Below are 62,500 nucleotides of genomic sequence, written 5' to 3'. Positions count from 1 at the left end.
CATATTGGATCTTTGTCCTTTACATTGGATCTTTGTCCTTTATATTGGATCTTTGTCCTTCATATTGGATCTTTGTCCTTTACATTGAATCTTTGTCCTTTATATTGGATCTTTGTCCTTTATATTGGATCTTTGTCCTTTACATTGGATCTTTGTCCTTTACATTGGATCTTTGTCCCTTATATTGGATCTTTGTCCTTTACATTGAATCTTTGTCCTTTACATTGGATCTTTGTCCCTTACATTGGATCTTTGTCCTTTACATTGAATCTTTGTCCTTTATATTGGATCTTTGTCCCTTACATTGGATCTTTGTCCTTTATATTGGATCTTTGTCCTTTACATTGAATCTTTGTCCTTTATATTGGATCTTTGTCCTTTACATTGGATCTTTGTCCTTTACATTGGATCTTTGTCCTTTACATTGGATCTTTGTCCTTTACATTGGATCTTTGTCCAGCGACTGTGAAAACCTTAGATGTGTGTAAAACCCTCCATCGTCTGTCTGTTGTAATATTATACGCCAAAGGGAAGCCGTGTATTCAGACGGTTTACAACAAGTTGTTGTTGTTGTTGTTTAGTTTTGAATTTAATTACAATTATTCACTCTCTTTTTTGTGTGAATTTAATCTTCCTGATTGACAACATTTGGCGTGTCCATGTTCAGTCATAATGTAATTTACAACAGGTCTATATGTTTATAATGAATTATATGATTATATTTCATCACGTTCAGTCATAATGTAATTTACAACAGGTCTATATGATTATATTTCATCACGTTCAGTCATAATGTAATTTACAAAAGGTCTATATGTTTATAATGAATTATATGTTTATATTTCATCACGTTCAGTCATAATGTAATTTACAACAGGTCTATATGATTATATTTCATCACGTTCAGTCATAATGTAATTTACAACAGGTCTATATGATTATATTTCATCACGTTCAGTCATAATGTAATTTACAACAGGTCTATATGATTATATTTCATCACGTTCAGTCATAATGTAATTTACAACAGGTCTATATGATTATATTTCATCACGTTCAGTCATAATGTAATTTACAACAGGTCTATATGATTATATTTCATCACGTTCAGTCATAATGTAATTTACAACAGGTCTATATGATTATATTTCATCACGTTCAGTCATAATGTAATTTACAACAGGTCTATATGATTATATTTCATCACGTTCAGTCATAATGTAATTTACAACAGGTCTATATGATTATATTTCATCACGTTCAGTCATAATGTAATTTACAACAGGTCTATATGATTATATTTCATCACGTTCAGTCATAATGTAATTTACAACAGGTCTATATGAACACCATAGTACCCTCCAAGCTCGTCATCAAGCTCGAGACCCTGGGTCTCGACCCCGCCCTGTGCAACTGGGTACTGGACTTCCTGACGGGCCGCCCCCAGGTGGTGAGGGTAGGCAACAACATCTCCTCCCCCGCTGATCCTCAACACTGGGGCCCCACACGGGTGCGTTCTGAGCCCTCTCCTGTACTCCCTGTTCACCCACGACTGCGTGGCCATGCACGCCTCCAACTCAATCATCAAGTTTGCGGACGACACAACAGTGGTAGGCTTGATCACCAACAACGACGAGACGGCCTACAGGGAGGAGGTGAGGGCCCTCGGAGTGTGGTGTCAGGAAAATAACCTCACACTCAACGTCAACAAAACTAAGGAGATGATTGTGGACTTCAGGAAACAGCAGAGGGAACACCCCCATCCACATCGATGGAACAGTAGTGGAGAGGGTAGCAAGTTTTAAGTTCCTCGGCATACACATCACAGACAAACTGAATTGGTCCACTCACACAGACAGCATCGTGAGGAAGGCGCAGCAGCGCCTCTTCAACCTCAGGAGGCTGAAGAAATTCGGCTTGTCACCAAAAGCACTCACAAACTTCTACAGATGCACAATCGAGAGCATCCTGGCGGGCTGTATCACCGCCTGGTATGGCAACTGCACCGCCCTCAACCGTAAGGCTCTCCAGAGGGTAGTGAGGTCTGCACAACGCATCACCGGGGGCAAACTACCTGCCCTCCAGGACACCTACACCACCCGATGCTACAGGAAGGCCATAAAGATCATCAAGGACATCAACCACCCGAGCCACTGCCTGTTCACCCCGCTGTCATCCAGAAGGCGAGGTCAGTACAGGTGCATCAAAGCTGGGACCGAGAGACTGAAAAACAGCTTCTATCTCAAGGCCATCAGACTGTTAAACAGCCACCACTAACATTGAGTGGCTACTGCCAACACACTGTCAATGACACTGACTCTACTCCAGCCACTTTAATCATGGGAATTGATGGGAAATTATGTAAATATATCACTAGCCACTTTAAACAATGCTACCTTATATAATGTTACTTACCCTACATTGTTCATCTCATATGCATACGTTGATACTGTACTCTATATCATCGACTGCATCCTTATGTAATACATGTATCACTAGCCACTTTAACTATGCCACTTGGTTTACATACTTATCTCATATGTATATACTGTACTCGATATCATCTACTGTATCTTGCCTATGCTGCTCTGTACCATCACTCATTCATACATCCTTATGTACATATTCTTTATCCCCTTACACTGTGTATAAGACAGTAGTTTTTTTTGGGAATTGTTAGTTAGATTACTTGCTCGTTATTACTGCATTGTCGGAACTAGAAGCACAAGCATTTCGCTACACTCGCATTAACATCTGCTAACCATGTGTATGTGACAAATAAAATTTGATTTGATTTATATTTCATCACGTTCAGTCATAATGTAATTTACAACAGGTCTATATGATTATATTTCATCACGTTCAGTCATAATGTAATTTACAACAGGTCTATATGATTATATTTCATCACGTTCAGTCATAATGTAATTTACAACAGGTCTATATGTTTATATTTCATCACGTTCAGTCATAATGTAATTTACAACAGGTCTATATGATTATATTTCATCACGTTCAGTCATAATGTAATTTACAACAGGTCTATATGATTATATTTCATCACGTTCAGTCATAATGTAATTTACAACAGGTCTATATGATTATATTTCATCACGTTCAGTCATAATGTAATTTACAACAGGTCTATATGATTATATTTCATCACGTTCAGTCATAATGTAATTTACAACAGGTCTATATGATTATATTTCATCACGTTCAGTCATAATGTAATTTACAACAGGTCTATATGATTATATTTCATCACGTTCAGTCATAATGTAATTTACAACAGGTCTATATGATTATATTTCATCACGTTCAGTCATAATGTAATTTACAACAGGTCTATATGTTTATAATGAATGATATGTATATATTTCAACGTACCAAAGACAGGGTTGGTCTACATTTAGTAGACCAAACATTTAGTTTCTGTAAGCTGTTTTAACAATCTATAACGGACTAACGTTGGACTTGAGAGTCCATAAAGAGCAGAAACACAGAACCACATATTTAGCCATGGAGCGCGTTCTGATTGGCCAGTCGGGGGCCAGGCCTCGACAACACCCACAACTTGTTGTGTTGTTAAAACTCAGGCCGTTTGCGCCGATGCCAGCGACTGTGATAATTGTGCTTGTGAAAATAGCAGACGTATTTCTGATGCACACAGGAACCTATAGCGCTACCGCCCACTGAGTTGGCTTTGTTACAGTAGAGCCCAGACTGTACATACATACTGACAAGAACAAAGAAACCGAGATGGACAAAGGGACTGGCCTCCCTCTATTGCAGAATAACAGAGTTATAAACCAGGATTTAATACAACTATCATTATGGAACCTCCTCTTCTCCTCCTCCCCCACTCCTCTTCCTCTCATCCCTTCTCCTCCTCCTGTCCCCTCTCCTCTCATCCCCTCTCCTCCTCCTCCTCTCCCTCTCTCCTCCCCCTCTCCTCATCCTCTCATCCTCTCATCCCCTCTCCTCCTCCTCTCTCCTCCTTCTCTCATCCCTCCTCCTCCTCCTCTCCTCCTCATCCCCTGTCCTGCTGTGAAATGCTTGTCTTGACTGAGGGATGAGGACCCTGGAAGAGCAAAGGGCTCTAAACAGATGAGCTTCTATAAAACCCTTCTACTTATACAGAGAACAAATGCAAAACGCCAACGTGTGTGTGTGTAGGTGTGTGTGAGTGTGTGTAGGTGTGTGTAGTCACCCCACTGTTTACAGTACCAGCTGTGGGTGTGTGTGTGTGTGGGTGTGTGTAGTCACCCCACTGTTTACAGTACCAGCTGTGGGTCTCAGTGGTTGTGGAGGTGGTTTATGTTAATGTCAGTCACCTTCGTATTAACATCGCTGGTCGGTAGGTGATTGTTCTAAACTAAACTGGTCATTTCAAAGGTTTACTGTTGATGTGGAAATCACATTAGAGGTCATCTTCAAATTACTATTTGTGTATTTCTGACCCGGTTTTTAAATGAGCTGTACAGATGCTGAGAGGAGGAGATGCTGAGAGGAGGAGATGCTGAGAGGAGGAGATTCTGATAGGAGGAGATTCTGATAGGAGGAGATGCTGAGAGGAGGAGATGTAAGAGGAGGAGAGGCTGAGAGGAGGAGAGGCTGAGAGGTGGAGAGGCTGAGAGGAGGAGAGACTGAGAGGAGGAGAGGCTGAGAGGAGGAGATGCTGAGAGGAGGAGATGCTAAGAGGAGAGGTTGAGAGGAGGAGAGAGGAGGAGAGGCTGAGAGGAGGAGATGCTGAGAGGAGGAGATGCTGAGAGGAGGAGATGCTGAGAGGAGGAGATGCTAAGAGGAGAGGTTGAGAGGAGGAGAGAGGAGAGGCTGAGAGGAGGAGATTCTGATAGGAGGAGATTCTGATAGGAGGAGATGCTGAGAGGAGGAGATGTAAGAGGAGGAGAGGCTGAGAGGAGGAGAGGCTGAGAGGAGGAGAGGCTGAGAGGAGGAGAGACTGAGAGGAGGAGAGGCTGAGAGGAGGAGATGCTGAGAGGAGGAGATGCTAAGAGGAGAGGTTGAGAGGAGGAGAGGGAGGAGAGGCTGAGAGGAGGAGATGCTGAGAGGAGGAGAGACTGAGAGGAGGAGAGGCTGAGAGGAGGAGAGGCTGAGAGGAGGAGATGCTGAGAGGAGAAGAGGCTGAGAGGAGGAGAGACTGAGAGGAGGAGAGGCTGAGAGGAGGAGATGCTAAGAGGAGAGGTTGAGAGGAGGAGAGGAGGAGGAGAGGCTGAGAGGAGGAGATGCTGAGAGGAGATGCTGAGAGGAGGAGATGCTGAGAGGAGGAGAGGCTGAGAGGAGGAGAGGCTGAGAGGAGGAGATGCTGAGAGGAGGAGATGCTAAGAGGAGAGGTTGAGAGGAGGAGAGAGGAGGAGAGGCTGAGAGGAGGAGAGGCTGAGAGGAGGAGATGCTGAGAGGAGATGCTGAGAGGAGGAGATGCTGAGGGAGGAGATGCTGAGGGGAGGAGATGCTGAGGGGAGGAGATGCTGAGAGGAGGAGATGCTAGAGGAGATTCTAAGAGGAGAGGCTGAGAGGAGATGCTAAGAGGAGGAGATGCTAGAGGAGAGGTTGAGAGGAGGAGAGAGGAGGAGAGAGGCTGAGAGGAGAGAGCTGAGAGGAGGAGATGCTGAGAGGAGGAGATGCTGAGAGGAGGAGATGCTGAGGGGAGGAGATGCTGAGGGGAGGAGATGCTGAGGGGAGGAGATGCTGAGAGGAGGAGATGCTAAGAGGAGATTCTAAGAGGAGAGGCTGAGAGGAGGAGATTCTAAGAGGAGATTCTAAGAGGAGATGCTAAGAGGAGGAGATGCTAAGAGGAGGAGATGCTAAGAGGAGGAGATTATGAGAGGAGGAGATGAAGAGAGGCTGAGAGGAGGAGGGGCTGAGAGAGACCCATTAATGATCTGCACCTGGTCTATAAATGACTAGTAATGAACACAACCTCGGTTGACTTTTAAAAGGGCTCCCTCTAGTGGGACGAATGAGTCCTGTAGATGTGTGGAACGTTACCAGCCTGGAATCCACTTTAAACGCACGTTCCTTTCACTACTGAAACGAAACAAAAGACCAATGGAGTGTGGTTTCAGGTTTCAGTGTGGATTCCAGGCTAAAATATTACTTCACCAGGCACTAAAGATATTTTACAGGAGATTCCAAACAGAGAGAACCGTTAGTTAAAAAGACAAGGCTTTTTAACGTAGAAATCAATTGTACGTCTGTGAATAAAATCCTAACTAAATCCCACTAGTACAATCATACAGGTACTTCTTTGTTCAGACTAGCTGGCTCAGTTCTCTACGTCTCAACCAACCCAGTCTCCTGTAACGACTAGAGGCCTCTGGAAATTCATTCCATATTTCTCATAAATCTATATTTTATAGATTTAACAATTGGCAGGACAAACAGTTATCTAACAAACTATTACATTCAGATGTTGGCATGTAATCAGGGAAGAGTCGCGAATGGAACCCTATCCTTATATAGGGCACTCCTTTTGACCAGAGCCCTATGGGAGCCATATAAATCCACTACTTTTGACCAGAGCCCTATAAATCCACTCCTTTGACCAGAGCCCTATAAATCCACTACTTTTGACCAGAGCCCTATAAATCCACTACTTTTGACCAGAGCCCTATAAATCCACTCCTTTTGACCAGAGCCCTATGGGAGCCCTATAAATCCACTACTTTTGACCAGAGCCCTATAAATCCACTCCTTTTGACCAGAGCCCTTTAAAACCACTCCTTTTGACCAGAGCCCTATAAATCCACTCCTTTTGACCAGAGCCCTATGGGAGCCCTATAAATCCACTACTTTTGACCAGAGCCCTATAAATCCACTCCTTTTGACCAGAGCCCTTTAAAACCACTCCTTTTGACCAGAGCCCTATAAATCCACTCCTTTTGACCAGAGCCCTTTAAAACCACTCCTTTTGACCAGAGCCCTATAAATCCACTCCTTTTGACCAGAGCCCTATAAATCCACTACTTTTGACCAGAGCCCTATAAATCCACTCCTTTTGACCAGAGCCCTATAAATCCACTCCTGTTGACCAGAGCCCTATGGGAGCCCTATAAATCCACTACTTTTGACCAGAGCCCTATGGGAGCCCTATAAATCCACTCTTTTTGACCAGAGCCCTATAAATCCACTCCTTTTGACCAGAGCCTTATAAATCCACTACTTTTGACCAGAGCTCTATAAATCCACTCCTGTTGACCAGAGCCCTATGGGAGCCCTATAAATCCACTACTTTTGACCAGAGCCCTATAAATCCACTACTTTTGACCAGAGCCCTATAAATCCACTCCTTTTAACCAGAGCCCTATGGGAGCCCTATAAATCCACTCCTTTTGACCAGAGCCATTTAAAACCACTCCTTTTGACCAGAGCCCTATAAATCCACTCCTTTTGACCAGAGCCCTATAAATCCACTCCTTTTGACCAGAGCCTTATAAATCCACTACTTTTGACCAGAGCTCTATAAATCCACTCCTGTTGACCAGAGCCCTATGGGAGCCCTATAAATCCACTACTTTTGACCAGAGCCCTATGGGAGCCCTATAAATCCACTCTTTTGACCAGAGCCCTATGGGAGCCCTATAAATCCACTCCTTTTGACCAGAGCCCTATAAATCCACTACTTTTGACCAGAGCCCTATAAATCCACTCCTTTTGACCAGAGCCCTATGGGAGCCCTATACATCTACTCCTTTTGACCAGAGCCCTATGGGAGCCCTATAAATCCACTCCTTTTGACCAGAGCCCTATAAATCAACTCCTGTTGACCAGAGCCCTATAAATCAACTCCTTTTGACCAGAGCCCTATGGGAGCCCTATACATCTACTCCTTTTGACCAGAGCCCTATGGGAGCCCTATAAATCCACTCCTTTTGACCAGAGCCCTATAAATCAACTCATTTTGACCAGAGCCCTTTAAATCCACTCCTTTTGACCAGAGCCCTTTAAATCCACTCCTTTTGACCAGAGCCCTATAAATCCACTACTTTTGACCAGAGCCCTATAAATCCACTCCTTTTGACCAGAGCCCTATAAATCCACTACTTTTGACCAGAGCCCTTTAAATCCACTCCTTTTGACCAGAGCCCTATAAATCCACTCCTTTTGACCAGAGCCGTATGGGAGCCCTATAAATCCACTCATTTTGACCAGGGCCCTATGGGAGCCCTTTAAATCCACTCCTTTTGACCAGAGCCCTTTAAATCCACTCCTTTTGACCAGAGCCCTTTAAATCCACTCCTTTTGACCAGAGCCCAATGGGAGCCCTATAAATCAACTCCTTTTGACCAGAGCCCTATAAATCAACTCCTTTTGACCAGAGCCCTATAAATCCACTCCTTTTGCCCAGAGCCCTTTAAATCCACTCCTTTTGACCAGAGCCCTTTAAATCCACTCCTTTTGACCAGAGCCCTTTAAATCCAATCCTTTCAGAGCCCTATGGGAGCCCTATAAATCCACTCCTTTTGTCCAGAGCTTAATGGGAGCCCTATAAATCCACTCCTTTTGACCAGAGCCCAATGGGAGCCCTATAAATCAACTCCTATTGACCAGAGCCCTAGGGGAGCCCAGGTTGTTGGGTCAATTCTGAACTCAAGATCAGTTGATTCATAAAATGAATAGAATGATCCAACTAAAGGTATTGGAAAAATCCACACATAGACATTAATGAACCAAATTAAACTCTTGAAATTCAAATTTTATTTTCTGAACTGACTGGCCTCAACATCCTGTTGCTGCTAATAGAGAATGAGACAGCATTACTCATCAAGTTTAGATTGTCCCTGAGTGGCCTCCAATTTCTAGTGGAAACTGTTGTACTGTCAGTAACATTCTGATATGTACTGCAGTAACATTCTGATATGTACTGCAGTAACATTCTGATATGTACTGCAGTAACATTCTGATATGTACTGCAGTAACATTCTGATATGTACTGCAGTAACATTCTGATATGTACTGCAGTAACATTCTGATATGTACTGCAGTAACATTCTGATATGTACTGCAGTAACATTCTGATATGTACTGCAGTAACATTCTGACATGTACTGCAGTGACATTCTGACATGTACTGCAGTAACAGCATGTTATAATCCTATCAGACACAGAAGGAACATTCTGATATGTACTGCAGTAACATTCTGATATGTACTGCAGTAACATTCTGATATGTACTGCAGTAACATTCTGATATGTACTGCAGTAACATTCTGATATGTACTGCAGTAACATTCTGATATGTACTGTCAGTAACATTCTGATATGTACTGCAGTAACATTCTGATATGTACTGCAGTAACATTCTGATATGTACTGCAGTAACATTCTGATATGTACTGCAGTAACATTCTGATATGTACTGCAGTAACATTCTGATATGTACTGTCAGTAACATTCTGATATGTACTGCAGTAACATTCTGATATGTACTGCAGTAACATTCTGATATGTACTGCAGTAACATTCTGATATGTACTGCAGTAACATTCTGATATGTACTGCAGTAACATTCTGATATGTACTGCAGTAACATTCTGATATGTACTGCAGTAACAGCATGTTATAATCCTATCAGACACAGAAGGAACATTCTGATATGTACTGCAGTAACATTCTGATATGTACTGCAGTAACATTCTGATATGTACTGCAGTAACATTCTGATATGTACTGCAGTAACATTCTGATATGTACTGCAGTAACATTCTGATATGTACTGTCAGTAACATTCTGATATGTACTGTCAGTAACATTCTGATATGTACTGCAGTAACATTCTGATATGTACTGCAGTAACATTCTGATATGTACTGCAGTAACATTCTGATATGTACTGTCAGTAACATTCTGATATGTACTGCAGTAACATTCTGATATGTACTGCAGTAACATTCTGATATGTACTGCAGTAACATTCTGATATGTACTGTCAGTAACATTCTGATATGTACTGCAGTAACATTCTGATATGTACTGCAGTAACATTCTGATATGTACTGTCAGTAACATTCTGATATGTACTGCAGTAACATTCTGATATGTACTGCAGTAACATTCTGATATGTACTGTCAGTAACATTCTGATATGTACTGTCAGTAACATTCTGATATGTACTGCAGTAACATTCTGATATGTACTGCAGTAACATTCTGATATGTACTGTCAGTAACATTCTGATATGTACTGCAGTAACATTCTGATATGTACTGTCAGTAACATTCTGATATGTACTGCAGTAACATTCTGATATGTACTGCAGTAACATTCTGATATGTACTGCAGTAACATTCTGATATGTACTGCAGTAACATTCTGATATGTACTGTCAGTAACATTCTGATATGTACTGCAGGAACATTCTGATATGTACTGTCAGTAACATTCTGATATGTACTGTCAGTAACATTCTGATATGTACTGTCAGTAACATTCTGATATGTACTGCAGTAACATTCTGATATGTACTGTCAGTAACATTCTGATATGTACTGTCAGTAACATTCTGATATGTACTGCAGTAACATTCTGATATGTACTGTCAGTAACATTCTGATATGTACTGTCAGTAACATTCTGATATGTACTGCAGTAACATTCTGGTATGTACTGCAGTAACATTCTGATATGTACTGTCAGTAACATTCTGATATGTACTGTCAGTAACATTCTGATATGTACTGCAGTAACATTCTGGTATGTACTGCAGTAACATTCTGATATGTACTGTCAGTAACATTCTGATATGTACTGCAGTAACATTCTGATATGTACTGCAGTAACATTCTGATATGTACTGTCAGTAACATTCTGATATGTACTGCAGTAACATTCTGATATGTACTGTCAGTAACATTCTGATATGTACTGCAGTAACATTCTGATATGTACTGCAGTAACATTCTGATATGTACTGCAGTAACATTCTGATATGTACTGTCAGTAACATTCTGATATGTACTGTCAGTAACATTCTGATATGTACTGCAGTAACATTCTGATATGTACTGCAGTAACATTCTGATATGTACTGCAGTAACATTCTGATATGTACTGTCAGTAACATTCTGATATGTACTGCAGTAACATTCTGATATGTACTGCAGTAACATTCTGGTATGTACTGCAGTAACATTCTGATATGTACTGCAGTAACATTCTGATATGTACTGCAGTAACATTCTGATATGTACTGCAGTAACATTCTGATATGTACTGCAGTAACATTCTGATATGTACTGCAGTAACATTCTGATATGTACTGCAGTAACATTCTGATATGTACTGCAGTAACATTCTGATATGTACTGCAGTAACATTCTGATATGTACTGCAGTAACATTCTGATATGTACTGCAGTAACATTCTGGTATGTACTGCAGTAACATTCTGATATGTACTGCAGTAACATTCTGACATGTACTGCAGTGACATTCTGACATGTACTGCAGTAACAGCATGTTATAATCCTATCAGAGACACAGAAGGGACATTCTGATATGTACTGCAGTAACATTCTGATATGTACTGCAGTAACATTCTGATATGTACTGCAGTAACATTCTGATATGTACTGCAGTAACATTCTGATATGTACTGTCAGTAACATTCTGATATGTACTGTCAGTAACATTCTGATATGTACTGCAGTAACATTCTGAATGACTGCAGTAACATTCTGATATGTACTGTCAGTAACATTCTGATATGTACTGCAGTAACATTCTGATATGTACTGCAGGAACATTCTGATATGTACTGTCAGTAACATTCTGATATGTACTGCAGTAACATTCTGATATGTACTGCAGTAACATTCTGATATGTACTGCAGTAACATTCTGGTATGTACTGCAGTAACATTCTGATATGTACTGCAGTAACATTCTGACATGTACTGCAGTGACATTCTGACATGTACTGCAGTAACAGCATGTTATAATCCTATCAGAGACACAGAAGGGACATTCTGATATGTACTGCAGTAACATTCTGATATGTACTGCAGTAACATTCTGATATGTACTGCAGTAACATTCTGATATGTACTGTCAGTAACATTCTGATATGTACTGCAGTAACATTCTGATATGTACTGTCAGTAACATTCTGATATGTACTGCAGTAACATTCTGATATGTACTGTAGTAACATTCTGATATGTACTGTCAGTAACATTCTGATATGTACTGTCAGTAACATTCTGACAGTAACATTCTGATATGTACTGCAGTAACATTCTGATATGTACTGCAGTAACATTCTGATATGTACTGTCAGTAACATTCTGATATGTACTGTCAGTAACATTCTGATATGTAAGCAGTAACATTCTGATATGTACTGTCAGTAACATTCTGATATGTACTGTCAGTAACATTGACGGCCTACCCGGGGCAGGGAGGCTGATATGTACTGCAGTAACATTCTGATATGTACTGCAGTAACATTCTGATATGTACTGCAGTAACATTCTGATATGTACTGTCAGTAACATTCTGATATGTACTGCAGTAACATTCTGATATGTACTGCAGTAACATTCTGATATGTACTGTCAGTAACATTCTGATATGTACTGCAGTAACATTCTGATATGTACTGTCAGTAACATTCTGATATGTACTGTCAGTAACATTCTGATATGTACTGCAGTAACATTCTGATATGTACTGCAGTAACATTCTGATATGTACTGCAGTAACATTCTGATATGTACTGTCAGTAACATTCTGATATGTACTGCAGGAACATTCTGATATGTACTGCAGTAACATTCTGATATGTACTGCAGTAACATTCTGATATGTACTGCAGTAACATTCTGATATGTACTGCAGTAACATTCTGATATGTACTGCAGTAACATTCTGATATGTACTGCAGTAACATTCTGATATGTACTGTCAGTAACATTCTGATATGTACTGTCAGTAACATTCTGATATGTACTGTCAGTAACATTCTGATATGTACTGTCAGTAACATTCTGATATGTACTGCAGTAACATTCTGATATGTACTGTCAGTAACATTCTGATATGTACTGTCAGTAACATTCTGATATGTACTGTCAGTAACATTCTGATATGTACTGCAGTAACATTCTGGTATGTACTGCAGTAACATTCTGATGTGTACTGGGGTAACATTCTGATATGTACTGTCAGCATTCTGATATGTACTGCAGTAACATTCTGATATGTACTGTCAGTAACATTCTGATATGTACTGCAGTAACATTCTGATATGTACTGCAGTAACATTCTGATATGTACTGCAGTAACATTCTGATATGTACTGGGGCATTCTGATATGTACTGCAGCCTGATATGTACTGGGGTAACATTCTGATATGTATGCAGCCAGATGTTATAATCCTATCAGACACAGAAGGAACAACTTTGATAAACGTATATGTATCCTCAAGCACATTCAATGGAGACCTCAAAGACAAGGCCCTTGTATGGTGATGTGTGTGTGTGTGGGTGTGTGTGTGTGTGTGTGTGTGTGTGTGTGGGGCCTGATGTGTCCCTCAAGCCTGATAAAGTGAGTGGGGAACCTGATAGGCCATAGAGCTGGTGGTGACCAGTCCGATGAGGAAGGCCACAGCTCTGCTGGGTGGGGATGGGGGAGGGCGTGAGCCACCGATGTGGAAGGCCTGGAACCAACAAACACCCTGAAGTGGATGCAGAGCAGTGAGAGATGGGCCCTGTCAGGGGCCTGATACAGCAGACCAATGACTATGAACGGGATGATGTTCTCCAGGTCGATTCTGGTGACATCTGGGGAATGAGATGAGGCAGATTATCTGATGTGATGAGAGAGAGTTCAGATTATCTGGGGGGCCTGATGAGATGAGGAGAGATCAGATTATCTGGGGCCTGAGAGAGATGAGGTTCAGATTATCTGGGGATTGAGAGGCCTGAGAGAGAGCCAGATTATCTGGGGAATGAGAAAGAGAGAGCCAGATTATCTGGGCCTGAATGAGAAAGGGGCCTGAGATCATGGGGAATGAGAAAGTGATGGGGCCAGATCATCTGGGGAATGAGATGGGGCCTGATTGATGCATCTGGGGAATGATGAGCCTGATTCAGATCATCTGGGGAATCAACACACTTCAGATCATCTGTTGTTTTCCATTCATGAAATCGATTTAAATTCACTTGGAATTATGTTTTTATTTTTTAATTATAACCATTTCAGATGTTTGGTTAGTAGCCCTTTCCTGCAGTCATTGACCTAAATCACCCTCTTCAGACTCATGGGTGGAATGTTATTCATATTTTTCATAATTTGGAAAACTAAAACGTCTAAATGAAGTCTTTCTAAAGGTCTTTGAAAGCCAAGTTAACAAAACAGATTACCGACCATTTCGAATCCCACCATACCTTCTCCGCTATGCAATCTGGTTTCAGAGCTGGTCACGGGTGCACCTCAGCCACGCTCAAGGTCCTAAATGACATCATAACCTCCAGCGATAAGAGACATTACTGAGCAGCCGTATTCATCGACCTGGCCAAGGCTTTCGACTCTGTCAATCACCACATTCTTATTGGCAGACTCGACAGCCTTGGTTTCTCAAATGATTGCCTCGCCTGGTTTACCAACTACTTCTCTGATAGAGTTCAGTGTGTCAAATCGGAGGGCCTGTTGTCCGGACCTCTGGCAATCTCTATAGGTGTGCCACAGGGTTCAATTCTCGGGCCGACTCTCTTCTCTGTATACATCAATAATGTCGCTCTTGCTGCTGGTGATTCTCTGATCCACCTCTACGCAGACGACACCATTCAGTATACTTCTGTTCCTTCTTTGGACACTGTGTTAACTAACCTCCAGACGAGCTTCAACGCCATACAACACTCCTTCTGTGGCCTCCAACTGCTCTTAAATGCAAGTAAAACTAAATGCATGTTCTTCAACCGATCGCTGCCTGCACCTGCCCGCCCATCCAGCATCACTGCTCTGGACGGTTCTGACTTAGAATATGTGGACAACTACAAATACCTAGGTGTCTGGTTAGACTGTAAACTCTCCTTCCAGACTCACATTAGGCATCTCCAATCCAAAATTAAATCTAGAATCGGCTTCCTATATCGCAACAAAGCCTCCTTCACTCATGCTGCCAAACATACCCCCATAAAACTGACCCCCCCTACCGATCCTCCACTTCAGCGATGTCATTTACAAAATAGCCTATAGCTCCAAAACCCTACTCAATAAATTGGATGCAGTCTATCACAGTGCCATCCGTTTTGTCACCAAAGCCCCATATACTACCCACCACTGCGACCTGTATGCTCTCATTGGTTGGCCCTCGCTTCATACTCGTCGCCAAACCCACTGGCTACAGGTTATCTACAAGTCTCTGCTAGGTAAATCCACGACTTATCTCAGCTCACTGGTCACCACAGCAGCAACCACTCGTAGCACGCGCTCCAGCAGGTATATCTCTCTGGTCACCCCCAAAGCCCTTTGGTCATCTTTCCTTCCAGTTCTCTGCTGCCAATGACTGGAACGAACTGCAAAAATCTCTGAAGCTGGAGACTCATATCTCCCTCACTAGCTTTAAGCACCAGCTGTCAGAACAGCTCACAGATCACTGCACCTGTACATAGCCCATCTTTAAACAGCCCATCTATCTACCTCATCCCCATACTGTATTTATTTATTTATCTTGCTCCTTTGCACCCCAGTATCTCTACTTGCACATTCATCTTCTGCACATCTACCATTCCAGTGTTTAATTGCTATATTGTAATTATTTCGCCACCATGGCCTATTTATTGCCTTAACTACCTTATCTCACCTCATTCGCACTCACTGTATATAGACTTTTTGTTTTCTTTTTTCCTACTGTATTATTGACTGTATGTTTGTTTTACTCCATGTGTAACTCTGTGTTGTTGTATGTGTCGAACTGCTTTGCTTTAACTTGGCCAGGTCGCAGTTGCAAATGAGAACTTGTTCTCAACTGGTGTACCTGGTTAAATAATGGTGTTCTCAACTGGTCTACTTGGTTAAATAAAGGTGTTCTCAACTAGTCTACCTGGTTAAATAAAGGTGTTCTCAACTAGTCTACCTGGTTAAATAAAGGTGTTCTCAACTAGTCTACCTGGTTAAATAAAGGTGTTCTCAACTAGCCTACCTGGTTAAATAAAGGTGTTCTCAACTAGCCTACCTGGTTAAATAAAGGTGTTCTCAACTAGCCTACCTGGTTAAATAAAGGTGTTCTCAACTAGCCTACCTGGTTAAATAAAGGTGTTCTCAACTAGCCTACCTGGTTAAATAAAGGTGTTCTCAACTAGCCTACCTGGTTAAATAAAGGTGTTCTCAACTAGCCTACCTGGTTAAATAAAGGTGTTCTCAACTAGCTCAACTAGCCTACCTGGTTAAATAAAGGTGTTCTCAACTAGCCTACCTGGTTAAATAAAGGTGTTCTCAACTAGCCTACCTGGTTAAATAAAGGTGTTCTCAACTAGCCTACCTGGTTAAATAAAGGTGTTCTCAACTCAGCCTACTGGTTAAATAAAGGTGTTCCTGGGTTAAATAAAGGTGTTCTCAACTAGCCTACCTGGTTAAATAAAGGTGTTCTCAACTAGCCTACCTGGTTAAATAAAGGTGTTCTCCACTAGCCTACCTGGTTAAATAAAGGTGTTCTCTACTAGCCTACCTGGGTTAAATAAAGGTGTTCTCAGGTGTTCTCTCAACTAGCCTACCTGGTTAAATAAAGGTGTTCTCAACTAGCCTACCTGGTTAAATAAAGGTGTTCTCAACTAGCCTACCTGGTTAAATAAAGGTGTTCTCAACTAGCCTACCTGGTTAAATAAAGGTGTTCTCAACTAGCCTACCTGGTTAAATAAAGGTGTTCTCAACTAGCCTACCTGGTTAAATAAAGGTGTTCTCAACTAGCCTACCTGGTTAAATAAAGGTGTTCTCAACTAACCTGGTTAAATAAAGGTGTTCTCAACTAGCCTACCTGGTTAAATAAAGGTGTTCTCAACTAGCCTACCTGGTTAAATAAAGGTGTTCTCAACTAGCCTACCTGGTTAAATAAAGGTGTTCTCAACTAGCCTACCTGGTTAAATAAAGGTGTTCTCAACTAGCCTACCTGGTTAAATAAAGGTGTTCTCAACTAGCCTACCTGGTTAAATAAAGGTGTTCTCAACTAGCCTACCTGGTTAAATAAAGGTGTTCTCAACTAGCCTACCTGGTTAAATAAAGGTGTTCTCAACTAGCCTACCTGGTTAAATAAAGGTGTTCTCAACTAGCCTGTTCTCAACTAGCCTACCTGGTTAAATAAAGGTGTTCTCAACTAGCCTACCTGGTTAAATAAAGGTGTTCTCAACTAGCCTACCTGGTTAAATAAAGGTGTTCTCAACTAGCCTACCTGGTTAAATAAAGGTGTTCTCAACTAGCCTACCTGGTTAAATAAAGGTGTTCTCAACTAGCCTACCTGGTTAAATAAAGGTGTTCTCAACTAGCCTACCTGGTTAAATAAAGGTGTTCTCAACTAGCCTACCTGGTTAAATAAAGGTGTTCTCAACTAGCCTACCTGGTTAAATAAAGGTGTTCTCAACTAGCCTACCTGGTTAAATAAAGGTGTTCTCAACTAGCCTACCTGGTTAAATAAAGGTGTTCTCAACTAGCCTACCTGGTTAAATAAAGGTGTTCTCAACTAGCCTACCTGGTTAAATAAAATAAAGGTGTTCTCAACTAGCCTACCTGGTTAAATAAAGGTGTTCTCAACTAGCCTACCTGGTTAAATAAAGGTGTTCTCAAAAATAAAGGTGTTCTCAACTAGCCTACCTGGTTAAATAAAGGTGTTCTCAACTAGCTACCTGGTTAAATAAAGCCTACCTGGTTAAATAAAGGTGTTCTCAACTAGCCTACCTGGTTAAATAAAGCTCAACTAGCCTACCTGGTTAAATAAAGGTGTTCTCAACTAGCCTACCTGGTTAAATAAAGGTGTTCTCAACTAGCCTACCTGGTTAAATAAAGGTGTTCTCAACTAGCCTACCTGGTTAAATAAAGGTGTTCTCAACTAGCCTACCTGGTTAAATAAAGGTGTTCTCAACTAGCCTACCTGGTTAAATAAAGGTGTTCTCCACTAGCCTACCTGGTTAAATAAAGGTGTTCTCAACTAGCCTACCTGGTTAAATAAAGGTGTTCTCAACTAGCCTACCTGGTTAAATAAAGGTGTTCTCAACTAGCCTACCTGGTTAAATAAAGGTGTTCTCAACTAGCCTACCTGGTTAAATAAAGGTGTTCTCCACTAGCCTACCTGGTTAAATAAAGGTGAAATAAACATACATTTAAAAAACATGTGTGTGAGGTAGTATACTTTAGTTACAAAGTGTTTAAGATGACCAATAATCACTCTGTGTGACCCTGATTTAGCCCACTGCAGTCAAATGAAGAGAAAACAAGTTTAAGGTTGTCTTCCAAACTCTAGGTTCGTGTACCTTTCTCGTGATGCGGAAGTATCCAGTCATAGGAGACATCAGCATCATCTTGAGGACGACGATAGTGGCGTAGGTAGAGAAGGCCAGGAACACCTCGCTGTCTATCATATGAGTTAGCTCTGCCATGGCTGTTCGGTTCGAGTCTCGCTGGAAAACAGAGCAGAACAACATAAACTTAGCGATCACACGGTTTAGGTTTGATTAAAATTCAAGTGGATTTGAAAAGGGGGGTTTACATTTCAATTTAAAAATACATTTAAAAAAATCATTCAATTAAATTTAAAAAATACGTAATTGATCATTGATCTAATGGTAATAACACATTAATAAACCTAATGCATGTAGATATTTATTGATTTACAACTCTTATTTGTGTTATTTTTAATGGGGTGCTATTGCATAATCTTGGAGGGGAGTGTTCAATGGCAAAACCCAACACTTTGTTTCTAGTCGTTGTAATGTATGTGACGTGTTCACTGTTTCTAGGGTAGTTTACACACAGATACAATTTACCCCCAAAAGAAAGGTTGTACTTTCCTCGTGCATACTATGATGAATTCAATGCATGCGTTGTATTGTGACACAATGTCTCCCATTCACACGTTATAACCTGTGCAGAGCTGGGCACGTGCAGCCACAGCGTTTGCGCATTTACATAGTCTACACACATTACGCAAAATAGCCTCCTTTTAAAAAAAAATCAAATAACGATACAAATGTAACTATTGTACGGGTTACATTTTAATTGATCTACACACACGCTACAATAATATCCGCTGACGGCGTTCGCATAGTTTATTTTGAGCAGAGCGAATAGTTTCATACCTTTTCAAGAAACTTCCGTCTTTGGTTTTGACTCGGAGCCAGGGAAAAGTACCAGCCTGTTAGACTGCGCCGATGTGGGCGGTTTGTTCAGGCAGTTTCAGAAGAAAAAAAAGGGGGGCGAATATTTGGACTTCCGCCAGGCCTGCGGATCTACCAATAAATGCGTCCACTTCCTCCGATGGCTTTTTTGATGCTACCATTTCATTGTCCGATGAACACATTTTCATCTACAACATCTATGTATATTCGTTCTACAAACAAACACCACGAGACATGTCATTCTAGAGATCGTTCGTTTATTCACAGGTGGAAAGCATTAAAAAAAAGGGCCAATCCCTGATTGGCTTAGAAAATGGAACGAACAAAGCAAACCAATCAGTAGCATTACAGATATGTGGCCTAGTAAACATATCAGATGATATGTAGATCTAAAAACATATACAGAATTTAAAAAGATACAGAATTAGATCAAGTATAAGGTCATATTCATTAGCCAATTAGCAAAATATCTCTGGTACTTGTAGCCTACTTCATAGGCCCTATTTCAATTAAAATCAAACAATAATCCCCCCCACATTTTTAATTCAACTTTAATTCCCAAAACCCGAATTTAATAATTTATAAACATTAGATTATCACATCAGATGCAAAAAATGTCTAAGATATAAAATAGGTGTTTGCAGTCAGTCAGACAACCAGACAGACCGGGTCATGTGTGTATGTTTTATTTATTTTAATGCATTGCTCGGTATGACTGCACTATTGGACCTAGAAACACTATCATTTTACAGCACATGCGATAACATCTGCAAATCTGTGTACGAGACCAATAAACTGGTGATTTGATGTGGGTAAAAATAGCCAGATACACGCGGTATCGGATACTGAACTACACTTGATTTTAGTTTAGGGCTCCATTCAATCCGTATCGCCTAAGGTCAGCGCTCTAGCGCACTTGAAATGTTAATTGGAGTTTCCGAATGTATGCAGCGTTTATCTTGAATGGAGTTTCCGAATGTATGCAGCGTTTATCTTGAATGGAGTTTCCGAATGTATGCAGCGTTTATCTTGAATGGAGTTTCCGAATGTATGCAGCGTTTATCTTGAATGGAGTTTCCGAGGGAACGTTGCCGTTTAATGTCTACTGCGCTCTAGCACTGACCTTCCGTGAAATAGATTGAATCAGAGCCCTACGTTTAGTTAAATTATTTTTTTGCTGATATTAATACTTTTTTTTTTTGCACAGATCAAATTCAGTGCTGAGTTAAAAACAAAACGTGCAGAGAATGTATAGTTAGTCTGCCTGATACAACAGAACCAATAGAATAGTCCCAGAAGTGCAAACTCCAAGTACAATCAAGCACTGTCAAATGTATTTAACATTATGTAGCCTATTTGACCCAGGTCTAATAAATGTGTGGGTGTCTCCTCAGAGGTAGAGTGTCCCGAGGACTATTTTAGGCCATCTGAAAACTTTGAATCAATCAATCTGATTAATTATTAATTGATTGATCGCCTCTTCAGAGATGCGTTGTGCTTAGCACTCTGTATGCCATGGAGAAGGTAGCTCCCATGCCAACCATCCAAGCTAGACCTCTGCTGGGCTGGGGCAGGGGGAGGATGTAGGCCACCGTGTGGAAGAGCCTGGAACCAACAAACACCCGGAAGTGGAGCAGAGCAGTGGAGAGGTCGGGCCCCGTCAGGGTATACAGCAGACCAATCACTATGAACGGGATGATGTTCTCCAGGTCGTTCTGGTGGCATCTGGGGAATGAGAGAGAGAGAGTTCAGATCATCTGGGGAATGAGAGAGAGAGAGAGTTCAGATTATCTGGGGAATGAGAGAGAGAGTTCAGATCATCTGGGGAATGAGAGAGAGAGAGTTCAGATCATCTTGGGAATGATAGAGAGAGAGAGTTCAGATTATCTGGGGAATGAAAGAGAGAGAGAGTTCAGATTATCTGGGGAATGAGAGAGAGAGAGTTCAGATTATCTGGGGAATGAGAGAGAGAGAGAGTTCAGATCATCTGGGAAATGAGAGAGAGAGTTCAGATCATCTGGGGAATGAGAGAGAGAGAGTTCAGATTATCTGGGGAATGAGAGAGAGAGTTCAGATCATCTGGGGAATGAAAGAGAGAGTTCAGATTATCTGGGGAATGAGAGAGAGAGAGAGTTCAGATTATCTGGGGAATGAGAGAGAGAGTTCAGATTATCTGGGGAATGAGAGAGAGAGAGTTCAGATTATCTGGGGAATGAGAGAGAGAGGGGTTCTAATATGGTGTCTCCTATTGTCCAGGAAGAGGTGGTCTTCACTGACATATCCTTTAAACAACATAAACTACTCACCATCTCTAATGGGTACAAAATTGAAAAACAATGTAACTGGGAATCAAAATGGCCCATACTCCAGTACTTCACAATGATGCATTCCCACCAAATGGTCCACATGTGGAATCCGTACCCATGGCGATATCACGGACAGTAACGGTTGAGAACATTCCAGGATTTGAAAGATAAATACACATTACCAGGTAAAACTCTATTTTCTTTCTTCTATATTTACAACTTAAGTTCAGCTATGCTGGCCCACGGCGTACCTACCGAACTATGTGTAACAGTATAACTTTAGACCGTCCCCTCGCCCATACCCGGGCGCGAACCAGGGACCCTCTGCACACATCAACAACTGACACCCTCAAAGCATCGTTACCCATCGCTCCACAAAAGCCGCGGCCCTTGCAGAGCAAGGGGAACCACTACTTCAAGGTCTCAGAGTGACGGCACCGATTGAAACGCTATTTAGAGTGCACCACCGCTAACTAAGCTAGCCGTTTCACATCCGTTACCTCAGCACCACCGCTAACTAAGCTAGCCGTTTCACATCCGTTACCTCAGCACCACCGCTAACTAAGCTAGCCATTTCACATCCGTTACCTCAGCACCACCGCTAACTAAGCTAGCCGTTTCACATCCGTTACCTCAGCACCACCGCTAACTAAGCTAGCCGTTTCACATCCGTTACCTCAGCACCACCGCTAACTAAGCTAGCCGTTTCACATCCGTTACCTCAGCACCACCGCTAACTAAGCTAGCCGTTTCACATCCGTTACCTCAGCACCACCGCTAACTAAGCTAGCCGTTTCACATCCGTTACCTCAGCACCACCGCTAACTAAGCTAGCCGTTTCACATCCGTTACCTCAGCACCACCGCTAACTAAGCTAGCCGTTTCACATCCGTTACCTCAGCACCACCGCTAACTAAGCTAGCCGTTTCACATCCGTTACCTCAGCACCACCGCTAACTAAGCTAGCCGTTTCACATCCGTTACCTCAGCACCACCGCTAACTAAGCTAGCCGTTTCACATCCGTTACCTCAGCACCACCGCTAACTAAGCTAGCCATCCGTTTCACATCCGTTACATCAGCACCACCGCTAACTAAGCTAGCCGTTTCACATCCGTTACATCAGCACCACCGCTAACTAAGCTAGCCGTTTCACATCCGTTACATCAGCACCACCGCTAACTAAGCTAGCCGTTTCACATCCGTTACATCAGAACCACCGCTAACTAAGCTAGCCGTTTCACATCCGTTACATCAGTACCACCGCTAACTAAGCTAGCCGTTTCACATCCGTTACATCAGTACCACCGCTAACTAACCTAGCCGTTTCACATCCGTTACATCAGCACCACCGCTAACTAAGCTAGCCGTTTCACATCCGTTACATCAGTGCCACCGCTAACTAAGCTAGCCGTTTCACATCCGTTACATCAGAACCACCGCTAACTAAGCTAGCCGTTTCACATCCGTTACCTCAGCACCACCGCTAACTAAGCTAGCCGTTTCACATCCGTTACCTCAGCACCACCGCTAACTAAGCTAGCCGTTTCACATCCGTTACCTCAGCACCACCGCTAACTAAGCTAGCCGTTTCACATCCGTTACCTCAGCACCACCGCTAACTAAACTAGCCGTTTCACATCCGTTACCTCAGCACCACCGCTAACTAAGCTAGCCGTTTCACATCCGTTACATCAGAACCACCGCTAACTAAGCTAGCCGTTTCACATCCGTTACCTCAGCACCACCGCTAACTAAGCTAGCCGTTTCACATCCGTTACATCAGTACCACCGCTAACTAAGCTAGCCGTTTCACATCCGTTACATCAGAACCACCGCTAACTAAGCTAGCCGTTTCACATCCGTTACCTCAGCACCACCGCTAACTAAGCTAGCCGTTTCACATCCGTTACATCAGCACCACCGCTAACTAAACTAGCCGTTTCACATCCGTTACATCAGAACCACCGCTAACTAAGCTAGCCGTTTCACATCCGTTACATCAGCACCACCGCTAACTAAGCTAGCCGTTTCACATCCGTTACATCAGCACCACCGCTAACTAAACTAGCCGTTTCACATCCGTTACCTCAGCACCACCGCTAACTAAACTAGCCGTTTCACATCCGTTACCTCAGCACCACCGCTAACTAGCTAGCCTTTCACATCCGTTACATATGCAATGATGGGATTTGTAAATACGTGATCTGGGCTCCGTTAAAGGACTGATCTCTGTTGAACAACTTTTGGAAATCTCATGTTCTAGCCATTAAAGACGTACGTTCCATAGATCTAACTGAATCTTGAACAAACCTTTTATATCTGAAACAGAATATGGAAGACATATTGACCTGGTGGACCAGTTCCTTCATATTTTGTGGGAGGACCCTTGATGAAATAGGCCCCAACTCCCAAATGTTCACTGTGTCCCCTTAAACCAGGTGGACCAGTTCCTTCATATGATGTGGGAGGACCCTTGATGAAATAGGCCCCAACTCCCACATGTTCACTGTGTCCCCTTAAACCAGGTGGACCAGTTCCTTCATATGATGTGGGAGGACCCTTGATGAAATAGGCCCCAACTCCCAAATGTTCACTGTGTCCCCTTAAACCAGGTGGACCAGTTCCTTCATATGATGTGGGAGGACCCTTGATGAAATAGGCCCCAACTCCCAAATGTTCACTGTGTCCCCTTAAACCAGGTGGACCAGTTCTTTCATATGATGTGGGAGGACCCTTGATGAAATAGGCCCCAACTCCCAAATGTTCACTGTGTCCCCTTAAACCAGGTGGACCAGTTCCTTCATATGATGTGGGAGGACCCTTGATGAAATAGGCCCCAACTCCCAAATGTTCACTGTGTCCCCTTAAACCAGGTGGACCAGTTCCTTCATATGATGTGGGAGGACCCTTGATGAAATAGGCCCCAACTCCCAAATGTTCACTGTGTCCCCTTAAACCAGGTGGACCAGTTCCTTCATATGATGTGGGAGGACCCTTGATGAAATAGGCCCCAACTCCCAAATGTTCACTGTGTCCCCTTAAACCAGGTGGACCAGTTCCTTCATATGATGTGGGAGGACCCTTGATGAAATAGGCCCCAACTCCCAAATGTTCACTGTGTCCCCTTAAACCAGGTGGACCAGTTCCTTCATATGATGTGGGAGGACCCTTGATGAAATAGGCCCCAACTCCCAAATGTTCACTGTGTCCCCTTAAACCAAGTGGACCAGTTCCTTCATATGATGTGGGAGGACCCTTGATGAAATAGGCCCCAACTCCCAAATGTTCACTGTGTCCCCTTAAACCAGGTGGACCAGTTCCTTCATATGATGTGGGAGGACCCTTGCAGTTAATCACTTCCAGGGAAAAGGCCTCACCCCCCCCCCCCAGATCTGAGATACTGGACAGTTTTATCTCCATCTCTTCATTCAAAGACTCAATCATAGACACTCATACTGACAGTTGTGGCTGCTTCGTGTGATGTATTGTTGTCTCTACCTTCTTGACCTTTGTGCTGTTGTCTGTGGCCAATAATGTTTGTACCTTGTTTTGTGCTGCTACCATGTTCTATTGCTACCATGTTGTTGTCATGTTGTGTTGCTACCATGTTGTTGTCATGTTGTGTTGCTACCATGTTGTTGTCATGTTGTGCTGCTACCATGTTGTTGTCATGTTGTGCTGCTACCATGTTGTTGTCATGTTGTGCTGCTACCATGTTGTTGTCATGTTGTGTTGCTACCATGTTGTTGTCATGTTGTGTCTGCTACCATGTTGTTGTCATGTTGTGCTGCTACCATGTTGTTGTCATGTTGTGTTGCTACCATGTTGTTGTCATGTTGTGTTGCTACCATGTTGTTGTCATGTTGTGTTGCTACCATGTTGTTGTCATGTTGTGTTGCTACCATGTTGTTGTCATGTTGTGCTGCTACCATGTTGTTGTCATGTTGTGCTGCTACCATGTTGTTGTCATGTTGTGTTGCTACCATGTTGTTGTCATGTTGTGTTGCTACCATGTTGTTGTCATGTTGTGTTGCTACCATGTTGTTGTCATGTTGTGTTGCTACCATGTTGTTGTCATGTTGTGTTGCTACCATGTTGTTGTCATGTTGTGTTGCTACCATGTTGTTGTCATGTTGTGTTGCTACCATGTTGTTGTCATGTTGTGCTGCTACCATGTTGTTGTCATGTTGTGCTGCTACCATGTTGTTGTCATGTTGTGCTGCTACCATATTGCTGTCATGTTGTGTTGCTACCATATTGCTGTCATGTTGTGCTGCTACCATGCTGTGTTGTTATGTGTTGCTACCATGCTGTGTTGTCATGTGTTGCTACCATGCTGTGTTGTCATGTGTTGCTGCTATGCTGTGTTGGTATGTGTTGCTGCCATGCTGTGTTGTCATGTGTTGCTGCCATGCTGTGTTGTCATGTGTTGCTGCCATGCTGTGTTGTCATGTGTTGCTACCATGCTGTGTTGTCATGTGTTGCTACCATGCTGTGTTGCTGCCATGCTGTGTTGTCATGTGTTGCTACCATGCTGTGTTGTCATGTGTTGCTGCTATGCTGTGTTGGTATGTGTTGCTGCCATGCTGTGTTGTCATGTGTTGCTACCATGCTGTGTTGTCATGTGTTGCTGCTATGCTGTGTTGGTATGTGTTGCTGCTATGCTGTGTTGGTATGTGTTGCTACCATGCTGTGTTGCTGCCATGCTGTCTTGGTATGTGTTGCTGCCATGCTGTGTTGTCATGTGTTGCTGCTACCATGCTGACATGTTGTGCTGCTACCATGCTGTGTTGTTGTCTTAGGTCTCTCTCTATGTAGTGTTGTGTTGTCTCTCTTGTCGTGATGTGTGTTTTGTCCTATATTTATATATATATTTTTAATCCCAGCCCCCGTCCCCGCAGGAGGCCTTTTGGTAGGCCGTCATTGTAAATAATAATTTGTTTGTTCTATAAGTCTAGTGGGGGCTCCATAAGTTTAATGGGGGCTCTATAAATCTAGGGGGCCTCTATAAGTCTAGGGGGCTCTATAAATCTAGGGGGCTCTATAAGTCTAGGGGGCTCTATAAGTCTAGGGTGGCCTCTATAAGTCTAGGGGGCTCTATAAATCTAGGGGCCTCTATAAGTCTAGGGGGCTCTATAAGTCTAGTGGGGCCTCTATAAGTCTAGGGGGACTCTATAAGTCTAGGGGGCCTCTATAAGTCTAGGGGACCTCTATAATTCTAGGGGGCGCTATCAGTCTAGGGGGCCTCTATAAGTCTAGGGGGCCCTCTATCAGTCTAGGGGGCCTCTATAAGTCTAGGGGCTCTATATTGTCGAGGGGGCTCTATAAGTCTAGGGGGGCTCTATAAGTCTAGGGGGCTCTATAAGTCTAGGGGGGCTCTATAAGTCTAGGGGGCCTCTATAAGGGTGGTCCTACCTTCTCACACGTTCCACATCCGGGTCAACTCTCAGCATCCTCTTCTTGTCCTCTGGAGTCTTAGCCATCCCTGTGTCTTCCATGTTGGCAAAACACTGTGGAGGCAGAGACACTTTTACACCATAGAGTTCATTTACAGGCTATATAACACTGTGGAGGGAGATGACCACATTCCCATACCTTTCTCGTAAAGCGGAAGTATGCAGTCATAGGAGACATCAGCATCATCTTGAGGACGACGATAGTGGCGTAGGTAGAGAAGGCCAGGACCACCTCGCTGTCTATTATATGAGTTAGCTCTGCCATGGCTGTTCGGTTCGAGTCTCGCTGGAAAACAGAGCAGAACAACATAAACTTAAACTCTAGGTTCGTGTACCTTTCTCGTGAAGCGGAAGTATGCAGTCATAGGAGACATCAGCATCATCTTGAGGACGACGATAGTGGCGTAGGTAGAGAAGGCCAGGAACACCTCGCTGTCTATCAACGATGGCGTTTCCTTTATCTTGGTGTCACTCTGCTACGACCAACGAGAGACACTGTAAACAGCATTGGGACTTTTTGCTCTTCATAAAGACAGCCTGAACGGTGCGTACCAATATTTACAGAAGTCATCGTGCATACTGAACATGCATTAAATTCCAATGAAACCACCAACACGCTGGGTCCAGACAGACAACACCGTCTGATTCACAGACTGACACACAGCAATGAATAGGATAGTATCTGTAGTCTGACTGGTGTAGAGGCTAGTATCTATAAACACAGCTGTTAGGGGATCTGTAGTCTGACTGGTGTAGAGGCTAGTATCTATAAACACAGCTGTTAGGGGATCTGTAGTCTGACTGGTGTAGAGGCTAGCATCTATAAACACAGCTGTTAGGGGATCTGTAGTCTGACTGGTGTAGAGGCTAGTATCTATAAACACAGCTGGTGTTATGGGATCTGTAGTCTGGTGTAGAGGCTAGCATCTATAAACACAGCTGGTGTTATGGGATCTGTAGTCTGGTGTAGAGGCTAGCATCTATAAACACAGCTGGTGTTATGGGATCTGTAGTCTGACTGGTGTAGAGGCTAGCATCTATAAACACAGCTGCTGTTATGGGATCTGTAGTCTGGTGTAGAGGCTAGCATCTATAAACACAGCTGGTGTTATGGGATCTGTAGTCTGGTGTAGAGGCTAGCATCTATAAACACAGCTGGTGTTATGGGATCTGTAGTCTGGTGTAGAGGCTAGTATCTATAAACACAGCTGCTGTTATGGGATCTGCAGTCTGGTGTAGAGGCTAGCATCTATAAACACAGCTGGTGTTATGGGATCTGTAGTCTGGTGTAGAGGCTAGCATCTATAAACACAGCTGCTGTTATGGGGTCTGTAGTCTGACTGGTGTAGAGGCTAGTATCTATAAACACAGCTGCTGTTATGGGATCTGTAGTCTGGTGTAGAGGCTAGCATCTATAAACACAGCTGGTGTTATGGGATCTGTAGTCTGGTGTAGAGGCTAGCATCTATAAACACAGCTGGTGTTATGGGATCTGTAGTCTGGTGTAGAGGCTAGCATCTATAAACACAGCTGGTGTTATGGGATCTGTAGTCTGGTGTAGAGGCTAGCATCTATAAACACAGCTGCTGTTATGTTCTGTAGTCTGGTGTAGAGGCTAGCATCTATAAACACAGCTGGTTAGTTGACTCTATAAACACAGCTGGTGTTAGTCTGGTGTAACTTCTAAACTGGTTAAAATGTAGCAATCATGTAGACTCAAGCTAAAAATAATGAACCGATTATACTGTTAATTACGATATTTTCTCCCAGAGTTAAGAATAGTAACAACAAATATTGTGGTTAAACTCAAATATACTAATTGATATTGAAAAAAAACAAAAACATTATTTTTCAATTTAAAAAAATCAAAAACGTATAATCTTTGTAAATTATATCACAAATAGGACTGGTGGAGTTGTGTCACACATGCAGCTAACAAAGACAAATGGAAACGTCTGCTCTACCCAAAATTACAACCAACTAATTGCAGCATTACCACCAACAACAGAAGAGGCAAGTAGAACGAGGAAATAAGTAAGGAACTTGTCTGTCGGCATTAAAGACCAAAAATGGTTAGAGAAAATTGCGATAAATAAAAATATATACCATTTTCATTTAAGGACCAAAACATTGACAGCTGTGCCATATAAACGGCAAATAGTTGGGAAGAGATTTTAGATTTACCGATTCCAAGGCACATGGTTTATGAATTGACACGCAACACGACACCGGATACAACACTTAGAGCTTCTCAATTTAAATGATTATACAACATTCTTAGAATCAATAGAATGTTATATATATATATATATGGGGGATACAACACTTAGAGCTTCTCAATTTAAATGATTATACAACATTCTTAGAATCAATAGAATGTTATATATATATATATATATATATGGGGGATACAACACTTAGAACCAATAGAATGTTATATATATATATAAGGGGGATACAACACTTAGAGCTTCTCTATTTAAATGATTATACGACATTCTTAGAACCAATAGAATGTTATATATATATATATATGGGGGATACAACCTTACAACTGTTCAATTTACATGATTATAGGACATTCTTAGAATCAATAGAATGTTATATATATATATATATATATATATGGGGGATACAACCTTACAACTGTTCAATTTACATGATTATACAACATTCTTAGAATCAATAGAATGTTATATATATATATATATATGGGGGATACAACACTTAGCCTCTCAATTTAAATGATTATACGACATTCTTAGAATCAATAGAATGTTATATATATATATATATATATGGGGGATACAACACTTAGAACCTCTCAATTTAAATGATTATACGACATTCTTAGAATCAATAGAATGTTATATATATATATATATATATATAGGGGATACAACCTTACAACTGTTCAATTTACATGATTATAGGACATTCTTAGAATCAATAGAATGTTATATATATATATATATATATATATATATGGGGGATACAACCTTACAACTGTTCAATTTACATGATTATACAACATTCTTAGAATCAATAGAATGTTATATATATATATATATATGGGGGATACAACACTTAGAACCTCTCAATTTAAATGATTATACGACATTCTTAGAATCAATAGAATGTTATATATATATATATATATATATATGGGGGATACAACACTTAGAATCAATAGAATGTTATATATATATATATATATATGGGGGATACAACCTTACAACTGTTCAATTTACATGATTATAGGACATTCTTAGAATCAATAGAATGTTATATATATATATATATATATATATATATATATATATATATATATATATATATATATATATATATATATATGGGGATACAACCTTACAACTGTTCAATTTACATGATTATACAACATTCTTAGAATCAATAGAATGTTATATATATATATATATATATGGGGGATACAACACTTAGAATCAATAGAATGTTATATATATATATATATATATGGGGGATACAACCTTACAACTGTTCAATTTACATGATTATAGGACATTCTTAGAATCAATAGAATGTTATATATATATATATATATATATATATATATATATGGGGGGGGATACAACCTTACAACTGTTCAATTTACATGATTATACAACATTCTTAGAATCAATAGAATGTTATATATATATATATATATGGGGGATACAACACTTAGAACCTCTCAATTTAAATGATTATACGACATTCTTAGAATCAATAGAATGTTATATATATATATATATATATATGGGGGATACAACCTTACAACTGTTCAATTTAAACGATTATACGACATTCTTAGAACCAATAGAATGTTATATATATATATATGGGGGATACAACCTTACAACTTCTCTATTTAAATGATTATACGACATTCTTAGAATCAATAGAATGTTATATATATATATATGGGGGATACAACCTTACAACTTCTCTATTTAAATGATTATACGACATTCTTAGAACCAATAGAATGTTATATATATATATATGGGGGATACAACCTTACAACTTCTCTATTTAAATGATTATACGACATTCTTAGAACCAATAGAATGTTATATATATATATATGGGGGATACAACCTTACAACTTCTCTATTTAAATGATTATACGACATTCTTAGAATCAATAGAATGTTATATATATATATATATATGGGGGATACAACACTTAGAATCAATAGAATGTTATATATATATATATATATGGGGGGGGATACAACCTTACAACTTCTCTATTTAAATGATTATACGACATTCTTAGAATCAATAGAATGTTATATATATATATATATATATATGGGGGATACAACACTTAGAATCAATAGAATGTTATATATATATATATATATATAGGTCATGGGGGGTACAACCTTACAACTGTTCAATTTACATGATTATAGGACATTCTTAGAATCAATAGAATGTTATATATATATATATATATGGGGGATACAACACTTAGAATCAATAGAATGTTATATATATATATATATATATATATATTTGGGATACAACCTTACAACTTCTCTATTTAAATGATTATACGACATTCTTAGAATCAATAGAATGTTATATATATATATATATATATATATGGGGGATACAACACTTAGAATCAATAGAATGTTATATATATATATATATTGGGGGATACAACATTAGAACTGTCTCTATTTAATGATTATACAACATTCTTAGAATCAATAGAATGTTATATATATATATATCATTAGGTCATATATATTGGTATTGTATATATATAGTCATTATCATATATATATATATATATATATGGGGGATACAACCTTACAACTTCTCAATTTAAATGATTATACGACATTCTTAGAATCAATAGAATGTTATATATATATATATATGGGGGATACAACCTTCCCAGCTCTGCAGATTCCGCTGTGAGGAGGCAGAGAGTCACATCCTGGCCATAGAGGTTGTTATTCTCTGTTTTGGTTCGGCCAGGGTGTGACTAGGGTGGGCATTCTATGTTCATTTTCTATGTTTTGGATTTCTGTGTTGTTTTGGCCGGGTGTGGTTCTCAATCAGAGGCAGCTGTCTATCGTTGTCTCTGATTGAGAACCATACTTAGGTAGCCCTTTTCCCACCTGTGTGGTGTGGGTAGTTATTTTTCTGTTTAGTGTTCAGCTTTACTGTTTATAAATAACATGAACACATACCACGCTGCGCCTTGGTCCTCCACCAACGGCCGTTACACAGAGTCATTAGATCATGTGTTTTGGTATTGTCCAGACAGAGTCATTAGGTCATGTGTTTTGGTATTGTCCACACACAGAGTCATTAGGTCATTTGTTTTGGTATTGTCCAGATGTGGCTCGTTGTTTGGTCACAGGTCCAGGAATGGCTGAAGAATTGCAACATTTACCTGGAGATAACTCTGCAGATAACACTACTGGGTGATCTGAAAAGTCCTAGTCAATCAATCAATCAATAATATAATTATTATTTTTAGCAAAAAATGTTTATCTTTAATTTACAATCTGGATGGTGTTTAGAGATAGATGGGAGGGGTTGAATGGAGCTGAAGGGTGGGACTGGATGGTGTTAAGAGATAGATGGGAGGGGTTGAATGGAGCTGAAGGTTGGGACTGGATGGTGTTTAGAGATAGATGGGAGGGGTTGAATGGAGCTGAAGGTTGGGACTGGATGGTGTTAAGAGATAGATGGGAGGGGTTGAATGGAGCTGAAGGTTGGGACTGGATGGTGTTAAGAGATAGATGGGAGGGGTTGAATGGAGCTGAAGGTTGGTACTGGATGGTGTTGAGAGATAGATGGGAGGGGTTGAATGGAGCTGAAGGTTGGAACTGGATGGTGTTTAGAGATAGATGGGAGGGGTTGAATGGAGCTGAAGGTTGGTACTGGATGGTGTTGAGAGATAGATGGGAGGGGTTGAATGGAGCTGAAGGTTGGAACTGGATGGTGTTTAGAGATAGATGGGAGGGGTTGTATGGAGCTGAAGGTTGGGACTGGATGGTGTTAAGAGATAGATGGGAGGGGTTGAATGGAGCTGAAGGTTGGTACTGGATGGTGTTAAGAGATAGATGGGAGGGGTTGAATGGAGCTGAAGGTTGGGACTGGATGGTGTTAAGAGATAGATGGGAGGGGTTGAATGGAGCTGAAGGTTGGGACTGGATGGTGTTGAGAGATAGATGGGAGGGGTTGAATGGAGCTGAAGGTTGGAACTGGATGGTGTTAAGAGATAGATGGGAGGGGCTGAATGGAGCTGAAGGGAGGGACTAATAACAAGATAACCAACGTAAAACATACTGTGTCTGTAAAATGTATAAAGGTTCAGAACTGTTGTGAAATAGCACAGTTACAAATATACATGGCAAATAGAAACTGGACCGACATCAGAAATAGAGGAAGGCCAGGATTAAAAACAGTCCAAATAGAACTATTTTACAATAGATTGTGCCCGTAAATGTATATAGTTAAAGCCTAAGTGTTGTTGTTCGCTAGTTTACTCCAATCAGGGGAGGGGTCGTAGGGTTTGCAGGAAATAATAAAAGAAAATACATTTTAAAAAGATGTGTGTATATATATATATATATATATATACATATTTACCAAATAAATATACCAGGGATTGGAAGTGATGCAGACAATTGCATTATCTATTTGCAATATTAAAGCTGATCTACCCTCTAAATATATATATATACGTTTTAAAAAAGCAAAGTAGTCTATTGTTAAGTCCTTTAAAATCCATTCAATGCACTATCAATATGCACCGCACCGCTATGCAGGTTTTGCCTGTCAGTGTCAACAGAAACATTGTAATTAAAATTAAAATAAACAATCTGTTTGAATGATAAACTACTGCAAGTTCCCGTATGTTACTGTGTTCAGTTTCACCGCTCTTATCACTATCATAGCAGCGCAGCAGTTGGTTTTATCGTTCAAATGTAACCGGCACATATGGCGTCAGATAAGTAGCCTAACATGAAGCCAAAGTTCAACAAAATAATGGCGCGAGGAGTTAGGGATTAAACAAAAACACTTTGTTTTACTGATGTTACGCTAATGTCTGTTACTGGCGCGCAACTCGTCCTGCACCGGCTGTAGATTAAACACACAGAAAAACCCCGTGGATGAACTTTAATGAGTGCGTAAATATATTCCTACCAGTCTGGATTGTAAATCCCTCTTTCTGTAAATCAGGAGTATATTTCACAGACCAGAGATCGTTTGACACTGCAAAAGAAGGCGTTGTTGAATTCTGGGACACTTGGACCGAGGCCACATGTGGTGTTGCGAAATTGAGGACAGGTTGAACAGACACACATTCCACTACCAACGGTAAACATTGTTATTGTTAGGCAGAAATGTGTATGGTATATACATACCCTTACGAAAAAATATTGTAGACAGAGTGCAGTACAACTGCAGTACACTATAGTATAACTGTAGTTAGAGTTCAGTACAACTGCAGTACACTGTAGTATAACTGTAGTTAGAGTGCAGTACAACTGCAGTACACTGTAGTATAACTGTAGTACACGGTAGTATAACTGTAGTACACGGTAGTATAACTGTAGTATAACTGTAGTTATAGTGCAGTACAACTGTAGTACACTGTAGTATAACTGTAGTATAACTGTAGTACACGGTAGTATAACTGTAGTACACGGTAGTATAACTGTAATACACGGTAGTATAACTGTAGTACACGGTAGTATAACTGTAGTACACGGTAGTATAACTGTAGTACACGGTAGTATAACTGTAGTACACTGTAGTATAACTGTAGTACACGGTAGTATAACTGTAGTACACGGTAGTATAACTGTAGTACACTGTAGTATAACTGTAGTACACGGTAGTATAACTGTAGTACACGGTAGTATAACTGTACTACACTGTAGTATAACTGTAGTACATGGTAGTATAACTGTAGTACACGGTAGTATAACTGTAGTACACGGTAGTATAACTGTAGTACACTGTAGTTAGTTAGAGTGCAGTATAATTGCAATATACTGCAAATACTGCATCCAAAAGAACACGTTTTTGCAGTAATTGTCCAGTATAACTGCAGTTCGGGGGCAGTATAACTGCAGTTCGGGGGCAGTATAACTGCAGTTCGGGGGCAGTATAACTGCAGTTCGGGGGCAGTATAACTGCAGTTCGGTATACTGCAGTTCGGGGGCAGTATAACTGCAGTTCGGGGGCAGTATAACTGCAGTTCAACTACAGTACAGTTATTCTGTAATTACCGAGTCCAAAGTACCACAGTCGACTGCAGTTTTGATTGTGTGTGTCTGTCTGCATGGCTCTCTCTCTCTGTGTGTGTGTGTGTGTGTGTGTGTGTGTGTGTCTGTGTGTGTGTGTGTGTGTGTGTGTGGCTGCATGCCTCTGTATGCCTGCATGCCTCTGTCTCTGTGTCTGTGTGTGCGTGTGTCTGTGTCTATGTGTGTGCGTGTGTGTGTTTGTCTGCCTGCATGCCTCTGTGTCTGTGTCTGTGTGTGTGTGTCTGTGTGTGTGTGTGTACCCTATCACCTGCAAGTAGACCAAAGGTGTTATCTATCTTCACTCCCTGACCCCTTATTGAAGACAGACAGGTTCCAAAGAGCACCCAGTCAGTTTACGCTGACTCACCCTGACTGTTTCCATGAAAACAAGCCATAGCAAAGCTGATCTGAGCTGCGCTGGTATGTCTGATCTCATCTCCAAGACCTCTCAATTCCAGTTCTGCTCGGCTAGCTTCGGGTTCAGCGTCCGGGGTTTTGGTCGTGCCGTGATTCCAGAAGCCTAATGAACAGCTATTAATAGCTTGATGATTCATTAAGACGTAAATTATGTAAACTGGATGTGTAACGGATCACGTTTGACAAATAGATGATAAAGACGTATTTAAACCAGATATACGATTTGAAGTTTTCAGGACTTTGAGACGTGGAACGTCGTCAACTACTTTAATTGTTTCAGAGACTACATTTCCTGTGTGTGTGTGTGTGTGTGTGTGTGTCTGCATTCCTGTGTTTGTGTGTGTGTCTGCATGCCTGTGTGTGTTTGTGTGTGTGTCTGCATGTGTGTGTGTGTGTGTGTGTGTGTGTGTGTGTGTGTGTGTGTGTGTGTGTGTGTGTGTGTGTGTGTGTGTGTGTGTGTGTGTGTGTGTGTGTGCATTCCTGTGTTTGTGTGTGTGCATGCCTGTGTGTGTGTGTGTGTGTGTGTGATGAAGTAGGGCCACACAGCTGCTCATTATGCTAACAGCTCCAGGGCTGTGTCTCCACCAATCACACTGGATCCTACAGCACCGACTGCACCCTCAAAAAACACAGAAGAAGAAGAACCCTATTAGTGCTCCCTATGTTGAACTGTTGTATATAGGGAGTTGTTTACAGGTGATGAGTTGTTGATGCAACCAAACCAGGTGTGTTCTCTGTGATGAGTTGATGATGCAACCAAACCAGGTGTGTTCTCTGTGATGAGTTGATGATGCTACCAAACCAGGTGTGTTCTCTGTGATGAGTTGATGATGCTACCAAACCAGGTGTGTTCTCTGTGATGAGTTGATGATGCTACCAAACCAGGTGTGTTCTCTGTGATGAGTTGATGATGCAACCAAACCAGGTGTGTTCTCTGTGATGAGTTGATGATGCAAAAAAACCAGGTGTGTTCTCTGTGATGAGTTGATGATGCAACCAAACCAGGTGTGTTCTCTGTGATGAGTTGATGATGCTACCAATCCAGGTGTGTTCTCTGTGATGAGTTGATGATGCAACCAAACCAGGTGTGTTCTCTGTGATGAGTTGATGATGCTACCAAACCAGGTGTGTTCTCTGTGATGAGTTGATGATGCAACCAAACCAGGTGTGTTCTCTGTGATGAGTTGATGATGCAACCAAACCAGGTGTGTTCTCTGTGATGAGTTGATGATGCAACCAATCCAGGTGTGTTCTCTGTGATTTGTTGATGCAACCAAACCAGGTGTGTTCTCTGTGTGCTTTTTTGAGTTCAGAGCTAAAAAAAAATCAAAATAAATGTCCATGTCCCAAATACCCATTGTTTACATCCAAAATAGTATGCTGTTTTAATAGTATGCAAAGTTTCAGAAATCGAGTATACTTTAAAAAGCGTGATGTCATACCGCTTTCAGGTTTGACAACAGCTGATCAGTTAGATATGGGGACGGGCTACTGAAATCAATGGCGGTCGTCGTCGGCGGTCTACTAGCTGCCACCAATCCCTTTTTCCCCTTTTCGTTTTGTTTAGTCTAATTGGTTACACCTGTTCCTTGTTGGGGTTTTTGGGTTGGGGTTATTTAAGTTCGATTTGCCCGCCTGTGTTCGTGCGGGCTTGTTTGCTGTTTTGTCAAGGAGTGTCCCTGTTTTTTTTTGTTGGGATTGCCGCTGTACAGCGTATGTACCAGTTAGTACATTGTTGGAGTTGTTTTACGCCTGTGTTTCGGCGTCACCCGTTTGTGCGCTGTTACTGTACGGAGAATAATGCGTTTCTCGAAACCTCTGCTCTCTGCGCCTGACTCCACAACCATCACTCTTCCAGCGTTACAACCAGCTACACACAGACTACATTACAGTTTGTAAATTATGTCTGAGTGTTGGAGTGTGCACCTTTCTGTCCGTAATTTAAAAATAATACTGTGTTATTCATGTCATGTTAACTATTGATCTGAACATATGGACTGTTTAACTTCTGTAGGATAAGCTACCTATTGAACATCCTTATTTATGGATCAAACCTTAGCAGTCAGTCTGATCTCGTTCCCAAGGATCAGTGGTTTAGTTTATTACGTTGCCAGCGGTTCCTAATTTGCGATGCATCGACTCGTTTTTCTGTCCAATAGCCTTTTGATTTGAACACTAGGCTACCTGATTTCATTTATATGTTGAAGTCAGAAGTAAACATACACTTAGGTTGGAGTCATTAAAACTCGTTTTTCAACCACTCCACACATTTATTGTTAACAAACTATAGTTTGGGCAAGTCGGTTAGGACATCTACTTTGTGCATGACACAAGTCCATTTTTTCAACAATTGTTTACAGACAGATTATTTCACTTATCATTCACTGTATCACAATTCCAGTGGGTCAGACGTTTACATACACTAAGTTGACTGTGCCTTTAAACAGGCTGGAAAATTCCAGGAAATTATGTCATGGCTTTAGAAGCTTCTGATTCTGACCTTCTAATTGACATATTTTGAGTCAATTGGAGGTATACCTGTGGATGTATTTCAAGGCTTACCTTCAAACTCAGTGCCTCTTTGCTTGACATCATGTGGAAATCAAAAGAAATCAGCGACGACATCTGAATTTTTTTTTAGACCTCCACAAGTCTGGTTCATCCTTGGGAGCAATTTCCAAACGCCTGAATGTACCACGTTCATCTGTACAAACAATAGTACGCAAGTATAAACACCATGGGGCCACGCAGCCGTCATACTGCTCAGGAAGGAGACGCGTTCTGTCTCCTAGAGATGAACGTACTTTGGTGCGAAAAGTGCAAATCAATCCCAGAACAACAGCAAAGGACCTTGTGAAGATGCTGGAGGAAACAGGTACAAAAGTATCTATATCCACAGTAAAACGAGTCCTATATCGACATAACCTGAAAGGCCGCTCAGCAAGGAAGAAGCCACTGCTCCAAAACCGCCATAAAAAAGCCAGACTACGGTTTGCAACAGCACATGGGGACAAATATTGTACTTTTTGTCCTCTGGTCTGATGAAACAAAAATAGAACTGTTTGGCCATAATGACCATCGTTATGTTTGGAGGAAAAAGGGGGATGTTTGCAAGCCGAAGAACACCATCCCAACCGTAAAGCACGGGGGTGGCAGCATCATTTTGTGGGGGTGCTTTGCTGCAGGAGGGACTGGTGCACTTCACAAAATAGATGACATCATGAGGCAGGAAAATTATGTGTATATATTGAAGTAACATCTAAAGACATCAGTCAGGAAGTTAAAGCTTGGTTGCAAATGGGTCTTCCAAATGGACAATGACCCCAAGCATACTTCCAAAGTGGCAAAATGGCTTAAGGACAACAACGTCAAGGTATTGGAGTGGCCATCACAAAGCCCTGACCCCAATCCGATAGAACATTTGTGGGCAGAACTGAAAAAGCGTGTGCGAGCAAGGAGGCCTACAAACCTGACTCGGTTACACCAGCTCTGTCAAGAGGATTGGACCAAAATTAACGCAACATATTGTGGGAAGCTTGTGGAATGCTGCCTGAAATGTTTGACCCAAGTTAAACTATTCAAAGGCAATGCTACCAAATACTAATTGAGTATGTTAACTTCTGACCCACTGGGAATGTGATGAAAGAAATAAAAGCCGAAATAAATCATTCTCTCTACTATTATTCTGAAATTTCACATTCTTAAAATAAAGTGGTGACCCAAGACAGGGAAATTTTACTAAGATTAAAATATAGGAATTGTGGAAAAACTGAGTTTAAATGTATTTGGCTAAGGTGCATGTAAACTTCAGACTTCAACTGTACGTTACAGTACTTTGGTTTCATTAATAAATATGTTGATTTGGAACCAAATGATCAGTTTCTGTCTTCAGTCCTTTTTAAAATAGGATAGATGGGCTGTAGGCTGTGGTATAGGTTGAATAGGCCTATAATTCCATTAGGTTGAATGTGATACTCTATAGACCTCCTCAGGCTGGTTATAGACAGTGTCACATTCAACCTAATGGGGTTATAGGCCTATTCAGGCTGTTTATAGACCTCCTCAGGCTGGTTATAGACAAACAGCCTGAATAGGCCTATAACCCCATTAGGTTGAATGTGACACTCTGTCTATAACCCGCCTGAATAGGCCTATAACTCCATTAGGTTGAATGTGATAGTCTGTCTATAACCAGCCTGAGGAGGTCTATAACCAGCCTGAGGAGGTCTATAACCAGCCTGATGAGTTCTATAACTCCATTAGGTTGAATGTGACAGTCGGTCTATAACCAGCCTGAGTAGGTCTATAACTCCATTAGGTTGAATGTGATAGTCTGTCTATAACCAGCCTAAGGAGGTCTATAACCAGCCTGAGGAGGTCTATAACCAGCCTGAGGAGGTCTATAACCAGCCTGAGGAGGTCTATAACCAGCCTGATGAGTTCTATAACTCCATTAGGTTGAATGTGACAGTCGGTCTATAACCAGCCTGAGTAGGTCTATAACTCCATTAGGTTGAATGTGATAGTCTGTCTATAACCAGCCTGAGGAGGTCTATAACCAGCCTGAGGAGGTCTATAACCAGCCTGAGGGGTCTATAACCAGCCTGAGGGGTCTATAACCAGCCTGAGGGGGTCTATAAACCAGCCTGAGGGGGTCTATAACCAGCCTGAGGGGGTCTATAACCAGCCTGAGGAGGTCTATAAACCAGCCTGAGGAGGTCTATAACCAGCCTGAGGAGGTCTATAAACCAGCCTGAGGAGGTCTATAAACCAGCCTGAGGAGGTCTATAAACCAGCCTGAGGAGGTCTATAAACCAGCCTGAGGAGGTCTATAAACCAGCCTGAGGAGGTCTATAAACCAGCCTGAGGAGGTCTATAAACCAGCCTGAGGAGGTCTATAACCAGCCTGAGGGGTCTATAACCAGCCTGAGGAGGTCTATAACCAGCCTGAGGGGGTCTATAACCAGCCTGAGGGGGTCTATAACCAGCCTGAGGAGGTCTATAACCAGCCTGAGGAGGTCTATAACCAGCCTGAGGAGGTCTATAACCAGCCTGAGGTCTATAACCAGCCTGAGGAGGTCTATAAACCAGCCTGAGGGGGTCTATAACCAGCCTGAGGAGGTCTATAACCAGCCTGAGGAGGTCTATAAACCAGCCTGAGGAGGTCTATAACCAGCCTGAGGGGGTCTATAACCAGCCTGAGGAGGTCTATAACCAGCCTGAGGAGGTCTATAAACCAGCCTGAGGGGGTCTATAACCAGCCTGAGGGGGTCTATAACCAGCCTGAGGAGGTCTATAAACCAGCCTGAGGGGGTCTATAACCAGCCTGAGGAGGTCTATAACCAGCCTGAGGGGGTCTATAACCAGCCTGAGGAGGTCTATAACCAGCCTGAGGAGGTCTATAAACCAGCCTGAGGGGGTCTATAACCAGCCTGAGGAGGTCTATAAACCAGCCTGAGGAGGTCTATAAACCAGCCTGAGGAGGTCTATAAACCAGCCTGAATAGGCCTATAACCAGCCTGAGGGGGTCTATAACCAGCCTGAGGAGGTCTATAACCAGCCTGAGGGGTCTATAACCAGCCTGAGGAGGTCTATAACCAGCCTGAGGAGGTCTATAACCAGCCTGAGGAGGTCTATAACCAGCCTGAGGGGGTCTATAACCAGCCTGAGGAGGTCTATAACCAGCCTGAGGGGTCTATAACCAGCCTGAGGGGGTCTATAACCAGCCTGAGGGGGTCTATAACCAGCCTGAGGAGGTCTATAACCAGCCTGAGGAGGTCTATAACCAGCCTGAGGGGGTCTATAACCAGCCTGAGGAGGTCTATAACCAGCCTGAGGAGGTCTATAACCAGCCTGAGGGGGTCTATAACCAGCCTGAGGAGGTCTATAAACCAGCCTGAGGAGGTCTATAAACCAGCCTGAGGAGGTCTATAACCAGCCTGAGGGGGTCTATAACCAGCCTGAGGGGTCTATAACCAGCCTGAGGGGGTCTATAACCAGCCTGAGGAGGTCTATAAACCAGCCTGAGGGGGTCTATAACCAGCCTGAGGAGGTCTATAACCAGCCTGAGGGGGTCTATAACCAGCCTGAGGGGTCTATAACCAGCCTGAGGGGGTCTATAAACCAGCCTGAGGGGGTCTATAACCAGCCTGAGGAGGTCTATAACCAGCCTGAGGAGGTCTATAACCAGCCTGAATAGGCCTATAACCAGCCTGAGGGGTCTATAACCAGCCTGAATAGGTCTATAACCAGCCTGAGGAGGTCTATAACCAGCCTGAGGGGTCTATAACCAGCCTGAGGAGGTCTATAAACCAGCCTGAGGAGGTCTATAAACCAGCCTGAGGAGGTCTATAACCAGCCTGAGGAGGTCTATAACCAGCCTGAGGAGGTCTATAACCAGCCTGAGGAGGTCTATAACCAGCCTGAGGAGGCCTATAGCTCCATTCCTTTTCTATTCAGAGTTTAGAGAAATTAATCAAATTGGAAAGTAGCTATTTTCAGGCTGGTTAATGTGACGCATGTACAGTATGTTGAATTTGGAAAAAAATCCACCCGCACTCGGCCCTCCCACCTACTCAGCCAATCAGGATCCGCTCCCCCGTTGCGCCCGCGGCATACTGCATACCTTTTGACTATACGGTACGTGCAAAGTAGTACGCAACGATTAGTACATAGTATGCAGTTTAAGTATGTAGTACGCGAGTATGTTTTTTTTGGGACACGACCCAATGTGTAAAGTATATACTTCTTGTCGTGGAGTTCATCTGACATGATTTTCAAAGATCAAAGTCCGGGTTGAAGGCCAGAGTCTGTTTGAAAACGAGATGCTCTGAAGGTCCGAGGGGGGAGAGGGGATCAAAGCCTTCTTCACGGTCCTCTGTTCCTCTCAACCGCATCCCCTAGCGTCTAGATCTAATCAGTCCAAAGGGCGGTTATCTGGTTGAGGTGACCACGAATAGAGCTTTGTTCCCCCCACCCCCCGGACCTTCGGAGCATCTCGTTTTTCCAACACTGTCCACATACGGTCCTCTCGAGCGGCGGTGATTATGATTGTTTGTTGTTGCCTGGCTACAGACTGCTATATCGGTCTACTAATACATGACTAGCAAAGGGAATTCTTTATTTTTATTTTTTTTGTTATATATTATTGTTTTTAAATCAGATTTTTCAGGACTGCTACTTCTATGTTAGAGTCTACAACCAATCAGTGCTAGGGACAGCTGTTTGCTAGAGTCTACAACCAATCAGTGCTAGGGACAGCTGTTTGTTAGAGTCTACAACCAATCAGTGCTAGGGACAGCTGTTTGCTAGAGTCTACAACCAATCAGTGCTAGGGACAGCTGTTTGCTAGAGTCTACAACCAATCAGTGTTAGGGACAGCTGTTTGCTAGAGTCTACAACCAATCAGTGCTGGGGACAGCTGTTTGCTAGAGTCTACAACCAATCAGTGCTAGGGACAGCTGTTTGCTAGAGTCTACAACCAATCAGTGCTAGGGACAGCTGTTTGCTAGAGTCTACAACCAATCAGTGCTAGGGACAGCTGTTTGTTAGAGTACAAACTCAGAAGAGAAACAGAGTTGACAATCAATTCCTGATGCAGGTTGTCTGTTGTCTGTTACTATAGCAATATGTGGGTTGTCTGTTGTCTGTTGCTATAGCAATATGTGGGTTGTCTGTTGTCTGTTGCTATAGCAATATGTGGGTTGTGAACTGAACAAGCTTCACATTATTGTTCAGAAGAGGAACATACAGTAACTGACTATCTATGTAGGTGGGATGTCTGTGAATACTGCTGCCTGTTGGACACAGTGGACAAGTGTCTGTGCTGTAGCTGTAGGTGGGATGTCTGTGAATACTGCTGCCTGTTGGACACAGTGGACAAGTGTCTGTGCTGTAGCTGTAGGTGGGATGTCTGTGAATACTCAGTGCTGCCTGTTGGACACAGTGGACAAGTGTCTGTGCTGTTTGCTGTAGGTGGGATGTCTGTGAATACTGCTGCCTGTTGGACACAGTGGACAAGTGTCTGTGCTGTAGCTGTAGGTGGGATGTCTGTGAATACTGCTGCCTGTTGGACACAGTGGACAAGTGTCTGTGCTGTAGCTGTAGGTGGGATGTCTGTGAATACTGCTGCCTGTTGGACACAGTGGACAAGTGTCTGTGCTGTAGCTGTAGGTGGGATGTCTGTGAATACTGCTGCCTGTTGGACACAGTGGACAAGTGTCTGTGCTGTAGCTGTAGGTGGGATGTCTGTGAATACTGCTGCCTGTTGGACACAGTGTACAAGTGTCTGTGCTGTAGCTGTAGGTGGGATGTCTGTGAATACTGCTGCCTGTTGGACACAGTGGACAAGTGTCTGTGCTGTAGCTGTAGGTGGGATGTCTGTGAATACTGCTGCCTGTTGGACACAGTGTACAAGTGTCTGTGCTGTAGCTGTAGGTGGGATGTCTGTGAATACTGCTGCCTGTTGGACACAGTGGACAAGTGTCTGTGCTGTAGCTGTAGGTGGGATGTCTGTGAATACTGCTGCCTGTTGGACACAGTGGACAAGTGTCTGTGCTGTAGCTGTAGGTGGGATGTCTGTGAATACTGCTGCCTGTTGGACACAGTGTACAAGTGTCTGTGCTGTAGCTGTAGGTGGGATGTCTGTGAATACTGCTGCCTGTTGGACACAGTGGACAAGTGTGCTGTGCTGTAGCTGTAGGTGGGATGTCTGTGAATACTGCTGCCTGTTGGACACAGTGGACAAGTGTCTGTGCTGTAGCTGTAGGTGGGATGTCTGTGAATACTGCTGCCTGTTGGACACAGTGGACAAGTGTCTGTGCTGTAGCTGTAGGTGGGATGTCTGTGAATACTGCTGCCTGTTGGACACAGTGGACAAGTGTCTGTGCTGTAGCTGTAGGTGGGATGTCTGTGAATACTGCTGCCTGTTGGACACAGTGTACAAGTGTCTGTGCTGTAGCTGTAGGTGGGATGTCTGTGAATACTGCTGCCTGTTGGACACAGTGGACAAGTGTCTGTGCTGTAGCTGTAGGTGGGATGTCTGTGAATACTGCTGCCTGTTGGACACAGTGTACAAGTGTCTGTGCTGTAGCTGTAGGTGGGATGTCTGTGAATACTGCTGCCTGTTGGACACAGTGGACAAGTGTCTGTGCTGTAGCTGTAGGTGGGATGTCTGTGAATACTGCTGCCTGTTGGACACAGTGGACAAGTGTCTGTGCTGTAGCTGTAGGTGGGATGTCTGTGAATACTGCTGCCTGTTGGACACAGTGGACAAGTGTCTGTGCTGTAGCTGTAGGTGGGATGTCTGTGAATACTGCTGCCTGTTGGACACAGTGGACAAGTGTCTGTGCTGTAGCTGTAGGTGGGATGTCTGTGAATACTGCTGCCTGTTGGACACAGTGGACAAGTGTCTGTGCTGTAGCTGTAGGTGGGATGTCTGTGAATACTGCTGCCTGTTGGACACAGTGGACAAGTGTCTGTGCTGTAGCTGTAGGTGGGATGTCTGTGAATACTGCTGCCTGTTGGACACAGTGGACAAGTGTCTGTGCTGTGCCTGTTGCTGTAGGTGGGATGTCTGTGAATACTGCTGCCTGTTGGACACAGTGGACAAGTGTCTGTGCTGTAGCTGTAGGTGGGATGTCTGTGAATACTGCTGCCTGTTGGACACAGTGGACAAGTGTCTGTGCTGTAGCTGTAGGTGGGATGTCTGTGAATACTGCTGCCTGTTGGACACAGTGGACAAGTGTCTGTGCTGTAGCTGTAGGTGGGATGTCTGTGAATACTGCTGCCTGTTGGACACAGTGGACAAGTGTCTGTGCTGTAGCTGTAGGTGGGATGTCTGTGAATACTGCTGCCTGTTGGACACAGTGGACAAGTGTCTGTGCTGTAGCTGTAGGTGGGATGTCTGTGAATACTGCTGCCTGTTGGACACAGTGGACAAGTGTCTGTGCTGTAGCTGTAGGTGGGATGTCTGTGAATACTGCTGCCTGTTGGACACAGTGGACAAGTGTCTGTGCTGTAGCTGTAGGTGGGATGTCTGTGAATACTGCTGCCTGTTGGACACAGTGGACAAGTGTCTGTGCTGTAGCTGTAGGTGGGATGTCTGTGAATACTGCTGCCTGTTGGACACAGTGGACAAGTGTCTGTGCTGTAGCTGTAGGTGGGATGTCTGTGAATACTGCTGCCTGTTGGACACAGTGGACAAGTGTCTGTGCTGTAGCTGTAGGTGGGATGTCTGTGAATACTGCTGCCTGTTGGACACAGTGGACAAGTGTCTGTGCTGTAGCTGTAGGTGGGATGTCTGTGAATACTGCTGCCTGTTGGACACAGTGGACAAGTGTCTGTGCTGTAGCTGTAGGTGGGATGTCTGTGAATACTGCTGCCTGTTGGACACAGTGGACAAGTGTCTGTGCTGTAGCTGTAGGTGGGATGTCTGTGAATACTGCTGCCTGTTGGACACAGTGGACAAGTGTCTGTGCTGTAGCTGTAGGTGGGATGTCTGTGAATACTGCTGCCTGTTGGACACAGTGGACAAGTGTCTGTGCTGTAGCTGTAGGTGGGATGTCTGTGAATACTGCTGCCTGTTGGACACAGTGGACAAGTGTCTGTGCTGTAGCTGTAGGTGGGATGTCTGTGAATACTGCTGCCTGTTGGACACAGTGGACAAGTGTCTGTGCTGTAGCTGTAGGTGGGATGTCTGTGAATACTGCTGCCTGTTGGACACAGTGGACAAGTGTCTGTGCTGTGGGATGCTGTAGGTGGGATGTCTGTGAATACTGCTGCCTGTTGGACACAGTGGACAAGTGTCTGTGCTGTAGCTGTAGGTGGGATGTCTGTGAATACTGCTGCCTGTTGGACACAGTGGACAAGTGTCTGTGCTGTAGCTGTAGGTGGGATGTCTGTGAATACTGCTGCCTGTTGGACACAGTGGACAAGTGTCTGTGCTGTAGCTGTAGGTGGGATGTCTGTGAATACTGCTGCCTGTTGGACACAGTGTACAAGTGTCTGTGCTGTAGCTGTAGGTGGGATGTCTGTGAATACTGCTGCCTGTTGGACACAGTGGACAAGTGTCTGTGCTGTAGCTGTAGGTGGGATGTCTGTGAATACTGCTGCCTGTTGGACACAGTGGACAAGTGTCTGTGCTGTAGCTGTAGGTGGGATGTCTGTGAATACTGCTGCCTGTTGGACACAGTGGACAAGTGTCTGTGCTGTAGCTGTAGGTGGGATGTCTGTGAATACTGCTGCCTGTTGGACACAGTGGACAAGTGTCTGTGCTGTAGCTGTAGGTGGGATGTCTGTGAATACTGCTGCCTGTTGGACACAGTGGACAAGTGTCTGTGCTGTAGCTGTAGGTGGGATGTCTGTGAATACTGCTGCCTGTTGGACACAGTGGACAAGTGTCTGTGCTGTAGCTGTAGGTGGGATGTCTGTGAATACTGCTGCCTGTTGGACACAGTGGACAAGTGTCTGTGCTGTAGCTGTAGGTGGGATGTCTGTGAATACTGCTGCCTGTTGGACACAGTGGACAAGTGTCTGTGCTGTAGCTGTAGGTGGGATGTCTGTGAATACTGCTGCCTGTTGGACACAGTGGACAAGTGTCTGTGCTGTAGCTGTAGGTGGGATGTCTGTGAATACTGCTGCCTGTTGGACACAGTGGACAAGTGTCTGTGCTGTAGCTGTAGGTGGGATGTCTGTGAATACTGCTGCCTGTTGGACACAGTGGACAAGTGTCTGTGCTGTAGCTGTAGGTGGGATGTCTGTGAATACTGCTGCCTGTTGGACACAGTGGACAAGTGTCTGTGCTGTAGCTGTAGGTGGGATGTCTGTGAATACTGCTGCCTGTTGGACACAGTGGACAAGTGTCTGTGCTGTAGCTGTAGGTGGGATGTCTGTGAATACTGCTGCCTGTTGGACACAGTGGACAAGTGTCTTGCTGTAGCTGTAGGTGGGATGTCTGTGAATACTGCTGCCTGTTGGACACAGTGGACAAGTGTCTGTGCTGTAGCTGTAGGTGGGATGTCTGTGAATACTGCTGCCTGTTGGACACAGTGGACAAGTGTCTGTGCTGTAGCTGTAGGTGGGATGTCTGTGAATACTGCTGCCTGTTGGACACAGTGGACAAGTGTCTGTGCTGTAGCTGTAGGTGGGATGTCTGTGAATACTGCTGCCTGTTGGACACAGTGGACAAGTGTCTGTGCTGTAGCTGTAGGTGGGATGTCTGTGAATACTGCTGCCTGTTGGACACAGTGGACAAGTGTCTGTGCTGTAGCTGTAGGTGGGATGTCTGTGAATACTGCTGCCTGTTGGACACAGTGGACAAGTGTCTGTGCTGTAGCTGTAGGTGGGATGTCTGTGAATACTGCTGCCTGTTGGACACAGTGGACAAGTGTCTGTGCTGTAGCTGTAGGTGGGATGTCTGTGAATACTGCTGCCTGTTGGACACAGTGGACAAGTGTCTGTGCTGTAGCTGTAGGTGGGATGTCTGTGAATACTGCTGCCTGTTGGACACAGTGGACAAGTGTCTGTGCTGTAGCTGTAGGTGGGATGTCTGTGAATACTGCTGCCTGTTGGACACAGTGGACAAGTGTCTGTGCTGTAGCTGTAGGTGGGATGTCTGTGAATACTGCTGCCTGTTGGACACAGTGGACAAGTGTCTGTGCTGTAGCTGTAGGTGGGATGTCTGTGAATACTGCTGCCTGTTGGACACAGTGGACAAGTGTCTGTGCTGTAGCTGTAGGTGGGATGTCTGTGAATACTGCTGCCTGTTGGACACAGTGGACAAGTGTCTGTGCTGTAGCTGTAGGTGGGATGTCTGTGAATACTGCTGCCTGTTGGACACAGTGGACAAGTGTCTGTGCTGTAGCTGTAGGTGGGATGTCTGTGAATACTGCTGCCTGTTGGACACAGTGGACAAGTGTCTGTGCTGTAGCTGTAGGTGGGATGTCTGTGAATACTGCTGCCTGTTGGACACAGTGGACAAGTGTCTGTGCTGTAGCTGTAGGTGGGATGTCTGTGAATACTGCTGCCTGTTGGACACAGTGTACAAGTGTCTGTGCTGTAGCTGTAGGTGGGATGTCTGTGAATACTGCTGCCTGTTGGACACAGTGTACAAGTGTCTGTGCTGTAGCTGTAGGTGGGATGTCTGTGAATACTGCTGCCTGTTGGACACAGTGGACAAGTGTCTGTGCTGTAGCTGTAGGTGGGATGTCTGTGAATACTGCTGCCTGTTGGACACAGTGGACAAGTGTCTGTGCTGTAGCTGTAGGTGGGATGTCTGTGAATACTGCTGCCTGTTGGACACAGTGGACAAGTGTCTGTGCTGTAGCTGTAGGTGGGATGTCTGTGAATACTGCTGCCTGTTGGACACAGTGGACAAGTGTCTGTGCTGTAGCTGTAGGTGGGATGTCTGTGAATACTGCTGCCTGTTGGACACAGTGGACAAGTGTCTGTGCTGTAGCTGTAGGTGGGATGTCTGTGAATACTGCTGCCTGTTGGACACAGTGTACAAGTGTCTGTGCTGTAGCTGTAGGTGGGATGTCTGTGAATACTGCTGCCTGTTGGACACAGTGGACAAGTGTCTGTGCTGTAGCTGTAGGTGGGATGTCTGTGAATACTGCTGCCTGTTGGACACAGTGGACAAGTGTCTGTGCTGTAGCTGTAGGTGGGATGTCTGTGAATACTGCTGCCTGTTGGACACAGTGTACAAGTGTCTGTGCTGTAGCTGTAGGTGGGATGTCTGTGAATACTGCTGCCTGTTGGACACAGTGGACAAGTGTCTGTGCTGTAGCTGTAGGTGGGATGTCTGTGAATACTGCTGCCTGTTGGACACAGTGTACAAGTGTCTGTGCTGTAGCTGTAGGTGGGATGTCTGTGAATACTGCTGCCTGTTGGACACAGTGGACAAGTATCTGTGCTGTAGCTGTAGGTGGGATGTCTGTGAATACTGCTGCCTGTTGGACACAGTGGACAAGTATCTGTGCTGTAGCTGTAGGTGGGATGTCTGTGAATACTGCTGCCTGTTGGACACAGTGGACAAGTGTCTGTGCTGTAGCTGTAGGTGGGATGTCTGTGAATACTGCTGCCTGTTGGACACAGTGGACAAGTGTCTGTGCTGTAGCTGTAGGTGGGATGTCTGTGAATACTGCTGCCTGTTGGACACAGTGGACAAGTGTCTGTGCTGTAGCTGTAGGTGGGATGTCTGTGAATACTGCTGCCTGTTGGACACAGTGGACAAGTGTCTGTGCTGTAGCTGTAGGTGGGATGTCTGTGAATACTGCTGCCTGTATGGACATAGTGGACAAGTGTCTGTGCTGTAGCTGTAGGTGGGATGTCTGTGAATACTGCTGCCTGTTGGACACAGTGGACAAGTGTCTGTGCTGTAGCTGTAGGTGGGATGTCTGTGAATACTGCTGCCTGTTGGACACAGTGGACAAGTGTCTGTGCTGTAGCTGTAGGTGGGATGTCTGTGAATACTGCTGCCTGTTGGACACAGTGGACAAGTGTCTGTGCTGTAGCTGTAGGTGGGATGTCTGTGAATACTGCTGCCTGTTGGACACAGTGTACAAATATATTGATTTGTCAGCAGCAATGCATTAAAAACATACCATTCCCCAAAACAATCGGTCGGTCGTTGCGGATAGGCCTCTTAGAAAAAGGTTGAAGACGGACGACCAGGACACGGGAGGGAGAATTTAAATTCCTCACGTCGTCTGTCTGCGTCCAGCTCTAAGTGATTAGGGATGTCATCGTCCTCCAATCTCTCTCTCTTTTATTCTCTCTCTCTCTCTCTCTCAATTTCAATTCTATTTTAATTTAATTAAGGGGCTTTATTGGCATGGGAAACATATGTTTACATTGCTAAAGCAAGTGAGATAGATCATAAACAAAAGTGAAATAAACAATAAAATGAGCAGTAAACATTACACTCACAGAAGTTACAAAATAATAAAGACATTTCAAATGTCATATGTGGTGTAACGTTGTGCAAATAGTTAAAGTACAAAAGGGAAAATAAATAAGCATAAAAATGGGTTGTATTTACAATGGTGTTTGTTCTTCACTGGTTGCCCTTTTCTTGTGGCAACAGGTCACAAATCTTGCTGCTGTGATGTCACACTGTGGTATTTCACCCAGTAGATATGGGAGTTTATCAAAATTGGATTTGTTTTCTAATTATTTGTTGATCTGTTTTAATCTGAGGGAAATATGTCTCTCTAATATGGTCATACATTGGGCAGGAGGTTAGGAAGTGCAGCTCAGTTTCCACCTCATTTTGTGGGCAGTGAGCACATAGCCTGTCTTCTCTTGAGAGCCATGTCTGCCTACGGCGGCCTTTCTCAATAGCAAGGCTATGCTCACTGAGTCTGTACATAGTCAAAGCTTTCCTTAAGTTTGGGTCAGTCACAGTGGTCAGGTATTCTGCCACTGTGTACTCTCTGTTTAGGGCCAAATCGCATTCTAGTTTGCTCTGTTTTTTTGTTAATTCCTTCCAATGTGTCAAGTAATTATCTTTTTGTTTTCTCATGATTTGGTTGGGTCTAATTGTGTTGCTGTCATGGGGCTCTGTAGGGTGTGTTTATGAACAGAGCCCCAGGACCAGCTTGCTTAGGGGACTCTTCTCCAGGTTCATCTCTCTGTAGGTGATGTCTTTGTTAAGGAAGGTTTGGGAATCGCTTCCTTTTAGGTGGTTGTAGATCGGCTCTTTTCTGGATTTTGATAATTAGCGGGTATCAGCCTAACTGCTCTGCATGCATTATTTGGTGTTCTACGTTGTACACTGGTGTTCTACGTTGGTGTTCTACGTTGGTGTTCTACGTTGTACACTGAGGATATTTTTGCAGAATCTCTCTCTCTCTCTCTCTCTCTCTCTCTCTCTCTCTCTCTCTCTCTCTCTGTCTCTCTCTTTCTCTGTAGTCTCCTGATGGTTTAGAGACCTGACCATGTGTTCGCTTCAGGTCTGTAGTCTCCTGATGGTTTAGAGACTCAGGTCTGTAGTCTCCTGATGGTTTAGAGACCTGACCATGTGTTTTCAGGTCTGTAGTCTCCTGATGGTTTAGGAGACCTGACCATGTGTTTTCAGGTCTGTAGTCTCCTGATGGTTTAGAGACCTGACCATGTGTTTGATGGTTCAGGTCTGTAGTCTCCTGATGGTGGGGAGACCTGACCATGTGTTTTGTAGTCAGGTCTGTAGTCTCCTGATGGTTTCTCCTGAGAGACCTGACCATGTGTTTTCAGGTCTGTAGTCTCCTGATGGTTTAGGTGTTTTCAGGTCTGTAGTCTCCTGATGGTTTAGAGACCTGACCATGTGTTTTCAGGTCTGTAGTCTCCTGATGGTTTGGAGACCTGACCATGTGTTTTCAGGTCTGTAGTCTCCTGATGGTGGGGAGACCTGACCATGTGTTTTCAGGTCTGTAGTCTCCTCTCTGGTCCCTAGACCTGACCATCTGTCTCCTGATGGTCTCAGGTCTGTAGTCTCCTGATGGTCCAGACCTGACCATGTTTGTAGTCTCCTGACAAGACCTGACCATGTTATCTGTAGTCTCAGTTTCAGACCTGACCATGTAGGTCTGTCTGTTAGTCACTCTGGGGGTTCCTGGGGGTGGAGACCATGTTGTGTCTTCTAGGTCTGTAGTCTCCCCATTAACTAATACCTGACCATGTGTGCTCTCTGGTCTGTAAACTCTGCACAGAGAGAAAATCTTCAGGATAAAGGTTTTCAGAGTCTGTAGTTTTCCTCCAGGTTTTCAGATGTCTGACATGTGTTTTCAGGTCTGTAGTCTCTGATGTGGGAGAGACCTGACCATGTGTTTTCAGGTCTGTAGTCTCCTGATTATGTGTTTTCAGGTCTGTAGTCTCCTGATGTAGTTCTGTAGTCTCATGTTGAGACCTGATGGTTTAGAGACCATGTGTTTTTATCTTAGACCTGACCATGTGTTTTCAGGTCTGTCTTTATGTATACAACCTGACCATGTGTTTTCAGGTCTGTAGTCTCTCATCCTGAGCCATGGTTTTGACAGGTTTTCAGGTCTGTAGTCTCCTGATGGTTTAGGAGACCTGACCATGTGTTTTCAGGTCTGTAGTCTCCTGATGGTTGGGAGACCTGACCATGTGTTTTCAGGTCTGTAGTCTCCTGATGGTTTAGAGACCTGACCATGTGTTTTCAGGTCTGTAGTCTCCTGATGGTTTTTCAGAGACCTGACCATGTGTGGGGAGACCTGTTTTCAGGTCTGTAGTCTCCTGATGGTTTAGAGACCTGACCATGTGTTTTCAGGTCTGTAGTCTCCTGATGGTTTGGTTTTCAGACCTGACCATGTGTTTTCAGGTCTGTAGTCTCCTGATGGTTTCGAGACCTGACCATGTGTTTTCAGGTCTGTAGTCTCCTGATGGTGGGGAGACCTGACCATGTGTTTTCAGGTCTGTAGTCTCCTGATGGTTTAGAGACCTGACCATGTGTTTTCAGGTCTGTAGTCTCCTGATGGTTTAGAGACCTGACCATGTGTTTTCAGGTCTGTAGTCTCCTGATGGTTTAGAGACCTGACCATGTGTTTTCAGGTCTGTAGTCTCCTGATGGTTTAGAGACCTGACCATGTGTTTTCAGGTCTGTAGTCTCCTGATGGTTTAGAGACCTGACCATGTGTTTTCAGGTCTGTAGTCTCCTGATGGTTTAGAGACCTGACCATGTGTTTTCAGGTCTGTAGTCTCCTGATGGTGGGGAGACCTGACCATGTGTTTTCAGGTCTGTAGTCTCCTGATGGTTTAGAGACCTGACCATGTGTTTTCAGGTCTGTAGTCTCCTGATGGTGGGGAGACCTGACCATGTGTTTTCAGGTCTGTAGTCTCCTGATGGTTTAGAGACCTGACCATGTGTTTTCAGGTCTGTAGTCTCCTGATGGTTTAGAGACCTGACCATGTGTTTTCAGGTCTGTAGTCTCCTGATGGTGGGGAGACCTGACCATGTGTTTTCAGGTCTGTAGTCTCCTGATGGTTTAGAGACCTGACCATGTGTTTTCAGGTCTGTAGTCTCCTGATGGTGGGGGAGACCTGACCATGTGTTTTCAGGTCTGTAGTCTCCTGATGGTTTAGAGACCTGACCATGTGTTTTCAGGTCTGTAGTCTCCTGATGGTGGGGAGACCTGACCATGTGTTTTCAGGTCTGTAGTCTCCTGATGGTTTTCAGGTCTGTAGTCTCCTGAGACCTGACCATGTGTTTTCAGGTCTGTAGTCTCCTGATGGTTTAGGTTTAGAGACCTGACCATGTGTTTTCAGGTCTGTAGTCTCCTGATGGTGGGGAGACCTGACCATGTGTTTTCAGGTCTGTAGTCTCCTGATGGTTTAGAGACCTGACCATGTGTTTTCAGGTCTGTAGTCTCCTGATGGTGGGGAGACCTGACCATGTGTTTTCAGGTCTGTAGTCTCCTGATGGTTTAGAGACCTGACCATGTGTTTTCAGGTCTGTAGTCTCCTGATGGTTTAGAGACCTGACCATGTGTTTTCAGGTCTGTAGTCTCCTGATGGTGGGGAGACCTGACCATGTGTTTTCAGGTCTGTAGTCTCCTGATGGTTTAGAGACCTGACCATGTGTTTTCAGGTCTGTAGTCTCCTGATGGTTTAGAGACCTGACCATGTGTTTTCAGGTCTGTAGTCTCCTGATGGTGGGAGACCTGACCATGTGTTTTCAGGTCTGTAGTCTCCTGATGGTTTAGAGACCTGACCATGTGTTTTCAGGTCTGTAGTCTCCTGATGGTTTAGAGACCTGACCATGTGTTTTCAGGTCTGTAGTCTCCTGATGGTTTAGAGACCTGACCATGTGTTTTCAGGTCTGTAGTCTCCTGATGGTGGGGAGACCTGACCATGTGTTTTCAGGTCTGTAGTCTCCTGATGGTGGGGAGACCTGACCATGTGTTTTCAGGTCTGTAGTCTCCTGATGGTTTAGAGACCTGACCATGTGTTTTCAGGTCTGTAGTCTCCTGATGGTGGGGAGACCTGACCATGTGTTTTCAGGTCTGTAGTCTCCTGATGGTTTAGAGACCTGACCATGTGTTTTCAGGTCTGTAGTCTCCTGATGGTTTAGAGACCTGACCATGTGTTTTCAGGTCTGTAGTCTCCTGATGGTTTAGAGACCTGACCATGTGTTTTCAGGTCTGTAGTCTCCTGATGGTTTAGAGACCTGACCATGTGTTTTCAGGTCTGTAGTCTCCTGATGGTGGGGAGACCTGACCATGTGTTTTCAGGTCTGTAGTCTCCTGAAGGTGGGGAGACCTGACCATGTGTTTTCCTGATGGTGGGGAGACCTGACCATGTGTTTTCAGGTCTGTAGTCTCCTGATGGTTTAGAGACCTGACCATGTGTTTTCAGGTCTGTAGTCTCCTGATGGTGGGGAGACCTGACCATGTGTTTTCAGGTCTGTAGTCTCCTGATGGTGGGGAGACCTGACCATGTGTTTTCAGGTCTGTAGTCTCCTGATGGTTTAGAGACCTGACCATGTGTTTTCAGGTCTGTAGTCTCCTGATGGTTTAGAGACCTGACCATGTGTTTTCAGGTCTGTAGTCTCCTGATGGTTTAGAGATCTGACCATGTGTTTTCAGGTCTGTAGTCTCCTGATGGTGGGGAGACCTGACCATGTGTTTTCAGGTGACTGACTGAGGTAGAAACTCACAGGCCTTACAGGGAGGGAGGGAGGGAGGGAGGTAGGTAGGTAGGTAGGTAGGTAGGTAGGTAGGTAGGTAAGGAAGGAAGGAAGGAAGGAGTGGATTTGTACAAGGGAGTGGATTTGTACAACTTAGACCGTCTGTTCCTGGCCATGTCCTTCTTCCCTGAGGACAGCTCCAGGGAAGCTGCACCTTAGGGATGTTGCCAGGTTTCCTCCAGACGTGACGCTTGGCATTCAGGCCAAAGAGTTCAATCTTGGTTTCATCAGACCAGAGAATCTTGTTTCTCATGGTCTGGGAGTCTTTCGGAGCCTTTTGGCGAACTCCAAGCGGGCTGTCATGTGCCTTTACTGAGGAGTGGTTTCCGTCTGGCCACTCTACCATAAAGGCCTAATTGGTTGAGTGCTGCAGAGATGGTTGTCCTTCTGGAAGGTTCTCCCATCTCCTCAGAGGAACTCTAGAGCTCTGTCAGAGTGACCATCTGGTTCTTGGTCACCTCTCTGACCACAGCCCTTCTCCCCCGATTGCTCAGTTTGGTCGGGCGGCCAGGTCTTGGAAGAGTCTTGGTGGTTCCAAACTTCTTTAATTTAAGAATGATGGAGGCCACTGTGTTCTTGAGGACCATCAATGCTGCAGACATGTTTCGGTCCCCTTCCCCAGATCTGTGCCTCGACACAATCCTGTCTCAGAGCTCTACGGACAATTCCTCAGACATCATGACTTAGTTTTTGCTCTGACATCCGCTGTCAACTGTGGGACCTTACAGGTGTGTACCTTTTCAAATCATGTCCAATCAATTGAATTTACCACAGGTGGACTCCAATCAAGTTGTAGTATGTAAATAAGATATTTTTGTTTTCTATTTTTAATAAATTTGCTGCGTCATTATGAGCTATTGTGTATAGATTGGGATATTGTGTGTAGATTGATGAGAGAAAATGTTTTAATTAATACATTTTAGAATAAGGCTGTAACGTAACAAAATATGGTACATGTCAAAAGGGTCTGAATACTTGTCAGAATGCCCCGTGTATTCCTCTCCTATGTACTGTTATATTATATATAATATATATTCCTCTCCTATGTACTGGATGTGTCAATAAGATCACAAGGTGGGAAGGAGGGGATAGAGAGATGGAGGTGTGGAGGTGTGGTGTGATTCATGGATGTGTCAATAAGATAACAAGGAGGGAATAGAGAGATGGAGGTGATTCATGGATGTGTCAATAAGATAACAAGGAGGGGATAGAGAGATGGAGGTGATTCATGGATGTGTCAATAAGATAACAAGGAGGGGATAGAGAGATGGAGGTGTGGAGGTGTGGTGTGATTCATGGATGTGTCAATAAGATAACAAGGAGGGAATAGAGAGATGGAGGTGATTCATGGATGTGTCAATAAGATAACAAGGAGGGGATAGAGAGATGGAGGTGATTCATGGATGTGTCAATAAGATAACAAGGAGGGGATAGAGAGATGGAGGTGATTCATGGATGTGTCAATAAGATAACAAGGAGGGAATAGAGAGATGGAGGTGATTCATGGATGTGTCAATAAGATAACAAGGAGGGGATAGAGAGATGGAGGTGTGGAGGTGTGGTGTGATTCATGGATGTGTCAATAAGATAACAAGGAGGGAATAGAGAGATGGAGGTGATTCATGGATGTGTCAATAAGATAACAAGGAGGGAATAGAGAGATGGAGGTGATTCATGGATGTGTCAATAAGATAACAAGGAGGGGATAGAGAGATGGAGGTGTGGTGTGATTCATGGATGTGTCAATATGATAACAAGGTGGGAAGGAGGGAATAGAGAGATGGAGGTGTGGTGTGATTCATGGATGTGTCAATACGATAACAAGGAGGGAGAGATGGAGAGGTGGTGTGATTCATGGATGTGTCAATAAGATAACAAGGAGGGAATAGAAGGAGGTGTGGTGTGATTCATGGATGTGTCAATAAGAGAACAAGGTGGGAAGGGGTGGAGGTGTGGTGTGATTCATGGATGTGTCAATAATAACAAGGTGGGAAGGATAGAGATGGAGGTGTGGAGGTGTGGTGTGATTCATGGATGTGTCAATAAGATAACAAGGAGGGAAGGAGGGAATAGAGAGATGGAGGTGTGGTGTGATTCATGGATGTGTCAATACGATAACAAGGAGGGGATAGAGAGATGGAGGTGTGGTGTGATTCACGGCCTGCTCATAAAACACTGGACGAATCTGTCAAAGAGCACCGGGTGGAATAATTGTTTCACAATGGGAAATCTCGAAGGAGCCCCTCACACAACCCGAGGCTTTTGATGCGAGTGCTGACATTGGAAGAACTCAAGGGCGTGGAAGGGAGGGAGAAAGGGAGTAAATGGGGGGATGAATGAAGAAAGATGGAGCCGCACTGCATTCTCTTCAGACGTTATAAGCAGCAATAGCTGCTTTCAAGACTGAACGTTTGAGGGATTAAACGGACGGTGAGTCTTTTAACGTGTCAAGAACACCTGATTTTGCCAACTTCAGGAGATCGTTGCAAACCGAGACACTGGAAACTGCTAGAATATCAGCTAGATAAACCTAGCTGTTTCTTTGAGTCAGAACTAGTCGTGAGAGAGAGAGAGAGAGGACAAGACGAGAGAGAGAGAGAGAGAGAGAGAGAGAGGACAAGACCAGAGAGAGAGAGAGAGAGAGGACAAGACGAGAGAGAGAGAGAGAGAGAGAGAGAGAGGACAAGACGAGAGAGAGAGAGAAGATGAAGACCAGAGAGATGACAAGACCAGAGAGAGAGAGAGAGGACAAGATGAGAGAGAGAGAGAGAGAGACAAGACCAGAGAGAGAGAGAGAGAGAGGACAAGACCAGAGAGAGAGAGAGAGAGAGAGAGACAGAGAGAGAGAGAGAGAGAGAGAGACAAGACCAGAGAGAGAGAGAGAGATGAGAGAGATGACAAGACGAGAGAGAGAGAGAGAGAGACAAGATGACAAGAGAGAGAGAGATGACAAGATGAGAGAGAGAGAGACAAGACGAGAGAGAGAGAGAGAGGACAAGATGAGAGAGAGAGACAAGATGAGAGAGAGAGAGATGACAAGACGAGAGAGAGAGAGAGAGAGAGAGAGAGAGAGAGAGAGAGAGAGAGAGAGATGACAAGAGAGAGAGAGAGAGAGAGAGAGAGAGAGAGAGACAAGAGAGAGAGAGAGAGAGAGAGAGAGAGAGAGAGAGACGAGAGAGAGAGAGAGAGAGAGAGAGAGGACAAGACGAGAGAGAGAGAGAGAGAGAGAGAGAGAGGCATTTTCCCAATAGAGGAACATTGAAAAGAAAAAAAGGACTTGGTTGGTTCAATCTATTGCACATTAACTACGTTGAATTCATTATGAAGTAGCTTTGATTCTAGCAGCCCCCCACTCCCCCATCTCCCATCAACAGCATGCGCTGCATTATGTGTGATGCTGATTGGCTTGTTATGTTGTGGAACCAGGTGCATGCTGGGTAGAACGGCAGGGAGGCTGATTAGGACCTGGATTGGCCTTAAGCCTCTGGTTAGACCTACTGTGTGTGTGTGTGTGTGTGTGTGTGTGTGTGTGTGTGTGTGTGTGTGTGTGTGTGTGTGTGTGTGTGTGTGTGACGGTTATTAGACTTACCCGACGCCCCCTCGGTTGCTCGGAGTTAAATTGGGTCCATTGTGGGAAACCTGGGTTCAATAAAGTCTGAATGCAACAACAAGACAATCTACTGCTGTTCTGCTGTTCGTTTATGTTCTGTTGGTAAAATCAACACTCTCCTGTTGGGAGAAAATCAGCTTTCAGAGGCGACGGGAGAAAATATATTGAACGTTCAACAATAAAAGTTTCCATGTGTTCAGAGCAGTGGAGTTCAAGAAATGGGGAACCAATGAAAAGAGTGTTTTCAAGACAGCCGAGAGAGAAAAAAAGAACAAAGAGGAGAGAAACGCGACAGAGATGTTTTAGGACAGAGCAAACTGGTAACGATTAAACACATTCCAGCTCGTGTGATTACATCTATTGGGAATATAACAACAAAAATGTAAAAAAAAGTTTTCTTTATGAATCAAGGCGATGACAGAATTGTGACAGAGAGTCTTTGAAGTGTTCAGCGGAATTCAACGAGGAAGTAACAGAACGACCAGGAACTAGTAGATAAAAACATCTCTCTCTTTCTCAACCCCCTCCTCTCTCTCTCTCTCCCTCTCTCTCTCTTTTCTTCTCTCCATCCTTCTCTGGCCTGGTTAATTAGGGCATCCCCGCAGATCAAAATAACAATATCTCTGATTAATCAATCAATGGCCTGGTGGCCTCCTCTCATCCTTTAGATTGATCTCTCTGGCTGTGTGATACAGGGGGATATCTGTGTGATGCAGGGGGATATCTGTGTGATGCAGGGGGATATCTGCGTGTTGCAGGGGGATATCTGTGTGTTGCAGGGGGATATCTGTGTGATACAGGGGGATATCTGCGTGATGCAGGGGATATCTGTGTGATGCAGGGCGATATCTGTGTGATACAGGGGGATATCTTTGTGTTGCAGGGGATATCTGTGTGATACAGGGGGATATCTGTGTGATACAGGGGGATAACTGTGTGATACAGGGGGATATCTGTGTGATACAAGGGTATATCTGTGTGATATCTGTGTGATACAGGGTGATATCTGTGTGATACAGGGGGATATCTGTGTGATACACAGAGATATCTGTGTGATACAGGGATATCTGTGTGATATATCTGTGTGATACAGGGGGATATCTGTGTGATGCAGGGGGATATCTGTGTGATGCAGGGGGATATCTGTGTGATACAGGGGGATATCTGTGTGTTGCAGGGGGATATCTGTGTGATTGCAGGGGGATATCTGTGTGATGCAGGGGGATATCTGTGTGATGCAGGGGATATCTGTGTGATACAGGGGGATATCTGTGTGATACAGGGGGATATCTGTGTGATACAGGGGGATATCTGTGTGATACAGGGGGATATCTGTGTGATGCAGGGGGATATCTGTGTGATACAGGGGGATATCTGTGTGATACAGGGGATATCTGTGTGATACAGGGGGATATCTGTGTGATACAGGGGGATATCTGTGTGATACAGGGGGATATCTGTGTGTTGCAGGGGGATATCTGTGTGATACAAGGGTATATCTGTGTGATATCTGTGTGATACAGGGGGATATCTGTGTGATACAGGGGGATATCTGTGTGATACAGGGGGATATCTGTGTGTTGCAGGGGATATCTGTGTGATACAGGGGGATATCTGTGTGATACAGGGGATATCTGTGTGATACAGGGGGATATCTGTGTGTTACAGGGGGATATCTGTGTGATACAGGGGATATCTGTGTGATACAGGGGATATCTGTGTGATACAGGGGTGATATCTGTGTGATACAGGGATGATATCTGTGTGATACAGGGGGATATGTGTATGATATCTGTGTGATACAGGGGATATCTGTGTGATACAGGGGGATATCTGTGTATACAGGGGGTGTATATCTGTGTGATACAGGGGGATATATGTGTGATACAGGGGGATATCTGTGTGATACAGGGGGATATCTGTGTGATACAGGGGGATATCTGTGTGATACAGGGGGATATCTGTGTGATACAGGGGGATATCTGTGTGATACAGGGGGATATCTGTGTGATACAGGGAGATATCTGTGTGGAGGTCAGTAGAAGAGCACTAGAGGCTTCGCAGCATGTGAAATGTTTTCCTGATTTGTCACACTGCTCTGCGCTGCTCAGACTAATAAAAAGCAGGACAAATACACCGGCCTCATTGATTTCTTTCTCATTGATTTCTTTCACCCCTCTTTATTTAAAACATTATTCCGTTCAAAGGTTTTTCATTTACAAATAGAGTTCACACATTTTCACAGCTCACCACCGGTGTTGTTGATGAGTGAAATGTGTTAGTTCGGTTCACCAGGAAGCCTTATTAACATGAAATACAGTAAGCTGGTGGAATTACAGTAAGCTACATTTAAATGGTGGAATACAGTAAGCTACATTTAAATGGTGGAATACAGTAAGAACATTTACATGATGGAATACAGTAAGCTACATGTACATGATGGAATACAGTAAGAACATTTGCATTACGGATTTACAGTAAGCTACATTAACATGATGGAATACAGTAAGCTACGTGTACATGATAGAATACAGTAAGCTACATTTACATGATTGAATACAGTAAGCTACATTTATATGATGGAATACAGTAAGCTATGTGTACATGATAGAATACAGTAAGCTACATTTACATGATGGAATACAGTAAGCTACATTTACATGATGGAATACAGTAAGCTACGTGTACGGAATACAGTAAGCTACATTTACATGATGGAATACAGTAAGCTACATTTACATGATGGAATACAGTAAGCTACATTTACATGATGGAATACAGTAAGCTAAAATTTACATGATGGAATTCTACAATGTAGAAAATAGTAAAAATAAAGAAAAACCCTTGAATGAGTCGGTGTTCTAAAACTTTTGACTGGTGGTGTGTATACATTGTAATGACTTTTGACTGGATACATTGTAACGACTCTTTTGACTGGATACATTGTAATGACTCTTTTGACTGGATACATTGTAACGACTCTTTTGACTGGATACATTGTAACGACTCTTTTGACTGGATACATTGTAACGACTCTTTTGACTGGATACATTGTAACGACTCTTTTGACTGGATACATTGTAACGACTCTTTTGACTGGATACATTGTAACGACTCTCGTGGGTGGAAGAAGGGGACCAAGGGGCAGCGTGGCAGGCGTTCATGATTTTTAATAAAACTGAACACAAAATAACAAAGTAGAAAAAACAAAAGCGCACAGTTCTGTCAGGCAAACAAAACAGCTAAACAGAAAATAACTCCCCACACAAAACCCAAACGGAAAATCACAACTTAAATATGATCCCCAAATCAGAGACAACGATAGACAGCTGCCTCTGATTGGGAACCACACATGGCAAAAACAACAACAAA

General features: G+C 43.4%; 1 protein-coding gene and 2 long non-coding RNA genes across 3 annotated transcripts; 2 read left to right on the top strand and 1 right to left on the bottom strand.

Annotated features, from left to right (window-relative positions):
* Positions 1-19,587: 19,587 nt before the first annotated feature.
* LOC112241127 (microsomal glutathione S-transferase 1-like) lies at positions 19,588-34,464 on the bottom strand. The gene is made up of 4 exons (XM_042318107.1): positions 34,312-34,464; positions 27,251-27,397; positions 27,071-27,165; positions 19,588-21,072 (listed from the first exon to the last, which is right to left on the bottom strand). The coding sequence occupies exons 2-4, from the start codon at positions 27,374-27,376 to the stop codon at positions 20,829-20,831; spliced, it is 465 nt and encodes a 154-aa protein (XP_042174041.1). The 5' UTR covers positions 27,377-27,397; positions 34,312-34,464; the 3' UTR covers positions 19,588-20,828.
* An 18,391-nt stretch (positions 34,465-52,855) lies between these two features.
* LOC121845892 lies at positions 52,856-55,101 on the top strand. The gene is made up of 3 exons (XR_006082832.1): positions 52,856-52,996; positions 53,058-53,121; positions 55,082-55,101. It is a non-coding gene; the product is annotated as an uncharacterized LOC121845892 (long non-coding RNA).
* A 1,297-nt stretch (positions 55,102-56,398) lies between these two features.
* On the top strand, positions 56,399-57,222 carry LOC121845895. Its single transcript, XR_006082833.1, has 2 exons — positions 56,399-56,791; positions 56,859-57,222. It is a non-coding gene; the product is annotated as an uncharacterized LOC121845895 (long non-coding RNA).
* Positions 57,223-62,500: the final 5,278 nt, after the last annotated feature.

This window comes from Oncorhynchus tshawytscha, unplaced genomic scaffold (assembly GCF_018296145.1).
Source record: "Oncorhynchus tshawytscha isolate Ot180627B unplaced genomic scaffold, Otsh_v2.0 Un_contig_673_pilon_pilon, whole genome shotgun sequence".
NCBI lineage: Eukaryota > Metazoa > Chordata > Actinopteri > Salmoniformes > Salmonidae > Oncorhynchus > Oncorhynchus tshawytscha.
This window is presented reverse-complemented; position numbering and strand designations above follow the sequence as displayed.

Bases quoted from the DNA above. Each gene is read 5' to 3' on its own strand.
- LOC112241127 (XM_042318107.1), bottom strand. From the start codon at position 27,376: ATGGCAGAGCTAACTCATATAATAGACAGCGAGGTGGTCCTGGCCTTC. The intron at 27,166-27,250 runs GTATGGGAATGT...CTGCCTCCACAG, and splicing joins ACTTCCGCTTTACGAGAAAG to TGTTTTGCCAACATGGAAGA. The intron at 21,073-27,070 runs GTAGGACCACCC...CTCATTCCCCAG, and splicing joins GATGTGGAACGTGTGAGAAG to ATGCCACCAGAACGACCTGG.